General features: G+C 37.5%; 1 protein-coding gene across 2 annotated transcripts; it reads right to left on the reverse strand.

Annotated features, from left to right (window-relative positions):
- Positions 1-369: 369 nt before the first annotated feature.
- Positions 370-37,789, reverse strand: LOC120525678. Of its 2 annotated transcripts, XM_039748178.1 has the most exons (8): positions 37,126-37,789; positions 30,300-30,368; positions 27,350-27,440; positions 24,469-24,537; positions 20,699-20,803; positions 8,558-8,632; positions 7,463-7,572; positions 370-1,613 (listed from the first exon to the last, which is right to left on the reverse strand). In XM_039748178.1, the coding sequence occupies exons 1-8, from the start codon at positions 37,474-37,476 to the stop codon at positions 1,578-1,580; spliced, it is 906 nt and encodes a 301-aa protein (XP_039604112.1). In that variant the 5' UTR covers positions 37,477-37,789; the 3' UTR covers positions 370-1,577. The 2 variants fall into 2 exon arrangements, with proteins under 2 accessions (XP_039604112.1, XP_039604114.1); XM_039748180.1 differs by lacking the exon at positions 8,558-8,632.
- Between the last annotated feature and the right edge of the window lie 34,300 nt (positions 37,790-72,089).

The following is a 72,089-nucleotide window of genomic DNA, read 5'->3' on the forward strand; positions in this document are numbered from 1 at the left end:
GTGATGTGCAATCTATTGAAATGAAAAAATGCAATGCAATTTATTATTAAAAATGTTTGTGATGTTCCATCTTTTGCAATAATAGAGATAAAGCAACCAGACAGACTCACAGGCACATACATATCCTTGTATTAAGGTGGATAAATACACAACACCAATGAAAAATTGAAAGCCGTCCATAAAAAAGTTGTCTTTTAATATGTTTTGCATTCATTTGCCATTACTACATTTAGAATCATAACAGGGTTGGGCCATGGTACGTACTGTACAATTGATAGAGCTAACTTGGAAAAGTCCCATTGGTGGCAAGTGCAGCACCAACTAGTGGCTTTGCTGACACAGAAGATAATGTCTATTTTGATAGTGAAATGTACAGAAAGGGAGCCAGTTAAGCTCTCCAAATAACTGGGATCCTGAAGTAAGCTTGTGGAGGTATATTGTATAACTATACATATACTTAGGGTGAATTCTTTAAAACTCACTTTATAACCACTCCACAGATTTTATTTAGACTTAATTTAGACTTCACAATTAATCTGACCTGGGGGAAAACTGGAGTACCTGGAAGAAAAGTCAAGAAAACACGGTATATAGACAATGAGTGTGAGCAGCTTTCATATGTATAAATGTAACCTTAATAAAGGGTGTTAAAATGTATAATTATTACAACTAATTTTAAATAATTTTTTTCTGAGTAATCAAATGAGATTACTGACTTAGGATGTACTGCAATTTGGAACATTGACCCTTTAAAGTCATTATATTTCAAAATACACAATGCTGACAAGCACACATTTCTCATACATGTGAGAAAATCATTGTCCCAATGTAATTTTATGCATCAAAGTAGTTATTTGTTCAGACTGTAGTAAAAAGAAGTCTAGGAGGATCAGAATTAACTAATTTCAATGGACCACCTCTCCTCTGGAGAAGAAAATGCTCTTTTGTAATATGACCTTAACTCTTCAATGTTAAACTGCTATAAATACAGTTTATAAATATAAAAAATATTACATTAAGAATTAAGTGCAACAGTATAAAAGAGATAAGAAAATATTGACAACTATTATTTGTAATTTAACCATCTTGGAAAAAGATCAAAACATTTCTTTTCGTTTTAAAACAAGAAGCAGTCATAATCAATGCAAATTCTGAAAAAAGTAATTTCAACATTTTGTTTTCACTATGGCACTCACTAAGCATATCTAGTATCCACCAGCAACACGTCAATTTAGCATTCACTAGGCTTCATAATCACATACAGTACACAACATATCACCTCTGGCAAACAGTACTGAACACAACAAAGTGAAACGTTTCTGCCTCTTTCAAACTGCTTTAAAAGTAAACAAAATCCAACTGGATTTCTGGAGGTAATAGGTGATGTGTTACCATTGCACCAACTATTGTATTTTCCCTAGTTCACTCATTCGTTCCATTACAGGGATAACAGCATTCTGCATCTGAAACAGAGCAAAATTCAGTATGGTTCTTTCTAAATCTGAGCCACTGCAGCTAATGTTGCAACTGCATTATCTGATTTTACTTGTGTACAGAAGAAGGTCAGGAGGCTTTTCTCATTTTCTTTTTTTTTCTCTTCTTTGTATTTGAATCTGCGGAGACAAAAGCAAGATAATTTAAATATGTTACAGCTCAAACCTGATGATGGCTGAAAAACTTATGGATACATTTCTAAAATTATTTCAGTAGTACTAGGGTGTTGTACCGTGTTAGCCATTTTGAATGTAGTGAGAAGTCAAGCAAAATGACACCTTTTATTCGCTAACTAAAAAGACTGCAATATGCAAGTTTTTGAGCCAACTCAGGCAATTACTTGAAAAAACACTTCTGTTTCTGAGATTATGTTTTTAACATAGATTGTGGTTAGACACATCACACATTTCCCGAATAACTTAGAAGAGAGACAGAAGAGTGTAGGACTTGTTACAACTCTGCTGCCCGGTTAGTAAAAGGCTGCTGAGGCAAGGGAACCACCAGGATGGGAGAGAGCAGAAGTGAATCTCAGAGGGTCTCTTCTGCAAGCAGTGTCTTTTCCCTGGAGGCTGTCTTCAGTACATAGCTTTGCTCTGTGCTCATCTGGTTGTGCACCGCTGTGATTTATCAATAATCCTTAAACTAAAACATATTGGATTTTTAGTTATATAGTGGATTTTTTTTTATTTTTAATAAATTTGCAAAAAAAGTCAAAAATCTTGTTTTCACTTTTTCATTCTTGGGTAAGTAGTGTAGGTTAGTGTGGGAAAATATAAATGTAAATGATTTTCGCTCAAGGCTGCAGCTTAACAAAATGTGAAAAAGTGGAGGTGTCTGAATACATTCTGAATCCATTGTATTTTAACAATGCCATCTGCATTAAATTTATTCCAAACAAAAATAATTAAAACTACATTCATTTTAGTCAATGCAAAAAAGTGTTTTCTTTTACCTACATTAACCATATTACTCATGCTCACTTCATTTTCTTTTATTCAGAACACTGAGTTATTTAACTGGCAATAAGTTAATATGACATAGTGGTGCTTCAGGGTTTAAGAATATCTGTTAGGTAATCACAAACTCCACAACTTATTTACTGGTAGCGTCATTCTGCAGACACTTTCTTATGTTAAATTAGAGATACTTTAGTTTGAATTATTCAAAACCCTACTAAAAACTACAAATATGAAAATGTGCCATATACAAATATTTTTTGAAAATCAAACACATTTACTGTAATTACTCAACATAATATACCAGTACATTTCTAAAAACATTTTAGTCTTATGATATTATTATACATACTAACTGACTAATCCATCAATGATGGGCTGAAATCCAAGTAATCAACATAGACCTCAGCATTAAAGTTTGCAATGCACATGTCTCTGTTATATGCCATTTGATAGGGGATTCAGTTTTCATCCATATACAGTATATAATATCCACTCTCTGTACTTAGGTGTTTGTATAATATGCAGCAGTCAATATCATAAGCCCTGTTAGTGGATTTAATTTTTTGAACATATTTCATTTTTTGTTGTAAACAAAACTAATAATAATTATCATGAGATATTAAATTAGTAATCATGAAAAGAAGAGGATACACAATGTGTAGTATGTGCCTAAATGTAATTTAGTGAAGAGAGCTATACAATAAAACAATTCACTTGAACTGATCTATGCTGAAGCAAACTAAACTGTCAAATGTAATATCCATTCCTCAATTTTGTTAACCCACCTTTCCCACTAAGGCTGGCAGCACACTACATGATATTGAGTAAAAGATCATGTCAAACATAAACACACTATTGCCTGGTCTTGAGGACATCAGATTATACAACAAAGAGTCACAGGAAATGATAGATTACATAGCTCCGTCACAACTTCTCAGCACAGTTTCAAATATCCAAAGCATGTCAAGCTTGTCACATTTTGACAGCTAATTAGCGCGCTGCCTGACAGCACGGGTGGTTCATGTTTTCCAGTATGAATGTTTTTCAGGTATGCTGAGTTCATTCACCATTTATATACATACTAATTGTGCAACACTTCTAAGATGGGTTGAAATCTAAATAATCAATGTGGACCTCAGCATTAACATCTGCAGTGCACCATGCAATGCATATATCACTATTATATAACTTGTGGTAAGGGATTCGTAAAAGCAGTGTTAATGTTTGTGATGGGCCACCTGGAATGACAAAGACATAACAATCAGACAGACACACAGACAAACACACAGAAGACACATCCATTTGTTAAGGTGAATATACATTATCAAACCTTCTTTATGTATTTCATAATCACTGGGGGCCAATGTCTTTTCAAGCAGTACTGATTATCCATCCATCCATCCATTTTCTAACCCACTGAATCCGAATATCAATCCCAGCCAACACAGGACACAAGGCAGGAACCAATCCTGGGCAGGGTGCCAACCCACCACAGGACACACACAAACACACCCACACACCAAGAACACACTAGGGCCAATTTAGAATCGCAAATCCACCTAACCTGCATGTCTTTGGATTGTGGGAGGAAACCGGAGCGCCCGGAGGAAACCCACGCAGACACGGGGAGAACATGCAAACTCCACGCAGGGAGGACCTGGGAAGCGAACCCAGGTCTCCTAACTGCGAGGCAGCAGCGCTACCACTGCGCCACCGTGCCGCCCCCAGTACTGATTATAAGGCAGAAAACAACATAGGACAGGGCACTAGTCCATCTTAGAACAAACGTGCACACACCCACATTTACTCATATTAGAGTTAATTTAGAGTTGTTCACTATCTTAATGTACTGTATACTTTTAGAGATGAGAAATGAAAGCTGATGTATGAAAACACATGCAGACATGGAGAGAACCTGTGAATTCTTCACAGACACTGGACTAGGACCAGAATTTGAACCCAAACTCTAAAGCACCACTGTTTCAGACTTTCTAGATAATTAAAATAAAGAAAAAAATCATCGGGAGTGAAGCAGGAGAACAGGCAAACTAAAAAGAACATTCAGTATTCTGAACAACAAATGTCAGAAACCAAACATCAAAACCAAAATGGTGATCCCAAATTTAAAATCAAAAAATATAATCCCTAATCTAATGTCATACCCTTGTATCACTAGAAAAAAATGTAAAAAGTTTTTTAAAGAGCTAGGATTTTTTGCACTGGCGTGCTGACTATTTTATAAGATGAAACATCATGTTATGTGACTGGCAATGAGGAGAGCAAACAAAAACATTATGGCAACGGGTATTGTTTCAACATTGTTTCAAAATGGTGGTGAACATCCAAAAACAGATTATAACATGGTGTTACCAGAGTGATGATAAAAGCATAAACAATCAGGAAAACACATACAAATAGACCTGCATACCAGGATGCCAAAACTCAAGGCCATTATAACCACAATATCACTCTCATCATATAACATTTCAGTCAGATGAATGTGTTAAATTAAGATTTCTTCATTTTATTCCATAGGCAGCATTTTCATTTTTATTATTATTACCACAGTCACAAAACTGGTCAAGTCAAAATATTTTTTTGTCTAATTTTAAACAAAAATCGCATTGTCATTGTCTCATGTGTACAGGTTTCTTGCTAACCACTGTATCACGGTGCCACTCCTAGATCAAGTGTTTGTGAAAAATAAATCACATACGTAATTAGTTTTACAGTACTGTAGCGTGCAAAATTCTCATTTATCTAAAATTAAACTGCATTCTTACCTTGGTTAGAACTGTCTATAATCAACCTAGATGATTTAATCTAAGAACATCCTTCCAAACTCTTTACAGTGTGTTTTCTTTCAGATGACAGATCCTGTTTAATACTGTGTTATAAAACATTCATTATAATTCTGTCATTTATCTTCTAAAATATATATGTATCCATCTTCTAAACATTCTTTCTTCATTGAATGGTTGCAGTGAGACTAGAGCCTATTCCAGAAGCCTCACGTACAAGGCAGAAGCCTACCCAGAATGGGATTCTAGTTCAACCCAGGGCACACTTGAGCACACAGATATGCTTAAAGAAGGCCAGTACAAAGCTACTAATCAGGCTATGCTAACATGCATGTCTTTGGTATGTGAGAAAAAATCAAACTACTCAGATGAAACATAAGCAGGCTGCATGGGCTGTGAGGGAGAAGCACCAATTACACGACCATTGTGCCATCTAAAACAAAGGTGCATTAATTATTACAGACCTAATCCTTGTATTTATTGCATCCAGTATTTCCTCCTTAATCCTGTATTACACTGCACACCAAACAGAGGACTCCAGCATTGCAGAATGCAAGACCTTATTAAAAATCCTGGCACATTTTTGTAGGGGATCCTGAACATTTTCCTGCAGCAGCAGGAACAAAGTTTTAACCTGAAATACCCGGGATTAATTAGCACATGCACAAGCAAAATCACAAACTTATTGTTCTATTGGGATGATTTCTAAGACATCTGTCTTCAACATTGCATGTTTTGAAAAAAGTAGTCCATTGTGTAATCAATGTGAAGAGTATACCAGCTTCACACAAAATGTATAACAGAATAAATCAGCGCTGAAGAAAGGCTTATGACTGCACTATGGTATCACTAACTTATGCAAGAAGGAAATACTTTATTTGAGATAAAATAATGATGAACAGTTTATACTTGTATTGTTTCATGTTATGTTAATATAATTAGATTTTCATCCATATATAGTATGGTAGGGGGTTACCCCCTGCTCGCTTCGCTCGCCAACCTCCCTTGCCCGCGCTACATGCCATTTGCGTCTCTGCCGCTCACGTTGTAATGAGGGGGGCTGAACACACCCCAAGGAAATGCGGTTGCTCCTCCAAAACTCCCTCTTAAATGGTGATACAATGGGAAACAAATGGTTTTTTTTTCTCCTCTTTGCTCGATCAGCTGCTGGCTTGCTGCTGCCGTGCCACGTGATCTGCATCTTGCGCTGTGTTCCGAACATTTAAAAGCCTGTACAGCAGCTGTCTTTGTCATCTACTCTTTGTCTTTTATTTCCGGCCCTGGGTGTAGTTAGATTTGTTGGCACAAAGTCTCGTCTCAAAAATTTCAAAAATATGTCAAGCCTGACGCATTTTGACAGCTAATTAAAACGCTGGCTGAGATCACCGGTGGCTGTATGAATGTTTTCCAGGTATAGTGTGTTCAGTTGCAGTTTCTGCCTTTTTCCATTCTATTGTGTTATAACAAACACTCTTCTGCTTTGTAATTTGAAGCTTCTCCTTTTCTTCTGTCTGCAGTGTATACATTGTACTTTCAGCTGAGTGCTAATTGGCTGTCAGTTCTCATACCCACATAAGCACCTCCCCATGACTTAAGACTAAATCAATCCTGTTTGGTTTTGCCAGGCTGAGTCACAGACCACTACGACTGAGTTGCCAGTGATGTCACAATATACACCAGTCCATTGTAACACACACTCATACACATCCTCACCATAACTTATACTGTAAGTCCAAATTAGTCATAATAGAAAATGCCTCAAGTATTCAGAGAAAACCCACGTGCGAAAAATAGGTAGAGTTGCTTTGAAGGAAGCTGAAGTACCCACAAATTGGATAGAATATAAAATCTCACAGACAGCTGCTGTGGCAGGAATCAAATTCAGGTGAATGGAAATTGAGGCAGCTGTGTTTATCTCTGTAACACCATGTCATCCTCCATTCATTACAAATATTCTAAACTTGCAAGATATGTAATCAGAATGACTATGCAAATTCAAATTAGAAAATCAATGAGGCAATATGTAGATAAATTAACTCATGATATTTATTATTCCATAGAAAAACCATTTTTACATGTCATTTACTTAATCCAGCACAAAGTGCCTTTTATTACAACCCAACTTGATATTCACTTTTTAAATATACATTTTAATTCAGTGTATGTTAGTTAGCCTTCCATAAAAGTTTGTTAAAATAAACAACTTGCCTGTTTCTCTCCAGTTTTACTTCCCAACATGAGGATTTCTCCTGTGAAATGACCCCACTCTTCAGTAGGGGGACTCCAGTCAGAATTTTGGTCGAACGTAAATAAATCTTCTGAATAATAAAAAAAAAAAAATTAAAATGAAATTTTTAAAAATAATATAATTTTTACTCAGGACATTCATCTTAGTAAGGTTTAAAGTAACAACCTTTATATAAAAGCTGTATAGCTCTGAAACACTGAAATAAGAGTATAGTAAAGAACTATCATTATTATTAAAAACATCAGCTCATTAAAACATGATCAGTGTATATGCAAGATAAAGTGGCTACCAGCAGCTACTATGTCTGTGAACTGACAAAACTTTCCCATTAACATTGAATATTTAAATAGAGTATGTTCAATAAAGATATGACAATATTGTCTGTGATATTTGTTTAATCAGGCTCCCTTTATTATGATGAATTAGATTATGATAAGATCACATTTATGGAGTCATTCAAGTAGAAATCCAAAAAAAGTCAAAGGATTCAAAACTTTACCCAACAACCTCACAATTGTAAAACATTCTTCACATAATAATTTTATTTTTCAAGCTTCCTATTATTTCAACTCTAAGCTTATAATTACAGATAAACTGCTGTGTGACATCTGCTAAGCCTGGAATGCCTTAATGTCTCCTTAAATCAGACCTATTTATCACAAGAAGAAGTCACAATGTTTTCACAAGAATTATTTTTTAAGTTACTGTTAAGTTTGGCAATAGCAATTTTCTACTACATATTTCTTATTAAATAAATTTAAATGTGTGAATTTCCCCTTGGGATTAATAAGGTATCTATCTATCTATCTATCTATCTATCTATCTATCTATCTATCTATCTATCTATCTAATGTTTAATATCTAAATAAAACTTTAGCTCACAATTCAAAATGATCCTTTACTTTAGCATCTTTCAATGATTAAACATAAAATAATACATAATGTTAGTACTTTTTTACTCAAACAGAATTCTCAGAAACACTATAGTGTAGCTCCCTGTTATAAGAAAGTATTTCAATGGTAAGATATCAGGAAAAAAATAACCTGTATATTACCTGACAATAAGGAAATATCAGGTACTGTCCCAAAGGTCACTGGCTCCATAGCGGTGTAGTTTACACTCCATGTTCCTTAAAGCAAACCATAACATTCCTTACATTGTCAAAACATATATTATGTACATACTGAGCTTTGATAATATTAACTCTAAATTAGGTCTTAGTAGTCCATTAATGTCTCTGTATTTCTCTATGTCAGCAAAGTTTGCAAAAGGGATGGAATTTGGTTATAAATATATACAGTATGTTGTAAATTATATATATAGTGAGGGTGTAATGATATCTATATATATATATATATATATATATATATACACTGTATATATACTGTATATATATATATATATATATATATATATATATATATATATATATATATATATATATATATATAATGACAGGTTGCCTGGACAGCTGGAACACCAGCTGGATGGAAGGACCGGGGAGAGAGCATCTCCAAGGCACTACCTCCCCTTGGACTCTAAAGAGCTGCCCTTCTAGGTGGCTGTGGTATCACGGTTTACCACAGGACAAGCTGGGACTTGGAGTTTGGCACAGTCCTGTTGGGCTCCTTGGAGGCCACTGGGGGGAGCTGCAGAGCCCTACAATAGACTTTCACCACACATGGGATTCCAGGTAATACTGATGAGCCACCTGGAGCACTCCCAGGAGTAGAATAAAAGGAGCCGCCTCACTCCATTCGGGAAGCCACAGTTGGGAGGAAGTGGACAAAGCTTGCTGGGAGAGGATTGGAGGTGGAGAGAAGAAAGAAAGACAGAAGGAAAAGACTGTCCTTTGTCTTGTGGACATTGTGGTCTTGTGGGGAGCGAAGAAAGTGCATAAATAAAGGTATGCTGTGTGACAATTTGTCCTGCCTGTCTGTGTTGGGGATAGGGCGGCTATACATGGTCTGGTGCTCCACAATATATTGTTTATATATTGCTCAAAAAAATTAAAGGAACACTTATTAAACAGAGTATAGCATCGAGTCAATGAAACCTTTAGGATATTTATCTGGTCAGTTAAGCAGCAGAGGGGGTTGTTTATCAGTTTCAGCTACTTTTTTGTTAATGAAATTTACAACAGGTACACTAGAGGGGTGACAATGAGACAACCCCAAAACAGGAATGTTTTAACAGGTGGAGGCCACTGACATTTTTACCTCCTCATCTTTTCTGTCTCTTTTTTTTTCACTAGTTTTGCATTTGACTAGGGTCAGTGTCACTATTGGTAGCATGAGGCGATACCTGGACCCTACAGAGGTTGCACAGGTAGTCCAACTTCTCCAGGATGGTACATCAATATGTGCCATTGCCAGAAGTTTTGCTGTCTCCCAGTACAGTCTCAAAGGCATGGAGAAGATTACAGGAGACAGGCAGTTACTCTAGGAGAGCTGGACAGGGCAGTAGAAGGTCCTTATCCCATCAGCAGGACTGGTATCTGCTCCTTTGGGCAAGGAGAAACTGGATAAGCACTGCCAGAGCCCTACAAAATGGCCTCCAGCAGGCCACTGGTGTGAATGTCACTGACCAAACAATCAGAAACAGACTTCATGTGGGTGGTCTGAGGGCCTAGTGGGCCCTGTGCTCACTGCCCGGCTCCGTGGAGCTCAAATGGCATTTGGCATATAATACCAGAATTGGCAGGTCCACCACTGGTGCCCTTTGCTTTTCACAGATGAGAGCAGGTTCACCCTGGGCACATGTGTCTGGAGAAGCTATGGAGAACATTATGCTGCCTGTAAAATCATTCAGCATGACCGGTTTGGTGGTGAGAAATATCCATGGAGGGGTGCACAGACCTCTACAAGCTAGACAATGGCACCTTTACTGCCATTAGGTATTGGGATGAAATCCTTGGACCCATTGTCAGACTCTATATTGGTGCAGTGGGTCCTGGGTTCCTCCTGGTGCATGACAATGCAGGCAGTTCCTGGAGGATGAAGGAATTGATACTATTGACTGGCCTCCATGCTCGCCTGACCTAAATCCAATAGAATATCTCTGGGGCATTATGTTTTAGTCTATCCAATGCCATTAGGTTGCACCTCAGACAGTTCATGAGCACAGTGATACCCTGGTCCAGATCTGGGAGGAGATCCCCCAGGACACCATCCGTTTGTTGTCTCAGAAGCATGCAGATGTTGTCAGGAAGGAATACAAGCAAGTTGGGGCCATACAAACTACTGAGTACGATTTTGAGTTGCCGCAATGAAATTTCAGCAAAATGGACTGTCCTTTGAATTCAGCCCTCTGTAGGTTGATAATTTTCATTTATGTCGAACGCTGTGGCATCCTTTCGTTCCTAACACATTACCCAGTCCATATTAGTATAGATATCCAGCATGATTTTTTCCCATTGAGATCTGATGTGTTTTCAAAGTGTTCCTTTAATTTTTTTGAGCAGTTATTATGTACTGTATATAATTTCATACATGTAAAGGTTTTTCTAACCTGGCTCCTCTGGATTAATTTAAACAAAATATTTATTTTCCCATTTTAGTCATTTAGACAATTATGAAGGTCAGTTTCTAAATTGTTGAAAAAAATCAATGTAAAAGACATTTAAAACAGATGATTTTTGCAATGAAAAAGACCTAAAATAGATAATAATAAATGTATTTTTAAACTGTTGTTTCTTCAAAAGCAATGCTTGTTTAAGTGTTATAATAAAGGAATTGAAATGTATACTACTTTTTTAAGTGGGATGGACTTAGCTGTAGGTCATACCTGTGCAGAATGATATTAAGTTAGCTGTATTTGACTTGTATAACCAACAATGAAATATTGCAATGGAGTAAAATATTCATATTATTAAATTAAACAAGACACTGTATGTTGGAAAACCATCATTTTTTTTTTGCTTTTATGTAACACTCACTTTTATGATAAGATGTAATTTATCTCAAAATATGGCAAGTATAAACTATACAAAATTCATTAACACTGACATTAATTCATCAATGCATATGAGCTGTCTTGGAATTATTTACTGTGTGTCACTGAATTGTGGCAACAAGCTTTGCCAAACTGGTTGCTGTCAAACTTGTTTGTCCACAACCAACCCAATTTCTCTCCACCTTTTTGTGAAGGTTTAGACATTCCATTTCCTAGGCACAGCCAAGTTCCTGCACAGTACTTCTATATGACTGCAAAATGTGTTTCCTTCAACAATCTACTTTCTATGTGTCAGGGATACATGTTCAGTTTTATTGATTAAAGTCTATATTTACCTGTCACTCTATATACATGGTGATGGTAACATTTTTAGCAGCTACTATAATAATACCTAGGAGGCAAATGGAAAAATGCATATTGAAGTGTTATTAACAAAAAAAAAAAAACAAGACTAAAATGACACAGGGAGAATACAAAATAAAATAAAATAAATTTAAAATAAATAGAGTTAAAATAATAAAGAACGTAACTCATCACTCCAGTACTGAAATCCCTCCTCACCTCACATCTCTTTCTCATGGTTTGTAAATTGTTTAATTTTTGCTGTTAATGATTTTTTTCAATTGATTTTAATTGAACTTCTTATCTATATTAGTTGTTTTTAAAGATTTTGTGATCTAATCATGATGTTAATTTAGTGTTTTTTTATGTCAGTTCTTGTTTACATCTTAATGTCGAACCTAGAACCTCCATATGCTGAAGCTGTGTGGCTAACAGGGCTGCCGTTACAGCCCATATTTAAAGGCCGCACAGGCCCCTGGCTAACAGAGTTTTTCTCTGTGTCAGTGGTTCTTTCTTTTGTTCAAGCTCAGGGGTCTCCAACACTTGTCCCTGTAGAGCTACTGGTAGCTCGCAACCCCTTTCCAAGTAGTCTGCCAAATAGTTAATGAATCCTACATAAATTTAAAAAATTGATTAGTCAAATTAGGGGTGGGCGATCTTTCCACGAAATCATATCACGATCCTTTTAACACAAAATCACGATCCACAATCTGAACTGCAATCTATCTTTTCAATGTGGCATACACTTAAGAGAATATCCGGACTCAAACTCATCAAGACCTAAGTAAAATTTTATTTTAAATATCAAACAAAGTTGAATTCAGTTGTTCTCTCGTTCACTAGCTAAGCCAGGGGTTCTCAAACTCGGTCCTGGGGGCCCACTGTGGCTGCAGGTTTTTGTTCCAACCAGATTCCTAATCAGTGACAACACCCGATAGCACTGATCTCATTTAAATTAGCTGGTTTTATTTATCTTTTATTCTACATTCAGAAAAGCACAGCAGCATGATTTTTACATTTATAAGAAACATTTCTTATAAATATTTCTGTTTTTGCTGTGGATTTAAATGCTTAACTCTCTTTTTATTATATTTCGCCCTTTCTCTGTGCAGTTTGCTGCCTTCATTGAATCTTAATAATGACAATTAAAAACAAGCAGCGCAGAAACCCAAGCAAACAACACTCAGTCGTGAAAGGCTGCAACTACTTTAGTGTCAGCCCCACAATGTAGGAAATAACGATTAATTAAACAATTAGAACACCTGGAAAAGTAGAATGACAATCAAGATGAAAATACTGTTAAAAAGAAAAATACATATAACTGCTTAGTACATTTTAATACTTTTTTTTTTTTACCAAACTTAGTTTTCTAATTTGTATATTGTTCCCAAAACAGGGAATCTGGGAAAAAACAGTTCATTTAATTAGCACAGGAGTCCAATTAAAAACAGAGGCTGGTTAGAACAAAAACCTGCAGGCACAGTGGGCCCCCAGGACCGAGTTTGAGAACCCCTGAGCTAAGCGGAGCTAAGGAACAGGTCCTGAAGCTGGCGAGTGGGTGTGGAAGGCCCCTCCCCTCAACCCGCTGCGTGTTTCTCAGATTCGTGAAAATAAATTGGTACCACAAGCGAACTATGATACATAGCAAAATGACAGAAGTCGTAAAATCATCCAAAATGTTCCAGCAAATTATAAAAAAAAACAATATAAATCCGTTGAGTAGTTCTCTCGTGAAAGACATACAGAGACAGACAATGGATTTTATATATTACATATTAGTAAACGTTCAAAATAATGTGCAGTTAAAGTCTCAACATCATTCTCAGGATTTCTGGAGCTTAGTAGAGCCAGATAACTATAAGAATCTTCACCAAGCAGCTCTGAAAATGTCTGCCTTGTTTGGGTCTACATACCTCTGTAAGTCTGCCTTTTCTGACATGAATGTCATGAAATCAAAGTTCAGAACAAGACTGACAGATGAACATTTAAATGACTCCATAAGAGTGAACCTAAGTGGCTACACTCCACCATACACCTCTCTTGTTGACTCCATGCAGTGCTAGTCATCTCACTAACTAAAAAACACATCACACATGCAACTGGACATGTGAATACTCTTGTGAAGTGAAGCAGTAACATGTAACAAAATGACAAATGAATAAGTAATATCTGTGTATCTGTAATTGCATTGTTTTGTTTTGACAGCATTTATGTTTTAATTCAATAGTGTGAGATACACTAGAAAATGCACACAGACATACAAAATGCACTTGCAGGTGAACTAAATATTTTTTGTGATGTTTTAATGCAAAATGTGAGTTGTGGACACCAACATTTTGTAAATGTTCAGGCAAAACAAGCTTATTCAGTTTGTTTGGGTTGAAATAAGCTATGAGAATAAACGTTATAAAACATGAGTAGCTCTCGAACATTTTCATTTTGTAAAAGTAGCTCTCAGGGGAAAAAATTTTGGAAACACCAGCTCTAGCTTATTCAGGTCAGTATGTTTCTGTGGATTTTCTCTTTCCAATTACTTTTGGGTTTACTTTCCTCTTGCTTTTGAGAGAGTTTGACCTTTTGTATATGTTTTCCCTTTGTTAATTTTGTTTTTCCTTAAATAATTCATTTAAAAGAATTTCCCTTTCTTTCATTCCCTGCACACTGCAAAAAATTAAATCTAAGCAAGTGAAAAATACTTACATCATGGTATTAAATCTTGTTTTCCTTATTGTAAGAATTATTGACTTATCAAAAAAATGTATTCACGATTACTTTAAATGTATTCACTTTACTTTAAGACATCTTGTCCTGTAAATTTACTTACCCCACCGGAAGATTTTTTGGCTAAATAAAAGCAAAACAACTCTCTTTTAAAGTGTTTTTGTCTATTCTTTGCATATGTATTTTTGCAACGTGTCTCTTACTCTTTACCTTCAATATATTACTTTGGACCTTTTATTAATGTTGGTCTTTTGTCTAGGTTCTTTATATTAAACTTAGGCCTAAATCTTTGGGACCTTTTTGGTAAAAAAAAGTATGGTTAGTATATTGCTGCTGTTTGTAATTTATAAAATTATAGATTTTGTAATTTGTAAATAATCCTATTGGATATACTGTAGCATAGCAATTTAACTTCAACCTTCAGGGCAACCTTGCGAGCTATGGCTGGATGTGAAACACAAAAGCTATTGGCAGCAATTTAGAAAATTCATTTTGTGTCACTTTTTTTTTAATTGTATTGAGTTTATCCGAAGAAAACAACACTTCATACAATCATATCAAAGTTAACAAACCATAATTCAACCTCCACCCAAGAGAAGGATAGGAGTGACTACAACATGAACAAATCTTTAAAAACAACAAAGAAAGGAGATTGTCCTTTTACCCCGCTATAAATGCTTATGGCAAGACCTGATTAATTAGATCTTCCCATATTTGAAAAAAGCTTTGAAAAGAGTAACAATTTAATTTTATCCAGTATCAAATAGTATACAACATCAGTTACCCATTGACTTATGGCAGGTGGGCTGGGATTCTTCCAATTGAGCAAGATTAAGTCTACGTGCTATTAGTGTGGTATACGTAATTACAATCAATTTGTCCTCCTTCACTTTGAGCCCATCTGGGAGTGCACCAAACACAGCTGTTAATGGGTTAGGAGTGATCGTGACACCAAGGCTGTCTGATAGGCATTCTAAGATTTTTGTCCAAGATAATGTTAATTTGATACACTCCCAAAACATGTGGCTCAGTGAGGCTGGAGGTAAATTGCAACGTTCACGTGTTGAATCTTGCCCAGGATACATTTTGAGTAATTTTAAACGAGATACATGTGCTCGATAATGAAATGATTGAATGCATTGTGCATACGGAGCTAGAGTGTATCTATGCACAGCTGCCTTCAATTCCTTTTCAGACATGCTAAGTGAAAGATCCTTTCCCCAACGTACCCCAGGATCTTTCAAAGGAAGAGACTATAAAATGTTTTTATATATTGTTGAGATGCTGTCTGAGTCTTCAAGACTGATCAATATTGCCTCTGGAATAGAAATGGGCGGGAGGTGAGGAAAATTGGGCAGGTTCCTTTTAGTGAAGTTTATGATTTGAAAGTAGTGGAAAAATTGTGTTGATGAGAAGTTAAATTTGAAGCATAATTGTTCATAAGATACAAAAACATTATCTATATACAAATCTCTAAGTATTTTAATCTGTTTTCCAAACATTAAATACTGTGTAGTTTTAAAGGAGTAGGAAAAGGTGATTATCATGTAAAGGTGCAACAGATAAGAGCTCCTCTGTCTTAATGTGCTTCCTACATTGAGTGCCTCATTTGGAGACCTGTCATATTCTTGATCTATTCTGGTAATTTCATGGATTAGGCCTTATGCCTTCTTGGTGTGCAATTTATTTTTATGGGAAAGATATGAAATCATCTGTCCTCTTAAAAATGCCTTTAGAGTTTCTCATAGTATTTCTCCAGAGACCTCTGAGGATGCATTTGTCTCTAAAAGATAATCAATTTGCACTCATCGAAAATGACAGGGGGTTAAGATGTCAGCTACGAGATGAGTGCGTAGGGCAATGTGATTTAAGCTCCATGATCAGAGGGACATGATCAGAGATAACAATAGCATCGTACTTGAAACATGTGATAGTGGCCAATAAATTATTATCAATAAAAAATAATTAATTCTTGAGTAACTGCAATGTTTTAGTGAGAAAAAGAAACTCCACTGATCTGATAAGATGATCTATTACAAACTGTGTGATTATTTTTGCAGTGTTAGATGTTATCGCCATTGTAGTTGAAGACCTATCTACAGTGGTGTGAAAAACTATTTGCCCCCTTCCTGATTTCTTATTCTTTTACATGTTTGTCACACAAAATGTTTCTGATCATCAAACACATTTAACCATTAGTCAAATATAACACAAGTAAACACAAAATGCAGTTTTTAAATGATGGTTTTATTATTTAGGAGAAAAAATCCAAACCTACATGGCCCTGTGTGAAAAAGTAATTGCCCCCTTGTTAAAAAATAACCCAACTGTGGTGTATCACACCTGAGTTCAATTTCCATAGCCAACCCCAGGCCTGATTACTGCCACACCTGTTTCAATCAAGAAATCACTTAAATAGGAGCTGCCTGACACAGAGAAGTAGACCAAAAGCACCTCAAAAGCTAGACATCATGCCAAGATCCAAAGAAATTCAGGAACAAATGAGAACAGAAGTAATTGAGATCTATCAGTCTGGTAAAGGTTATAAAGCCATTTCTAAAGCTTTGGGACTCCAGCGAACCACAGTGAGAGCCATTATCCACAAATGCCAAAACATGGAACAGTGGTGAACCTTCCCAGGAGTGGCCGGCCGACCAAAATTACCCCAAGAGCGCAGAGACGACTCATCCGAGAGGTCACAAAAGACCCAGGACAACGTCTAAAGAACTGCAGGCCTCACTTGCCTCAATTAAGGTCAGTGTTCACGACTCCACCATAAGAAAGAGACTGGGCAAAAACGGCCTGCAAGCAAAAAGAACATTAGGGCTCGTCTCAAGAAACATCTCAATGATTGCCAAGACTTTTGGGAAAATACCTTGTGGACTGATGAGACAAAAGTTGAACTTTTTGGAAGGCAAATGTCCCGTTACATCTGGTGTAAAAGGAACACAGCATTTCAGAAAAAGAACATCATACCAACAGTAAAATATGGTGGTGGTAGTGTGATGGTCTGGGGTTGTTTTGCTGCTTCAGGACCTGGAAGGCTTGCTGTGATAGATGGAACCATGAATTCTACTGTCTACCAAAAAATCCTGAAGGAGAACGTCCAGCCATCTGTTCGTCAACTCAAGCTGAAGCGATCTTGGGTGCTGCAACAGGACAATGGCCCAAAACACACCAGCAAAGCCACCTCTGAATAGCTGAAGAAAAACAAAATGAAAACTTTGGAGTGGCCTAGTCAAAGTCCTGACCTGAATCCAAATGAGATGCTATGGCATGACCTTAAAAAGGCGGTTCATGCTAGAAAACCCTCAAATAAAGCTGAATTACAACAATTCTGCAAAGAGGAGTAGGCCAAAATTCCTCCAGAGCGCTGTAAAAGACTCATTGCAAGTTATTGCAAACGCTTGATTGCAGTTATTGCTGCTAAGGGTGGCCCAACCAGTTATTAGGTTCAGGGGCAATTACTTTTTCACACAGGGCCATGTAGGTTTGGATTTTTTTTTCTCCCTAAATAATAAAAACCATCATTTAAAATCTGCATTTTGTGTTTACTTGTGTTATATCTGACTAATGGTTAAATGTGTTTGATGATCAGAAACATTTTGTGTGACAAACATGCAAAAGAATAAGAAATCAGGAAGGGGGCAAATAGTTTTTCACACCACTGTAGGTATGTCTAGATTAAAAAGACAATTAAAGTCTCTGGCCATTATAATTTTATAAGTGTTCACATTAGGAATAGATGCAAATACATTTTGGATGAAATCTCTATCATCCACATTAGGTGCATACATATTTATCAATATTACTTTAAATAAAATAAATTACTCATCACCATGAAAATCACCCTTCAGGATCAGATACTAGTTCTGATACTACAAATGAGATTGTTTTGTATATTAATCATCACAATCTTTTTATTTAAAGTTTTCTTTATATATCTGGAATGAAAGATTTTGCCAATCCAATCTCTTTGAAACCAAAACTGGCCCTTACTTATTAAGTGAGTCTCCTGTAAAAATACTATCTTAGCATTTAGACCTGTTAGGTGAAAAATACTTTTTTCCTTTTTAAATCGTGATTGAGACCTTTGACATTCCAGCTCATAAAGTTCACTGTCTGGTCAGAGGCACACTGCTTCTGAACCTCTGAGGACATTTTGTAAACTTAAGTAAAAGTAGTATGTTGTTTCATACTGTATGATAGCTTAACCTTAATTTAATATTGTTCCTGAGTATGTTGGCTATGGAGCTTATTATAATGTTGGCACTTATAGTTGTTGGGGTAGAAAAGATAAATAAGATGTAATTTGTTCTCTTTCAACCCCTCCCTCACCCATTTTGCCTCCCCAAGTGAGGCTAGACCACACTTTACAAAGTCCCAGTCCTCTGACATGTCAAGAGACAGAGCACATCCAAACAAAACAAATCCCCAGCAGTGGTGTACTAAAGATTTAAATTGAGATATCTTATGATAGTACAGTCCAGATGCACTAAACCTAGGGTCTTCCACCTTCCCTCCTGTGTCTTCTTCCTCTTTCTCTTTATTCTTCTGTTGGTTCGTCCATTAATCCAAAACAAATGAACTGACCCAAAAGTGGCCATTTTATATATCTATCTTAAAGCTATGACTGATGTGTGTGAACAATTTTGACTTGTAGTGTTTGCAATTGGACAACTGTGTGCTAAATGTATTTCAGCTGTGCTGACCTGAGTTAATGATATTGAAGCCATTGCTTTGTAAATGTGCACATACTGAAGACAATGATACATGAAGGAATTTGTGTATAGAATTTTGCACAAATTCTGAAATTAATCTGAATCATGTGTCAACATAGGGGAATAGTGTTTATAGTTTCAGGAAATCAGTTTGTATTTTGGAAGATGGCAGTATGGTTTGGGATTTTTAGTTAATAAGTTTGGTAATAGTGTGTAAGTGATCGAGAAAAACTGTAAAGGACATTTTTTTTTTTTAGAAAATTTATATATTTGCTGTTTATATAGTGTTTATTATGTAAAGAGGAAGTGGGGACATAAGTAACATTTCTCATTGCAGTAACAGGTTTTTACAGTAGTGTTTTGAATTTATCTCAGCATGATGTAAGGCTATGTTGTATTGTATGTGTTTTGAGGGCTTTTGTGTGATGTCTGAAGGCAAAGTTTGTTTTTGATTTAAAATTATATGGTTTTGAGTAGAGAGTTTGGTTTTGACCTGGAAGTTTGAAGTTTGGGAGTTGAGTTTGCAGTGATGAAATTGTGTTTAGAGTTTTGGGAAATAGAGCTTATTTTCAAAAAATGTGTCTAAGCAATCGAGTAAAATTGTAATAACATTTGGTGATGACTTTTACTAGTGTTTAGGTTTCATTTTAATGTCCCAGTCCTTCTCCCATTGTCCTTTCCTGCCAACTTTCCACCTCATGGAAGAATATAAATAAATACTTAGGGATTCTTTTGAATCTATGGTTTTGCAGACTTCTAGCTATTTGTGACTTTGATTTTTAATGAATTTATTGAGTTCTGATGCACAATCATTTTGTCTTTCTGGTTTTGATCAAATTTGTTTTTGGTTAATGTTTTCATCTGCTAGTCCTACCCTGTTACTATCACAAAAATAACATTAAAATTAAACACAATGAGAAAATGTATGCATTTTATAAAGTAGACAGTAAAGAAGATACTCTCAAATCAAGTTTGCACCAGATTGTTGTTATTCCACGACAGAACGAAGAGCACCCCAGGCCTATAAAAAATGCAATGTCTTAGAAGGGCTTTAGGTGGGATCACTTTACTGAAAGGGCAGAAGATGTGATCTTGAAGAAAGTTTTCTTACCTCATTTTCAAGTTTAACAGTGTTTTGTTAAATTCATTAACATGAATATTTGATTTCATAAATTTCTCGTTATATACTATTACGTTATATGGCCCACGTCAGTAATCTGAATTAAGCAAATTTGATAATGGACGGACTGGTAATACATTAACAGATCCAATATTAAGACTTGACACATTGCATGGACATTGTCTTGTTTTAAATTAGTGTCCTTGGACTAAACATAAGACTGAAAGAATCAACAGGACTTTCAAATGTCTGAAGTGTTTTGTACATAGCTTTATTCATTAAAAATATAAGATAAACCATGCTTTTAAGGCATGTCTAAATCCCAGACATTCCAAACCTTGTGATGACGTGCAGCAGTCACATCTTTGTTTGTTAGCATCAGCATCAACCTGGACAGATTTATTGAGAGTTGGTATCGCCGAGCCTCTGTTTTTGTAGATATCTGAAAGAAGTAAAAATGTCAAATAAAACTGTAATTCAAAGAATAAAAGTCTAATTGACAGTTTTAATGATCTTTTTGTAAAAAGTTTAAATAAAACTACTTTTAAAACTCTTAAAAATAAAATTTAGAGAAAAAATTGTGAAATGTATGTTAGCAAGTGTAGCAGACTCAGTTAAATTGGATTTATTGAGAGGCCAAGATTAAGATGTTTAGATTGAACATAAAGGCTGAAAAAGTTGTTGTTTTTTTAATATGTTGGAAAAATCATGCTAACTGTATGTCATGTGTAATGTGGATAAATTACACAGGTCATTTGCAGTGTTGACATGAAACACTATCACAGTGCTTTGTACAGAAATAGCTGCAAATCATCTCCATGTCTACACTAAACCACTCACTATGTCTATAAAAAAAGAATTCAAAGTTAAAGAACTAACACACAGCTATTCTTGATATTCCTTGATGCTTAAAGGTTAGAACATTTCTTTGCATGTCTCATTGCTCATTAACAGGGAAGGCTCTGTGATCAAAGACATCATGTTATAAACCTAATGCTAAGTTTGGAAGAAAAAAACACACCTTAGTAAATGCAGTAGCAAAAATACATGAAAATGAATTAAGTAAATGTATTTCTAATTAAAGAAATACACTTTGTTAATTTAATTGGAACAGTTCATACAAAATAATATGTATAATATATTACATGTTTTTATTTAGAGTGCAGTGGAAACACTTATATTTACTGTTATGAAGCCAGTTTCAAGCTGACATTGAACCTAACATGCACATTTTTTAAGGCAGAAGTAAACAGAAATACAGAGAGAAAATCCATATGGACAATGGTAGAAGGACGGCACGGTAGTGGTAACACTGCTGCCTTGCAGTAAGGAGACCAGGGTTCGCATCCTGTGTCCTCCCTGCACAGAGTGTGCATGGTCTCCCTGTGTCTGTGTGGGTTTCCTAACTGGTGCTCTAATTGCAAAACAAAACAAAACATGCAAGTTAGGTAGATTACCGATAACTAAATTGGCCCTAGTGTGTGATTGGGGTGTGTGTGTGTGTACTCGTCCTGCCATGGACTGGCGCACTCTCCTGGATTTGTTCCTGCCTTGCATCCTATGCTGGCTGGGCTAGGCACCAGCACCCTCTGTGATCCTGTTCAGGACAAAGCAGGTTACACAATGATTGACTGACAATGGTAGAATATGCAAACTACACTTGCAGAAACTGGACGAGAATTCAGAGCTATGAGTCAGAAGTACTAATCACTATACTTCTCTCCAACCTTTGATTTTACTATATTGTGTACTTATTACTTTCCATTGTTTATGAATGTGTACTCCACAGCAATAAGCAATATCACTTGTTTAATTTTTTTGTAGTTGGTTTCCCTAGCATTGATTGAATCAATATTGCATTAACATAATGAATTGCTTAATGATTATTGTTAAATATTAAGTAAGATAATCTTTGGATCATTCTCTGCAGAAATTATCATAAAACACCTGTTGAATCCTATAACATGCTAGCAGTGGTCATTATATTAGCTTCTTGCTACAGATCTGTAAAAGACCATATATGTCCATATGTTACTGCATACTGTTACTGCTGGCTTTCTCTGGAAATAATCTTTCAATAAGTGGCTGGTCCAATTTCTGTATTTCCAAGATGAACTTAAAACACCTCAGGAATTTACTTTAAGTTTTACTTTCTCACAGATGCTGAGGAAAAATCCCAGTTCAGTCTTTTATTCTCTGAATTGTACTAAAGATCATTCACTGTGCTAAGTTAGATTCAGGCTTGTAGCAATTGAATGTGTGTAGTCTGCAAATTCTCATTTATTTTTGCACCAGGTACACCTGATTTTCTCACACATCCCCAAAAGACGTGCATGTCAGATTCATTGCAAACTCAGTGTAAGTGTAAATGTGAATGTGTTCTTGAGTAAGATCTGAATTACATTAAACAGGTCTGAGAATGCTGTTTTTACCTTCTGTATAGCTGTTTTTCAGGTCTGGTCCTAGATGACCTCAGCTGCTACAGGTATTTGTTACATCCCAATTTCTTAATTAGAAGCCAAATATTGCTAAAGCACCTTTACTTTTTGTGTCACTCACTGTTTTTATTGTCTGTTGTTTGTTATCCAACTGCCAATTAACAATGAGCAATAAAAACGACAAGAGTGCCAGGAGACCACAGTCTAACTTAGTCCCATTTCACGTCCATTTGTTAATCATGAAGTATCTATTTTAATGAAAAAATTGAAAATGTAAGGGAAAAAGTGTAGAACTGAGAATACTGATCTGCTCTGGTCCCACAAATCATGTGGTTGATATCCTCAGACAAAAAAAAAATCTACCATATTAGAATGGCAACATTAATATCCTAATGAGAAATAAAATTAAATAGGCATTGTTATCAGCAAGGATTGGCTTCTAATTAAACAAATGGGCTGAACAAAAAACTACAGCCACTGCAGCCCCCTAGGACTGAATATGAACAGGCCTGTTACGTATGCTAAGAAATTTCCCTAAATTATTTCTAAAAGGAAGATTCACTCTGACGAATTATGAAATACATTTCTGCTTGCTTTGTGTAAATAACCAACGTTTAGAACAAATAGTAACAAATTAGAGGTTAGTGTTAAATAAGCCACTTTCAAGGTCAGGAATGCCATTTGAAACTCACAGGACTGTTCTCTTAGAGATTTCACTGGTGGCCCCAGACGTTCTTGGATTTCATAGTTTCAATTTATTCTTAAAGGCCCAAGTAACATCATAGTGGTCCGTCTACAAAAATGCATAGTTGGGGCCATACAGAATAATGGGGCTTCCTGCTGCCACCTACTGGCACGAACGCCACAGTGGTCTATAGAGTATGTAAAGCTCAAACATGGCACATTTCTTCGTGGCAGCAGAATTGTTTGGCTTAGCTTCAAATTATGCATTTGCAGGCTATATTCAGAAAACAAAAATTTGTTGAAATAATCATAACTGGTGCTTTACTTGAATTATCATATTACACAGAAGTGTAATAAAGTGGTACTAGAAGCCACTAAAAAAACACGCAAAATTTCTAAAACCACTACAAAACTCATATTTATATATAATTCATATTTAATATATGTAACATATGTATTTTTGTGACCTGAGATGTGCTAAAAATTGCTTGTATTTTTCACACATTGTGCCCAATTTTATGTTAGTTTCAAATGCAATACAAAAGCGTATTGCCTTTTAATGCATGTCCATAAATCACGTGTAATAACTAAAAGCAAAGCAGACGTACCGCATTTCGCTTAGCAGGTTTTCCAAGTGTACTGTGTTTCAATTCAAGACCACACATTAATCATGCCAAAACTGAATGTAATCAAATGTCCAATGAGCATAAAAGGCAAGGCGCATCAACAGTTGGGATAAATGCACAATATACAGTACATGAGCATGGGATTTGCAATGTAGCTAACACGTTGGATTACGTTTCAATTTAGCACAAATAATCTTCATTATTTCCCTGGTTGTAGAAACTGGTATAGCAGAAGGAGGCCTATTATGTTTAGCTGGTGCACATCTTGTGGGCAAATGACCTATAGTACAAATGGCAGAATGTGTGTTGAATGTAACAGAAATTAATTTTAAAATTAAAATGCAAATGAAATTGCCCACCTCTGTGTTTTAAACGCTCTTTCCTGATTTGGCGTTTTTCTCGGCTGCTTATTTGAGTCATCCAACCACCTTAAACGATAAATGTAAATATAAATTAACATGTTTAATTTAACAAAGAATAACTGAACCACCAATTATTAACTTCACTAAAACCAACATCTAAAATATCACAGAAACCAACTTTCAGTTTTTAACTTGTTAGTCCACTAAATCTCCAGATTAATTCTTAAAAATATGTAAGGTGTGTAAATCATAAATTTAAAGCATTAACTAGTTAAAACATAGCAGATTTTGTCCATTGCTTCCCGTTAGGGATGACACTTGGGAAATTGTGTAAATGTCTAAAAAAGCAAGTTAGTTAACATATTCACATTTTGTCTGTCGTATTTTTCCAAGTTGCATAGTGTACATTGTATTTTTTTGTATTTATATGTCATGAATGCAAATTTAACTAAACCACAGAGAGTATATTTCAGTGTTTCATCTGTCAACTTCCTTATATAATAAATATGTAAATGCTTTGGAAAATTTTAGCCCTCATCTTTCCTGTAGGTCACCAGCAGCACAGTGACTGCTGACGTATAATTTTACTTTGTTAGTATTCATATTACATATAACACAGTTATACAAAGACATTAAAAATATAAACCGATTGCTTACTTCAGTTTTGAATTACTAGGATTACTTTTAAGAATGGGCTGCATAAATGTCTTAAACAACACAGAAGGGTAAAAAATGAAAGACTCAGATAGTTCACTGTGGTGCATTTTGAAAAGATTTTTGGACATACTGTATGTGAGAAGCATTATTTATACATTATTTATACTGAAAAAAACCTAATAACTTCTACAAGAGACTCAAGCAACAAGCTTGACATAATTTCTAACATTTGTTTTATATATTTTCCTAAAAATAACATAATTAATGATTGATTTTTAAGGACATTTTTCAACCCTAGAGATATTTTGATGACTCTGTAAGGATACCATAAAAGTTAAAGATCTCTCTTATAAAGTGGTTTTGAAATTTGCTATAGAAGTCTGTTAAAATTCAATAATGAACATGTATTTTTAGTTGATTTTTTATAGTACTTTCACAATGAAAAATGTAAGATGTTCTAAAAAAGAAAATAACAATTGTACTAACTGATAAGATGGATCTCAATTTATTTTCTACACACAAAGCTCAGACAGATTAAAATAAAATTATAGAGTAAATACATTTAATAGATTTCATGGACCACCACAACATTACTGAGAGAAATATAAATTGAGATATTTAATTTTGCTGAAATAATCATTTCAACATTTCTTTTAGTTTTCTTTTGCAACAGTGTCTAACATTTGTCAGTCTGGTCTACTGTATAACAAAATGTCCTATTCAGCTCCTGAAAACATGTTGAAATTCCAAAAAGCCATATTAACATCACCTGCTACCCTAGCAGAAGATTGAGATGGTATCATGGGGCTGATGGGGTAGGAGCTTTTCAGCTTTCCAGAACTAAATATTAATTAAACTGTTGAGGGGTGCTGGGGGGACCACTATAATTCTTCATTCAAAAGTGGGAATGTTAATTGATGCCCCATAACATGCAAAAAAAGTATCCTTAGTTAGTAGCTCACATCAGGTGTATGGTTACAATATTATTTCTGTTTGTTTTCCCATCTGCTCCTTTTTGACATCCTTCAGGATTTTTTGCAGGATAAGTAATGTGCAAATGATATGAAGCCAAACTATATAGTAGTCTAATTATTAGCATTCTGGATTGAATGACTATAGTTGTTTTTGTAGCTTATTTTAATCTGGACAAAGCTGGCATCACCATATGAATGATGCTTTTTGATTTTTTCAGTGTTTTCATTAACGTCTAGCCATTCATTTAAGTCTGATAAGCTGAAAGATATGCAGGTGGAGGAGCCTATGGTGTCCTCAATATTGGACTGTCTGTGAGGCTCAAGGACTGTGTTTCGATATTCCTTGAGCTTCTGTAAAAGATCAATTTCCCCATGGATATGTATTTTTTTTCTAAAATATGATTTTAGAATGGCTTGGGTCAAACGAAAAGCAATCTGTCTACACAAATCGCGCAAAAAGTCAAATATGTCATTCATCATGTTTTGCCATTTAAAAACAGATTAATATCAGAAAGAATGCTTTTTTGTAAAATGAAACATTTCAGTTTAGAAACTCAAACATTTCCATGATGTCATTTTTCAAAAAAGTCATATTTCACTAAAAATGCCAATTATGCCTAATAACATTTTGTAAATACACAGCCAGATTTAACACTATCAGATATCATATAAAAAAGATGTTTTTAATGTTATGTGTCCTACTTCTAGATAGATACACAGCTAGTACTTTATTTTTCCTCCCAATGGGAAATTTTAGCTTTTTACAGAAACTCAAGAAATATTAGTACAAACAACAAAACTGATCCTCTCAAATACACACACGAATTCCAAATAATCAGAAAATGTCTAAAATGGCTTAAGATACAAGATATTAAGTCAAATAGAGGCATTGTAAAGGTGTACTGCTGTAGCTATGAAGAAGCCCTGGTAGTTAATCCTCACACATATATGCTGAATAATTAATTTGCTGAAAGAACTCAGTATTAGTGTGACAGAGAGGATGTGCAACATTGCCCCAAATGGCCATCACTTCTGTTTTTATTCCCTCATTTGCTACTACTTCTAGTGGGTCAAGAGTGCATCCCATAGCAAACCGAGCCTACTGTTTTAATCAACTGATTGATTTGGTGGACATCTCTTGTGATGTTACTGGCCCAGTGTATTACAGTGTACTACAGTGTAGAAAATCACATTAACAATTATTGTCTATTTGAAATGACAAGTGATTATGTATCAGTTTCACTAACCTGAGTTATCTTCATCAATCTCTTTTCCAGAAAATGTCCATTTCATATTCATATCCAACAGAGATTCAGCCTTTCTTTTCTTCTTCTTAGGCTAAGAAAATAAACAAACAAGCAAAAATATAAACAAATGACATTTGGTACAAGCCTTAGAAATTTTTGTATCAATTTAATTATATAACCAATGTTTATTATAACATCTCTTATACATGTGTTGTAGTACAATCATCAGCATGCTATCAGAGATGAGAACAAAGATGTTTTATTATACTCTGGTCCAATTAATAGCTTACACAAACTTACATACTTTTTTGCAAAATAGGCTTTGACCAAGCCTTGTGTATATTATTACAATGAGACTACAATGGAGAAGAGACCTTCAGGAGATACATTTCCTATGTCTATAAAAACCTTTCAGGCCCTTCAATGTTTTCCCATTTTATTGTTATAAAATATTGCAACACAATACACTATTTTTTTGACACTGATCAACTGAAAAAGACTTATCAATGTGAAAAAAGATCTCTGCAAAGTACAAATATAAAACACAAATAATCGATCACATAAGTATTCACTCCTTTCAATTTAGTATTTAGTAGATTCACCTTTGGCAACAATTCCAGCCTTGAGTCTGTGTGCACAAGTCTCTTTCAACTTTGCACATATGGACACTGCATTTATACCTCATTCTTCTTTACACAACTGCTTAAACTCTCTCATAGTTGAAAGGGGAAAGTGAGTGGTCAGCCTTTTTCAAATCCAGCCACAAATTCTCAGCTAGATTGACATTTGGACATTAATGTTCTTTTTAATCCATTACTTTTTAGCTTTGGATTTATATTTTTGCTGGAACACAAGTCTTCTTACAAATTGCAGGATTCCTGCAGATTGCAGTAGGTTTTCCTCCCGGATTTCCCTATACTTTGCTGCATTCATTTAATCCTCTACCTCATATGCCTTCCAGGGACTGCTGCAGAGAAGCATCCCCACAGCTGCCGTCATCATGCATCATGGTGGGGATGGTGCGCTTTTGATTATGTCCAGTGTTTGGTTATGAGGGCTAAAAGCTCAGTTGTGGTCTCATCACACCATAGAACCTTCTTCTAGCTGTTTTCTGAGTTTCTTATGTACCTTCTGGCAAACTCTAGTTGAAATGTAATGTTCATTTTTTTAACAGTGGCGTTGTGTTTGACACTCTCCAATAATGCTGCAACTGCAGAAGCACCTGAGCAACAGCTGTTGTATGCACAGTCCTGCCAATCTTAGCCACTGTAGCTTATAACTCATTCTGAGTTATCATTGGTCGCTTGGTGGCCTTCCTCACTAGTCTTCTTGCACAATCACCCGGTTTTTGTTGCCTGCCTGCTCTACACATGCTTACAGCTATGTCATACTCTTTCCATTTGTTAATGATTGATTTAAAAGTATTCTGAGGGATATTCACTGACTTGGACATTTTCTTGTCCCCATCACCCAGTCTTGTGCTTTTCAATCACCTTTTCACAGAGTTGCTTGGAGTGTTCTGTTGTCTTCATTGTGTAGGTTAGCTCATGATACTAACTCACCACAAAATGGACATTTCAGATAAGGTGCATTTACACTACAATCACTTGAAATAAACAGCTGATCTCCACGTAACTAATTATATGATTTCTAAAACCACCAGTGAAGATTTAGGTGTGTCATATTAAAAGAGGTGAATACTTATGCAACCAGTTATTTAGTGTTTTATATGTGTCATTATCTGAGACCATTTTTTAGAGATCTGTTTTTACTTTGACATTAAGGAGCCTTTTTCTGTTTGTCAATGTCACAAAAGCCAAATTACATCCACTGTGATTAAATGTTGAATAACAAGAAAATGTGAAAACTCCCAAGGTAATGAAAGCTTTTTACAGGTCCTAAAAAAGAGCTGTGATTTGAAAGAGTAATGGCAGCATATCATCGTCAAACTAGGAGCCAGAGCTTTTAACTCCATTACGGCTCTAGAGCACCCAAAGGACTCCAAGACAAACAATGATCTACTTTCCACCATACCATCTGAGGGTACAAATTCTGTGAGTCTTGCAGTGTGCTCAACCTATAGTTTCCAGCTTATTGTATGGTAATTTAAAATTGGAAAATGGCAATATGAATCAGAAAAACATAAGAAAGGATTGATTTGATTTTCCAGCATTCAGCTATATCTGATTCAGTCTCATTCTCTCTGTACCAAACTGTATTTTGCAAGCTGCAGGGCCATAACTCACATAGCTTGATTCTTGGGTTACAATTAGATAAGCATCTGAGAATTTTAAAGTTAATCCTTTTTAAAATACACTGCCAATCTAAACCAAAGGCAAGTGTTCAGCACTCAGAAGCATATTTACAGGTATAATAAGAAAAGGATTTCAATACAAAAATGATGCTAACACAGAAGAATAATGGATATCAGAGACAGCAGTACTGTACACAAAAAGAAATAAAATACAATAAGACTACACAGCCTCTTTGGACCTTTCGATAAAGGGTTTTGAACCCTTTCTACAAAATAGTGTAGTTGGCTCACTTGCCTACCAGAGAAGTAGCTTCTATAGTCTTCACCTTCTCTTTCTTTCCACATTCTCTCTTTCATGTGGTCTCTCTTTCTCCTGCTAGTTCAAGTCCCTACACTCCACTCTCCTAACATCTGGTTTAGCAAAGCTTTTGGGCCACGTCCTGTTTCATATATTATTGATATTGACTTCCTTATAGTTCTATTTTCAATCATTATAATGCTGATGTCTTCAAGTCGCCAGCTTGTAGCGCTATATTCTTTCTTGTGTCGCCATTTGTGCTGTATCTTACATGGGCAATGACCTTGTTGCTGCTAATGTGATTTGTAACTTGCATTTTAGATTTATGCAGCCTCATCTACCTGATGTTCAGGCTATTAGTCTAATGTTTCATTCTTTTATTATATACAGTATATTACCTTCAGCTTCTTGTTCACATCTGTGGAGTCTTGTATTTTGTCATCACCAGACGCTCTGTTTTCTGTTGCCTGATTATTATGGAGAAAAAAATGTTATGGTGAAGAGTTAGTTACAGTATACTACACAAAATGTAACTTCTAATTATATTATAATAAAAATGAAATTTACATTCTTTCCAAAGATTGAAATGTCTTATAGAGGCATGATTGATAGAGGCCACACTACATGGGTATTTCAAATAAAGAAAAAATGTATAGTATTAGAAATCCTCACATTGAAAACGTACTATATAAAAATGAGATTCTAAGTACTACTTAAGTTATATGATAATACAGGACGTTTACCTTAAAAACATACACACTTCATATGATTGTGTCTATCATTCACTCAGATAGGATCTGGAAAGTGTTGCATACATACCTTACTAGTTTATTCTAGTAGCAACCACAGAAAAGTTTAATCATGTCAGTCATCACATCTTCCTATTTAAGTAACCTATTCCAGCAACATTAGGTGCATTAGACAGAAGCGGTCCAAGATTGTGCACTAGTTCATTACTGAAGCTAATCCCACTCGATGGAGGATTTCATATTTATATTCTGTGGTCATACTAACAGAAATTCTCAGTTTTACCTTAAACCCACTTAATCCAATTTGGGGTTTAACTTTGAAAACCAGTCTCTCACTGGGCCCAAACACAAATTCACAGCGTGACCAAGTTAGAATCACCAACTAATTTAACAATCAAATCTTTGTGTATGTGGGTGGAAAACCTAAACAAAAATCCAAGCAGAAATATGTACAATGTGCAAGTTCCACATGGATAACATTCAGGAGCAGGATTTGAACCTAGGACACTAAAGAAAACAGTTTATGACATAATAGAAGCCAATAGTGGCCAATGATATACAATGGCAAAAAAGAAATGGGAAAAATGAAAAAACATCTCATGTTACCCCTGTCATATAATCCATGTATCAGTTATCCAGTCATATGCTATAAACATTCAATACATATGATTTTGATAAAATATTGAATAGTTACTTTTAGAATACTCAGAGACACATCCTAAATAGCAACCTAAGGCCTCACGGGAATCATTTTTTTGAATTGAACACCCACCTTTCCCCCTCATTTGCTGATCAAAGAGTTTTGTCTTTTTTCTCTATTTTCTGCTTGAAAATATGCGATTGAACAATTTTCAAAGTACATTGGGTAAGTAACATATACAAACTATCATTTTGGAGTGGAACAGTCCTTTAAGAACATCTATTAAATTAAATTACAAAATATCTTTGTTGCCTATATTTATGCAAGGTGTCGAGATTTTTGAGGTTTCCTAGTATTTTTGGCCATTTTTGGACCATATGTTCTACAAGAAACTACACACTTATGATATAGAGAAAATTAATAGGTATGTCCAGTAAAAATTATCAGAAGGACTTGAATTTGTGCATGCCACAGCAAAGGACCCCAAGGGTTCACTCCTAATATGAAATGAGGGATCCAAATTACTCCATTGCACAAAACTTTAAAAAAATGTGGATTGGTAATATAGGCATGGTGAGTGTCCTTTTCTTCATTTCCATGGTTGCTGCTCATGAATATGATAACGTGTTTTCATATTTGATTGTATATCAGTGTATATCACCCTTCTAACAGTTCCTCCCAGGAGGTTAAAAATTACAAATTTCAAACATAAGCAGGTTCTAGACTATTTCAAGGTCAGTGGTTATGAATATGATGTTATTTTTTTATTTTTGGTCACTACTAGGAAGCTATCCCTCTATGGACATCTATCCCAGAGTGAAAAATTACACATTTTTAAAACAATTGAGAATATTTAGACTTTAAACATTAAATTGAAGCACCCATTTTAATATTTCAAATATCTGATGCAACTATTTTTGTTTATTTTTCACTACTACGATGTGAAGTAAACCATTACATGTCTTATGAACACCCCAAATTAGGGCTGTGTACGCTAATTCAGAATTATTTGACTGGTTGGATGTGTACATTTTTTTTTCTACATATAATTAGTTCAGATTAAACAAATCTAATAATTATTAATACTTTGCCATTACAAAGCAATAATGTAGCATAAACATAACATTCTAAAATCTGCTTCATCCAGTTCTGGGTTACAGCAGAGTTGAGGCTACTGTGACAATACAAAGTAACAGGGATTTCAATTTCCACTTTAGTAAATTTCCCATTGGGATTAATAAAGTATCTATCTATCTATTTCAAAAAAACATCAGCAGGTTATCCAATTTTACATCTAGTATACATCAAACTTCCAAGAATTCAAAAATTAGGTAGGCTAATGAACAATCTTGTTGTCATCTTTAGCACCCTCAAAATATGTATTTTGCCCTGAACCAATGGCATTAACTTTTTAATGGTGATTTTTCTGCTCCATATTATTATTTGTAGTATGGAGTCTCTTAAATGGTACATGTTTGACATCATACCAAATGCATTTTTTAGTGAAGTACGAGGTAACAATAATATTATTTGAAATTATGTTATATGACATGCTTTATAATAAGAATGATTTTATTTTCAAAACATACTGAAGATTAATCATAAATAAAAATGTTAAGGAAAAACAAAGCATTCTCAAATCCACTCAACTCAGTTCTGAGTCATGGGAGTAACAAGCTTATTCTGCCTGCACTAAGTGCAATGCAAGAACAAGCCCTGGAGAGGGTGCATAAATAAATAATGGTGACACATTCATAGACCATAGCATGCCCAGGGGAGTCTTGGAAGTATTTCGGTCTTGGAACACCACAGGTTGATTTTCTCCAACATCTCACAAACTGGAGTTTTTATTTTCCTGTCCTTCCTGGCCATCTGATCATAGTCTGTAATTAAGCTTGATATTAAGGGTTTCTTCTTCTTCCGTCTGCTCCCATTTAGGCGTCGCCATAGTGGATCATGCATCTCCACCTATCCCTGTCTTTTACATCATTTTTTGCCACTGTTATAAATAACTGTTCTTTAGTTTTTGTAATTATTCTTAGCTATTATTATTGTAAAGTACTTTGAGCTACTTTCATGTATGAAAATGTGGTAAATGTTACTTGTGTGTTATTAAATTTATTTACACCCATTAGCCTTATAATGTAGGTGCAGCGCTGCCAACTCCTCCACAGTTTAATACTGTTGACATGAACTACAGAAAATTACATGATACCAAATGAACAACCTCTTAGAAAGATTTTTGAGGGGTTCAATAAATGTATGTAGTAAAATATGTATTATTTTCTGTGGTCATGGGGATTTGCAGACGGGAAGGGTGATATTTTCTTTTTGGTATTGCTCTCTTTATGTTAGTGGCATTAGACTATTAATCATATTGCTTTTTCAACTTTTAAATTGCATCTCAGGCTTTTACTACCAACTGTACACTAGTCCTTCACTGTTTGTAAGCACTGTTTCCGAAAGTTATTCTTTTATACTTGGATCTAAAGTTCACTGTCCAAATTGAATCCCTTATTGTGAATCTGCATTAAAAAAAAAATGTGAAAAAACGCATACGTGCCCCAGTGAGAACTCTGAATTTCCTACCCGTCCAGAGCAGATGAAAAATGCACTTCTTGTCTTCTGGTAATAGGGCTGCATTTTGTGCTGGCACTGCTTAAAAGTGTCTTCTTTTTTTGTTTCATTATTGAATGAGAAGTGTTTACAAATAAAATGGACAGGAACAGTGTAACTGCACCTAAACCATCCCCTCCTCCCACCACCCAAAAGCCGTTCAATTTTTCAGTCTGTAAGTAACCATTTATTTTACTAAGCATTATATTGGTTTATTATGTGTTTTAAATGTTTGTTTATGTAGCACTACATGACCATTCCAGTGTAAGATGAAATTTAATTAATTTCAAAAAGTGATTCAAATTGTGTTTACTTTTATACTCCAACTAAACGTACACCCTATTGAGTCTATGAAGTGTTAAACAAGTAGGTCATTAATGATTTGGATGTATTACATTATGCAGAAATCATTGGTGGAGTGTAATACAGATGTTTCTGTTTGTGTGTATATTTTATTAACCTGGTTAATGGCTTTCAAGGGCACTTAACTTTGTTGACATTAGTACTGGCAAAATGAAAGCACAACTACAGCCTTCAATTGGTTTCAGCCCTTTTTTGACATATAAATGTGTCATGGCGTGTGCATTGGAGTATCGCCTTATTGGCTCTGTTAAGGTATGTAATAACCTGTCAGGACGTGAGGGGCTGCTATCACTAATATTGTCATCTCCTTCTCTCCCCGCCAAAACCACCCAGTGAATGCAATTGATTCAGCCCTTCCGCTTCACCATCTACTGTATAAAAACCCCAGCTTCCCAGAAGGAGGCATCATTTTGGCAAGCGCAACCCAACAGATGGAACTCCCGAGCAGACTGACCCTCACCTACGGCTAGAAGCCAGATCTATTCTCAGTACTCTTTTGAAGCCCAAACACAAGGGTAAAGATACCAAAGGAGCATACTTTTTGTTTATTTTTTGTTTGCATATTAAACAGGACAAACAGTTGATGGCTCAAATTTTCTTCAGCAACTCTGACATTCCTGCACCTGTTTTAATACAGTAGGTCCAGACAAAATAAGTGCAGTCTACATGTGTTCTAGCAACATGGATTAAACTGTAATATAATCAAGCCAAGATTAAGATTCCAGACTCACTACCTCTACCAAATACACCCCCACCATGTGCATGCATATCCTCATAAATTAAGAACATCACATATGCAGATAATAAATCAGGCACAAGAAAATAGTAGAAAAAGGCTCCAAACTTTTTATCAGGTAAACTTCATCTTCCTTTTTTATTTGTTGCTGTATTGCAATGAATGTCACAAATTGATGAGCGCACCATCTCATCTGCTGGGATTCAACTTCTGTTTTAATATTGCAATTAATGAACATCAATTAAACATTTTCTTAAAAGGCATATGCCACTTTGTGGTAAATCATTGATATGTAACTGAGTGTTTTGGGGACAAATAAAATTAAAAAAATTGAAAGGGGGTCCTTTGTTTGGGTTTGGCTTTGTTTTGTACACCCTGTCTCCTGCAGTTGCCTCATTGTCTGCCACATTGTTGACTGTTCGTGTTTATGTTGGTGACTCTGAATTATTGGACTGTGCATTAATGTTAAAGTTGCTAGAAGTAGTAATATCAGCCCTCTCTTGACTATCTGTAAGGTCATTCTCATTGGTCTCAACTGTAGTCACACTTATTTAAATTATTATTTTATTTACCTTTTCAAATTTTTGGTATAGTTTTCAGTACAGCAGGGTATTTTGTTTCTCTTTTTTATTATTGTTCTCACTGCACCACTGGGCTATTGTTTTGAATGACCATCCATTTACTCTTCTGCAGCTTGGTAACACATTGAATCTATGATTTCATAAGACCCATGAGACACCTTTTCTGATCATATCCCACTAATGTCAACCAGCCCGGATACATCATTTTCTTTTTATGTTTTGTATTTGTGTCTGATTGAACAGGTTTATTATCACAAGGATCAAAGTGTGCTGGAGATAATATACTTCTGTGAGCACCTGTACTGTAGACAAAAGCATGAACATTTCTTGTTATTGGGCATTATTTCTCTCAAATTTGGTAAGGCTTTTTTGTGAACAGGGCCACAACCAAGTAACCCTGATAGTTGCTCTAGCCATGCATATTATAATCCTGTCTATTCAACCTCACAATCTTAGACTTTGCCTATTTATTTGAACATACTATCACCAACTGAAATGCTTATTGTAAAAAATGCCTTTGAAAACCAAGAAATTAGATGTCATTTGGGGTTACTTTCTAATATTGCTGTTTAATATAAGCCAAACGTGCTGTGAACCCCTCTTTCTTATTAATTTTATTGGACTCTATGTGCGTTCATTAAGTTTGTGGTTCACAAAAATTTTGCACCCGCACTGCAAAATTTTCAGCAGATTCCTATGGCTGTGATATTGTCTTTTTGTTGTGAATTGACAACCCAGAAGGTGTCACCACCCGTAATGACCCCCCTAATATTTCAAAAGCTAGATGTGCACTTTCTCATGCCCAGGCTTCAGGCAACACCACTTTTCAGGGTGGATAAAATAAAGAGCTATTTTGGATCTTCTGCTGGTGTATTTCCTGCTAAAAGTGCCAGACAATACAATGTGTACTCCCACTAGGAATTTCATATCCCTGTACCATCTATAAACATCACAAAAGGCAGTTGGGCCCATGAAAAGTATTGTATATAAATTACTGAATAATAAAACAATACATTTTTCATTCCAATACCACCATCCACGTATATTTGCTTAAACTCAATTCAATCATGTAACTGACTAAAAATAATTACAGATTAAAGCAACGCTATTCCAAAGTTTTAATGACTGAGATCTAGAAGTCTAAAAAGGCTGGACGGTTAATAATAATAATAATAATAATGACCCCTGATCTGCAGTAAACAGGAAAGAGTAAGGCGACGTTTCTTTCATAAAAAAACATAATTTATTTGATGCAAGAAACAGGATATCGTGTACCTCTAAACATAATAAATCGTAACTCGCACAGCATAATAATAGTAATAGATAAGCGTACATTTTCAGAGTTTTGTTGAACTGGATGGATTGCTTGATGGAAAGCCTGGCAGTATGATGACTGTCATTTTAAATCCCCATTGTTGTAACTGGACAGCGCCGCGCCCGTTGTTTATAGTACAACATGCACGAGCTCCGATTGGATTCTCCTTTCCTTTATTTTCTTTTAATCCCTTTTTTTTAATTCAATATGCAGTGAACTCTTACCTTTCTCTTTTCTTGTCGCTTTTTGTTCGTTTTTGGTAGCTCTCCTTGGGGGCGCTTCTTTTGTGTCCCGGGTCGCTTGACCGGCACATCTTGAAGAGACAGGTGCCCTGCTTGGATCCTCTGTACAGTAGATGCCGGAAAGATGGGAAGTTTACGAAAGGAGATGGGGCTGGCAGCGATACCAGCTGCACACTTATCTTTCCTCCTGTAAAAAATAACAACAAAGAAAACCACACCTCCCAGAAATAAAGAAAGCAGAGGTAGAGCGTGGCTCAGCTTCTCTGACAAGCCAGAACCGCCGAAAAACAGCTCGCCGACATCCAGCACTGAACGGACAATACAGTTCAACATCGCGCTCCAACTTGTTTCTCAACAATGTCAATTTGCTAAAAAGGCAAAACACGGAAGTGATCGCAGTTTGACACAGTCTCAATCACAGTAAACAATCAAAGTAAACAAAAGGGCCACGTGTGTAAATAAAAAGGACAACAGAAACTCACAAGGAACTTTCTTTTCCCGTTTTCATTGCCGTAGTTTTAAGATTTACGTGTTTAGTAAATTTGTCAGTTCCATAAATTAGAATGTCACTCTCAATGTTGTAAGGATTTAAAGTTCTTTTAGGAAGAGCAGAGAGCAGACGGTGGCCATTGAAGTCCATAACAAATCTCCGTTTATTCCAAAGGCACTGACGTTTGTTATTATTCTGTCTTGATTGGCTGCGGACGAAATATAGAGCACGTGCGATCATGACAGGATGCAGTGGAAGAGAAGTGGTGTAAAATAAACAGACTGTAAGAGAGGACCTTCTGTTTGGTAACGCGTCGGAAAGCCGCTTTACACCTGCTTATATTTGCTGTAGATTATATTACCTCTATACTTTTTATCTGTATACGTTTCACTGATATTCATTACACATTTGCCCAAGTCTATTTGTAAACAAACAGTAAGAAGCCAGTGCTTGCGTATGTCAGTGCGTGCGTATGTCTGATCGTTTTTTCGGTGTATAAACGTCAAGATGACTGTACTTCGGTTACCTTTCATGGGTCCACGGGATCTTTTCTTTTTGATTCTTTTTAAAAAATATATATTTCCCCCAAGTTTAATCGTATCGCTCTGATTTAAGTTTACATAATCTGCGAAGAACTGAGCTAACAGATGCTTATCCGATTCTGCGTTACGCTGCCTTTGAAAATTGAATGGATGATTGATTGGTTTATGTTATTACAAACGTATGATCATAAGTGTATAAAGTCTGTTTGCGGAAAATCGTGCGCTCTATAACCTATGAATTCAAAGTACAATCTGAAAAGAAAAGTGATGTTTCATTAATCGACTGTAGCCAGCATTAAAATGCAGTGATCGGCAAAAGTTGTACATTTTAACAGAATTAAATGGTTTACGCGTTTTTTTTATTTGTCCGTCGGGCGATTAGAGCTGATTTGGGGGTATTTGGGGTTGTAGCTGAACGTATATTTTATAAAGAAAATTTTTTATCACCTTTATACAGAGTACTAAACCGATTCCAAACATCTATGTATAATAGAAAATATACTGCTCAAAAGAATTAAAGGAACACTTTTTTAATCAGAGTATAGCATAAAGTCAATGAAACTTATGGGATATTAATCTGGTCAGTTAAGTAGCAGAGGGGGTTGTTAATCAGTTTCAGCTGCTGTGGTGTTAATGAAATTAACAACAGTTACACTAGAGGGGCAACAATGAGATGACCCCCAAAACAGGAATGGTTTAACAGGTGGAGGCCACTGACATTTTTCCCTCCTCATCTTTTCTGACTGTTTCTTCACTAGTTTTGCATTTGGCTACAGTCAGTGTCACTACTGGTAACATGAGGCGATACCTGGACCCTACAGAGGTTGCACAGGTAGTCCAACTTCTCCAGGATGGCACATCAATACGTGTCATTGCCAGAAGGTTTGCTGTGTCTCCCTGCACAGTCTCAAGGGCATGGAGGAGATTCTAGGAGACAAGCAGTTACTCTAGGAAAGCTGGAGAGGGCCATAGAAGGTCCATAACCCATCAGCAGGACCAGTATCTGCTCCTTTGGGCAAGGGGGAACAGGATGAGCAGTGCCAGAGCCCTACAAAATGACCTCCAGCAGGCCACTGGTGTGAATGTCTCTGACCAAACAATCGGAAACAGACTTCATGAGGGTTGCCTGAGGGCCCAAATGTCTACTGCACCCTGTGCTCACTGCACAGCACCGGAAAGCTCAATTGGCATTTGCCATAGAATACCAGAATTGGCAGGTCCACCACTGGCGTCCTGTGCTTTTCACAGATGAGAGCAGGTTCACCCTGAGTATATGTGAAAGACGTGAAAGGGTCAGGAGAAGCCGTGGAGAATATTATGCTGCCTGTAACATTGTTTAGCATGACTGGTTTGGTGGTGGGTCAGTGATGATCTTGGAAGCATATCCATGGAGCGACTCACAGACCTCTACAGGCTAGACAACGGCATCTTGACTGCCATTAGGTATCAGGATGAAATCCTTGGACCCATTGTCAGACCCTACGCTGGTGCAGTAGGTCCTGGTTTCCTCCTAATGCACGACAATGCCCGGCCTCATGTGGCAAGAGTATGCAGGCAGTACCTGGAGGATGAAGGAATTGAAACAATTGAATGGCCTTCACGATCCCCTGACTTAAACCCAATAGAACATCTGTTGGACATTATGTTTCGGTCCATTGGGCGCCGCCAGGTTGCTCCTCAGACTCTACAACAGCTCAGGGATGCCCTCATACAGATCTGGGAGGAAATGCCACAAGACACCATCCGTCGTCTCATTAGGAGCATGCCCCGACTTTGTCAAGCATGCATACAAGCTCGTGGGGGCCACACAAGATACTGAAAAGCATTTTGAGTAGCAGAAATTAAGTTTTTGAAAAAATGGACTAGCCTGCCACATCTTCATCTCACTCTGATTTTAGGGTGTCTACACAATTGAGCCCTCTGTAGGCAGAAAACTTTTATTTCCATTAAAAGACTTGGCATCCTTTTGTTCCTAAGACATTGCCCTGTCGTTATTTGTATAGATATCCAACTTCATATTGAGATCTGATGTATCTAATGTGTTTCTTTAAAGTGTTCCTTTCATTTTTGTGAGCAGTGTAGTTTATACATTTGTCTGTATAGCCCATGTTTCAGAGTGTTAGAATCCAAATGTTATAAATGCGGTGCTTTAATTACATTTGATGAAGCCTATGTATTTTAGGGATGTCTTCCTTTTTATAAGTGTATTGTGGTAAATGTACAGTAAAAAAATGCTTTGTTAAAGCTGTAATTTATATGTAACTTTCTTGAACACTTCACTGCTCTGGACCACAATACATTATTTACTGTACAATTATCAACTAATCTGTTGACATGTTAAAAAATGATAATAAGCCTGTTGTACAAAAAAAAATTAAGATATATATCTCAGAATTAATTACAAATTATTGCAATGGCCTTGGGGGAGAAATGGATTACCATTTAGACAACACTGACAGTTGGTTGCCCTTAAAAGGACTTTTTATTAGACAGTTGCTGACTCAAGTCTTCGTACTTAGAGCTGAGCTTCAAAGCTGCCATTCCTTCTCACTTTGCCTTTATAGTGAGGCCCTGCCTTGGCCTTAACTCTCCTCTCCTCCATTGAGTCCACCACTCAAGTCATTCAGATTCTTCCCGAGAGTCACTTAGAATAATGCACCAAGGATAACAGATGTTTTAAATTAAAGACCAAATACCCTACAGAGCTTTCCTTTACGTGGAAAAAGCCCTTTGTACCATGTAGGGCAGGGCTATTCAATTGGCGGCCCGAGGGCCAAATGCGGCCCAGAATCAACCTCCGAGTGGCCCGGCCCGTGGTTCCGCCCATAGATAATAAATTAATATATATTATTCATAAATTGTTATTTAATATAATTTAATATAAATGTATATATATTATATTAGTATAAATATATAGTATATTAATATAAATATAAAGTATTTATTATGTCTATGGTCCCGCCAAAAACGCGCATTCCTACATAAATTACGTAGCCTGCAACACGCAAACAATGCAGAGCGTGCCGGTAGTAGCTTAGATTACTATCAATATGTCTTTCTCAACACTGAAACGTAAAATTGCCAATGAAAACCGTGAGTTTAACCCTGCCTGGACTGACAAATACTTGTTTATTTTTCCGCCACATCCAAACGCCAAACCGATGTGTTTAATTTGTAATGAGTGCGTTGGAGTATTTAAAGATTACAATGTGCGGAGGCATCATGTTGAGAAACACCACATTTTCGCACCAATTTTCCAGAGGGATCTCAAGAGAGGGCTGCAAAAGTGCAGAGTTTGATTGCATCTTACAACCGGAGCAGTACTACCATGGTGCGGTCATTCACAGCCCAAGAGAGAGCTACTGTAGCATCCCTTCGTGTTTCCTGGATACTGTCAAAAAAGAAAAGACCATTCACAGACTCTGAAACCGTGAAGGACTGTATGCTGGCTGTCGTGGATGAGGTGATAAATGACGATAACATTAAAATGAGCGTGGTATCTGCTATAAAAAACGTGCCCCCGTCAGATACTTCAAACATTCGTAGGGTTGAAATTCTTGCTGCAGATGTGTATGAAACGCTGTTAGGAGACCTGATGAAAGCTGATACTATGTCTATAGCAGTAGATGAGTCCACAGACAAAACTGATACTGCTCAGTTGTGCATATATGTCCGTTTTTTTGATGGCAAATGCTTCCAAGAGGAGCTGCTCGGCCTACTGCCGTTAGAAGGACACACAACTGGCGATATAGTCTTTGGGACTGGATATGAAGCGTGTGTGCATGCTTGTGACAGATGGGGCTCCGTTCATGACAGGGAATGTGAATGGTTTGGCAGCACGTTGGTCCGCTGTTGCACCTCAGTTGATCTCCTTACACTGCATTGTGCATCAGGCGGTGTTGTGCGCAAAACTAAGCGGGGTGCTCAAAACGACAATGGACAGTGTTATGGCTATAATTAATTTTATTCGCTCCACATCAAGCCTCCAACACCGCTTATTCCGCATGCTGCTGTCAGAAATGTCTGCTGATCACCACGACCTTCTTTTACATAATGACTTGAGGTGGCTGTCCAAAGGCAAAGCACTGGAGCGTTTCTGCGGTCTCAGAGAAGAGATCATAACTTTCCTCCGCGGCAGCAAGCAAAAAAAGGCAGAATCGCACTTGAGTCGCATTCTGGACGACAACTTCATGGCCGATGCCTGCTTTCTGAGCGACATATTCAAACACCTGAACGATCTCAATTTGGGACTACAAGGCAGAGACAAAACTGTCATCGACCTTGTGGAACAGATGCGCGCATTCCAAGTTAAACTGGGCCTTTTCACAAATGATTTGAGCACAGGCCGAATGCTGCATTTTCCGACACTCCAAAGGCTTCTAACCCCCCGCACAAATCACGGATGTGATGACAGATTTCATTGCGATGTTGAAAATTAACTTTGCTGGTCGATTGGATGGACTTGATCTGCCCACAGAGTTGTCCGTTTTTGTCAGAGACCCGTTCACTGTTGCAATAGAAGGGTACTTATCCGTCAGAGCTAAGAAACTGGTCCCTTCCATTGACGAGGGGAAATTCACACTCGAACTTGTTGACATGCTGTCATCTGTAACCATGGCACAGGAGCTTTCCACTATCGGGCCTGCAATGTTTTGGACTGATGTCAACGCACATCAGTTCCCTAACATTAAGAAAGTAGCGATCGTCATGCTCAGTATGTTTGGATCAACATATACATGTGAGTCGAGTTTTTCACACATGAACTCCATAAAAAGCAACTCTCGTTGCTCCCTGACTGACCATACTCTCCACCAATGCCTTCGAATTGCATTGACAACTTACGAGCCTAAAGTCACTGCACTCGTTCAAAACAAAAAATGTTACTTCTCCCACTAAGTCAGCAGAGTAACTGTAGCCTACAATACATCAATATAATGTGGGATGCGTAACAGAGGCATGCCTAATCACACATGGTGATTTAAAATATGTTCCCTCAGTGTTATTATAGTTGTGAATACTGTCACTTTTTATTTTATGCACTTTATTGAGATGTTCCTGGGTCAAATGTGTGCAAGTTGTTTATTTTGTTTCAAAAGGAAACAATGTTATTTCTAATAGCCTACTACTGTGCACTATTTTGTTTTATGCACTTTGTGATCAGATAGGTCAGATATGTAGCCTAGGTCAGTTTTTTTTTCTTTTGTAAGTGGAAAAAATAGGGGCTACCTCAGATTCTGTTAATTCAGCTCTTTTTGTATGCACCTTTTGCTTTGCAAACTGACCAAAGTTAAAAGAGAAACACCAAATAAACCTTATGTTTTTCAATAAATTTGTTTGTGTTGGTTTTAAAATTTGTCATTGAGCTGCTTTGCCACTAAAATGACTGGCCCAGCTAACATTCTTGGTTTGGCAATCTGGCCCAACTGAATTTGTAATTGAATAGCCCTGATGTAGGGTGACTGTTCAGTACTCCTCCAATGCTCTAAATTGTAACCTTCCACGAATGTGTGTCTTCTCCTATTAGATAAGTCTTTGCCAAAGCTCATTTTTTCATTTCAAGCTTTGAAATGTTATTAACCGGAAGAAGCTTTTAAACTGTGGTCCATTATCACTTCTGAAAATGCACCAAGGATGATACCTGGACCTCGATATTACATATAAATGACTTGGGGACCTTTCATTAGGAGTTCCACTTTGTAACTCCTGTTGAGCCCCGGACAAGTTGTTTTGGAGCCACAACCATACTGTTATTTGGGACCATTTTACCTTTTAGCCACTTAGGGGATTCATAATATTTTGATAGTAGTTCTCCAGGTCCTTATACTGAATGCAAGAATTTGAAAAGCATCATATTCATCTGTTGGTGTCCCATTTTGGCCATAAATAGAATCACTACTTGTATTTAATTCGCAGCAGGTGTTTTTTTTTATCTGTCCCTGAATTTGCTAATATAAAGGAATGCATAATAAGCTATCTCAAGTGATCCCAGATATTTGTACTTACCATGATTAGCCCTGATGAGGCTGATCAGGTGAAGCCAAACCATACTGAGATGGGGTAATCAATTATAATAACTTCACTCTAAAATCATTGGTTGAAGCTTTTGCATCTCCTGTGTTGTCAAAAATTTTTGGAGGAATAGGAGAGAGAGGCAGGATATTCAGGCCACACTGTATTTATTAGGATAAAATTAATTATTAAACCCAAAGGAAAATTTAAAATCATATCATAAAAAGTCAAAGTTAGTGTTTAATGGTGTTTAAAATTCAAACTCAGATTAGAATCATCCAAATGGAAAGGTAAAATTACTTAAGTTTCTTAATTTGTGCTGTTCCTCTACCCTGATCAGGACCATTGGCATCCCATAATCACTACCCACCATATCCCCTTCAATCTTCCACCTCAGCTGGTACCTGCAGACACAGAGCTGCTACCTCTGTTGGTCACCACAACTCCTTGGGTGCCTTGCTCTCACTCACATTCCACCAGGTTGGGACCACTTCCCTCCTTTCATCAGCTCCCATGGCCTCTCTCCCTCTCACCAGCTCCACCGTTCCAGCTTCTCAGCAGTGGAAAAAGCATCCACCTCTCAGGGCTCACCCAGACCTCTGTCCTGCCCTCTGTAAACTAATCAGCAGTACAGATGCTACCCAGTTTGACCTCCTCCATTTACCTTTCCCACACTCAGTGATCACTTTCTTTCTCAGTTTTGTTGTTTTCCTTTTTGCTTTTGGTTTTTCCTTGCACTTACTCCGCTTATTCTAAAAATCACACTCAGCTGGTTCCTTAACATAATACAGAATATAAAACCCAAAAGCAGGCGGAGGTCCTCCTTTGAGTTTTGAGACTTTTGGTATATCATTTTTATATTGTGGGGGGTGTTTGGGTGGGGGTTGGGTTCACAACTTAGGGTTTCAAACATGATAACTGCACAACACTTTCAAAAATAGCCCAGTTCAGCCGAAAAACAGCACATGTTGCAACCAAGCTCATTGGTCTCAGCTTTTAAATCCAGGATGAAGACTCACTACTTCAGTTTAGCATATCCTGAGTAGAGCCGGTGATTATCTGCATCTGCATCTCTGTTGTTAGTCATTAGTACAAAAATATAAGTAATATGATATTTATAAGCTGTTACTAAAACTCACCTTATGTGTTTCTCATCTTGATACTCACATGTGTCACTTGGTGCCACTGTTTCACTGCCAAGTTGTTTGCCTACATATGGGAAAGTCATCTCAGATAAAGGAGCAGTGGAATCATCTGGTAGAAGGGTCCTTTCATCAGATTGGCCGGCCCAGCACTGACTCAGGTCTGGAATGTCCAATAGGAGGGAGGAGGCATATTGGACTGTATCTGGCTTGTCTGAATCAAATCCTACAATCTGGCTGTGGTTCTAAAATTAAATAACGGACATGTATTCTTGTATTTCATTTACTTTGTTTTTGGTGTATTTTAACAAATCTGTATTGTGATAATTTTATATTTAGTAAGTGGTGAGGAGTGTTGGGCAAGGACAAAGTTGTTTGTACAATTGCATTGTATTTCTTAGGTGGCAATGATAGATTGGACATCTAGCTTTGTGAAGGGGATTACTTGTGTTCTGTTCTTGGTATTGTATTTACCTCATTTATTGACACCTATTGCACAACCAGTCTATCTGGAAGGGGTCTCTCTCTGAATTGCCTTTCCCAAGATTTCTTCCATTTTGTTTCCCTAAAAGGTTTTTTTTTTAGTTTTTTTTCTTGTCTTCTTAGAGAGTGTGACAGATAGGGGGCGCTATCGCTCCCATGAACCCCTGTCGAAGACGACAGACACCAGATAAAAGTCCAAAGGATGACCTTATTCATAAGCCACAGTGCACAAAGCACCCTCTCCTCCACAATACTCATTAACAAACCAATACAATACTCAATAATAAACTCTCCGCCACTCCCAGACGCGTTGCCCTCCTACCACCCAGCTCAGCTCAACGCTCTGGTGTTTTGCAGTCCTTTTTATAGTCCTTGACCCGGAAGTGTTTAACCCTGTCTGTCCATGTGACCTGGAACACTTCCGGGTCAGATAAAAATCCTTCTTTTTTTCACCCAGGAAGCACATTGTTCCCTTTCTCCACATGACTCTGACGTACTTCCTGGGCGTAAGGCAAATAACCATTGTCCCTCCCTGCAGCGTCTCCTAATGATCCCCATGGCATCCAGCAGGGCTGTGTATAAAAACTGCAATGTCCATGATGCCCTGCTGGTCTTTAGGGAACCTCCATACTGCAGGGAGGGCTCCACCTGGCGGCTTGGGGGTATTGGCCGGGATAAACGGCCGGCCATACACCACAAGAGTCAAAGCTGAGGGGCTGGCAAAAAACAGGGTGTATATTAAAGCCCATTGAGGCATACCCTGTGTGATTTTGGGCAATACAAGAAATAAATTGTTATGGTTGTTGTTGACATAGAAAAAATCCCAAACTTTATTTTGTCTCAACTTCGCCTTCCTTTTCTTTAATTTGAGCATTATATGGTATTTAACAAATTGATTGATCAAGTAACTAACATCACATTTGTTGAAAATCAACTTTCTTCTGATAGTGAAGACAACAAATATCCATTAAACATTTTTAAATGGCTTAAGATATTTTGTGGCAAAAAGGTCATATGTAAACGTGTATTATATGTTCACATATTAGCACCAAATAAAATAAAAGACCATATAGAGGGATTCCTTCATTCAGTTTTGATGTTGTTTGGTGCATCATATCTCTTGCAGTAGCCTCATTGTCTTCCACATTGTTACTCACGATGTGTCAGTGTTATTGTACTGTGCATTGCTGCTAAAGCTGCCAGAAGGTGTGGAATTGGTTATTTCCCGACTATATGTAGGGTCAGCCTCATTAGTCTAAACTGTGGTATTTATAGAATGGTCAAAACATCATTTAGGTTTTTATTTTATTTTTTTATGTTAGAATTTTGGCATATAGTTTTTGGTAAAAAAGGAAGTTTTTTTTTTTCTTTTGCTGTATCACTGGGCTTTCATTTTGAATGACCAACCATTTTTTCTTTTTTTTTTTTAGCAGCACAGTAACACATCAAATATGAAATTTTATCAAAGTGACCTATGAGACAACTGCTCTGATTGTGCCCTACCCACTCTCATTTTTGCTTCAGGTTTAATTGAAGAGGTTTGTAATCGTGAGGATTGAAATGGGGTAGAGAAGGATGTTAGATAGTGCATTGTTATGAGTGCCTGTTGGTAAAACCCTGGACTTTCCCCATTAATAGGCTTTTTTTCTCATCATATGCCCTTTGTGAGTAGGGCCCCTGGGTGCACTTCCAATCCACCCTTGATCCAGCCATGTTTATGAACCATGAACTTTCTAAAAACATGAAAACAATGTTAAATGAGCTGAGCACTCAACCTTCCATCTGAACCTTCTTGTAGGCAAGTGTCATGCCCATGGGCATTGTAGTGGGGGTGAAAAGGGTAATGATTACCCAGGGCCCACTGGGTGGGCGGCCCTCGAGGCCAGGAATGAAAAGGATGTGTGACAAACATGTATCAAGAGGAAGAGGCCAACAGAGACAGCTTATGAAAAGGACCCAGTGTTCTGTTCTACACCCCTGGTCATTCCTGACAATGATGAAAATCATCTTGTAGAATACAATATGTTTATTGAAACTACCCAAACTGTACAAACTATTTTTTAATTACTGTATACACAATGCGTTTGATTATGAAGAAGAACAATATTTACTTTCTCCATAAAGTGGCTGTGTTGCAGTTTTATGTTTTTATGCTCTTCTACCATTTTTTAGGTGCATTCACACTAAATGTGAACACATCAATTGGTTTTTCATGCCTGTCTGTCTGTCTTTATGTCTTTTCACGTGAAACAACTCCGATTCCAGCAAACCAATTTTTTTGGAATTTGGTAATGTTTTCTTTAAGGCAGTTTGTCAGGTTGGTTCGATTTTTGTTGAGATACTTTGAATGGAGCGCACTTTCCAAACTCCAATTTCAAAAGCATTGTCAAATTTTTGAAAGTGGCTTATTCAAAAAAGAAGTAAACATCTCACATCATTGCGATCACTGATTAATATACCCATCAAATTTACCTTGAGGGAGGTTATTTCAACTTGTATATTGTCCTCTTTTACACACAGCCACTGCATGCTGGTGGCAAAACGAAAACCCCATTGAAGTTATTGATTTGACAGCCCAGCCTCAAGAGTGAAAGGGAATTTGCTGTCACATTAGCAGCTTGCACATGACAACAGACTACAGGATACATTTTAACTTTCCATTGAGTACTTCTTTCAAAAATGTTATGTTTAAGAAATATGAACCACAATTAGCCATAGACCCTCCAAAAATAACATTATATCAATTAATGCCATTTTTATATCACTTGAGTGGAATCTTCTGCATGTGAAAGCTATTTCAACCAACACAAGTGTATAGGCTTGATTTTAACTATATGATATCATGAAATTCTATGAAAAATATGATTTCATGTACTCTACCGATACACATAATTACATTGTGTTATCACTGTAATTTTTGAATATGACATATTGTTAGCAAAATATTTAGCAAGCAAAAATGTGGGATCTCTGCCTTTGGTGAAGTATGCTAACAAAAATGAAAAATTTTCAAAATATTTAAGTAAGTCCCTTAAAAACTGGTGGAGAAGTATTGTCCACACAATACATAATACTTTCTGGCCTTAAAGGAGAATTTAATCTATAAAGCAAAATGTGTGTTTGTGTGTGTCTAGGTTATGATTCATTTAAAAAATTAGTCAGTGGCCTCACCCTGGGCAGAGCTGGGTAAACCTGCTTGTGTTTGTCTCATATTCAGATGTACACCATTGAATCTAACTCTACAATATTTTATACAGATTTATTATTGGTACGGAGGAGTACCATAGGCTATGTTTCATTCCAAAATATAGTTGGTGCCACTGCCCTAGGTAGCACCAGGTTGTGCCACTACCCTGGTCAGCACCAAGTACCATGGTTAGTTCTAAATAAAATTGATATCACATTGTGATCGGTAATGAGATCACTACTGTATCTGTGTTTAATAATGTATAAACACACAAGGAAAAAATAGTCAAGGCTCGTATCTAGATGTGTGGCCTACAGCCTGTTTGCTAGGTGTTTAAGTCTTTAGATTTTTTTTGTTTTTAGGAAGAAACATAAGAATGCAGGCTGTTTGTCTTTTTTAAGGACAACAAAAAGAAGATCTTAGAGAGAGATACATGAGATGCACAGACGCAAGAGACGAATGTAGCATGGTTCATAGTTCATGTGAAGATTCCCCTTAGATATACAGTATATCAAAATTGTCTCATGGTTCTGATTTTATTCCTGTTGACTATGATGAAATCTAACTTCACATTGAAGTCCATCATTTACTGTTTTTGTTATTCTTGCTACGTAAGAGTGCTGCTTCAATCATGTGTGAGTGATGTTGAAGAGGCCCCTTTCAACTATGGTACCTATTTAGTGCTTCTCATTGCTTCATGTCATATTGGTTAATATTTCTACTTTAACTGTTCCAGATGCATATCCCTCAGTCTGAATATGCTTATGATAGCAATGTTGCAATACCTCAGACAAACAGTACCTTCATTTTTGTGTCATTATTTCGAATTCTAATAACATTTCTATTTGTTATGTAGCATTGGTTTGAAATCCAGATAATAATGGAGAATGTGTCCATTATGCAGATCAATATAGTATAGTATTTTATTCACAGGAGCCCAATTTGCACCTTCTACATTCTTTCACTGTGACAGATTGAGTGAGACTAGAAATGACACAAGTGGAGTCAAATGTGTTAGTCACCATGTTAGTGGACAGTGAACATTAACATGAGAAAATCAAAAACATAGTAAGGCCAATTTATGATGTTTTAATGCTAAATTCGAATTTGTGGGATCAACTCTGATCACTCTTCGCAGATTGCACTGCAGGATATAGTAGGAGTATAGATTTAAATAAAATGTCTTGGTAATAGTGTCTTCCTTCTTTATAATATGTTTGCTGTAATTTTAATGAACAAGAAATTTCTGAAAATGTGAAAATAAGTAATAATAATAAACAGTCCTGAGGTGAACTGAATAAACTAGTGGAATAGGCAGATTTTGTCACAATTACAGCACTTGCTTTGACAATAAATGAACACTAGGTGGCAGAAGAGAGAAACAAAAAAACAGCAACACAGAACTACTTTGAAATTATTGACAATGTGTGGTAGTTACTGTGACTTACATGCATAAAGAAATGAAACAGTTTATCAGTGTAAATAAATAAACTCTAAGTGGCTCTTTCAAATAAATTGCTGTTGATATTTTACCTAAATGACTAATGTGTGAGGAGTTCATTCTTTTCTTTCTTCCCCTGTACATTTTCCCAGGGGAATGCTAAAACACTTTCAGGTGTTCTTGAAGTAAGAGGGCATTTATGTGCCAGTGAAAATTTCCTTTTCCATTTAGAAGCAGATCCTCATCTACACAAAAATATTTCAGTTTGTTCATTAATGTTAGAACATACACTGATGTGCAATGATTAGCAGAGATCTGAAATTCATATTCTGCGGTGGGCTGGCGCCCTGCCCGGGGTTTGTTTCCTGCCTTGCGCCCTGTGTTGGCTGGGACTGGCTCCAGCAGACCCCCGTGACCCTGTAGTTAGGATATAGTGGGTTGGATAATGGATGGACGGGTGAAACTCATATTAAAATATTTATTTTCTTAATAGCAAATAAAGATTTAACATTTTTAGGAGAAAATACAAATATAAATGCCAATATGACAATAGTGTGCAAACTCCACAGACACCCAGAATCTGAACACAAGTCCCTGAAATTGTGAAGCAGCAGCGATGGCTTCTATGCTACCTGTGGATGTCCTGGAATTTGTTTACAGTAGCTTTATGTGAAACATTTGAATGAAAAAGAAACTGAGTTTGCAGAAGAATTACTTTGTTTAATTCTATCTGATGTGAAAATAGCATTCTATTTCTTGTTTTTTAATCCAAAAATTAAATCACATGGAGTTTACGTGGTTCCTTTCAAGTCATAATCGCTGCTATAAATTTGAAAAGCGATAACATTTATCTATTAATTTTAAAAGTCCACTTTCTCTAAACTTCTAGAAGTGTGTGCAAGGCAAGATTTTCCCTTTGATTGAGTGCAATATCAGCTCTCGCAGGGCACACTTACACACACAAACACATTCACACAATGAGTCAATTTACAGTGACCAATTTTTGCAGCATGTTGGTAGACTGGAATCCCCAGGTAAAATCCACCTGAGCATGGGGAGAATAATCAGGAGAATCTATCTCTACACAGATTATATCCAAGACAATTAGGTCATAACTCCATATACTGAGCCACCGTACAGCACATAAACAGACATGAAACAGCCATTGAAAAACTGAAACGAGAGCCTTAACTAAATAGTTACAATGGGTGCTCGGTGTCACACTAGTATTTACTGCATGCATAAATTTGAAGCATAATGCAAAAGTATTGAAGAATTATTTATAAGGTTTTCCTGAACAGAAGGTATTTAGCATCGTCCAATTACATATGGTTTATATTCTATTATATATTAATCTAAGATATTGTAAATTTTTTTTGCAAGATACTCAGTAAAAACTGATGTCTTGTTAATAATAATAAATTTACAGTGTCTTTTGTGTAATACATGTAAGATGTAAAACTAGTTTTTCATTCATCTTTTGTATTTTATAGGAAGGAATGTGTGGCTGTTGATCAAAATAAAAGACAGTAGGGGAAATCCTCATTGAATGCCAGTATCACTTCAAGGTGCCTGAGGGTAAAATTTATTAAAAAATACAAAGGTATCTTTTATATTGTTCTTTGTTAAATGCTTAGTGAATGAATAGAATCTTTTCAAAGGAAGGCTATCTGGTACTACCTAGTTATATCACCCAAAATGCATATGATTCTGAATTATATTTGTATAATATTCAAAGATTTTCTTTTTGCTGTTGCCATATTTGAGAAGTATTTCTGAAAAGCAACACTTGATCATCAGTAATTTATTCATTGAGAGAATAAAAAATGGATAAAAAATGAGATATACTTTTTATGTCTGTCAAAGCATGATAGTAAACCTGATCAATTATACAAAAAGGTTTGCCTATATAATGAATAAAAAATTTCAATTGCATAAAATCTGGCAATCTAACAAGTATATTAGATGCATAATTTAATATAATACACTCCAGACCAAATTCAAGACATATCCAAACTGAGTCATTCATTTGACTTACCTGTATGTCTCTGGACTATGTGAGAGTTTTCAGAGTAAATTCAGTGGATTATAGAGAGGACAAACTACACACAGCATTTCAGCTCTGTCACAATGGGGGACCGAAGCCATACAACACTATGTCATAATATTTCTCCAATTTCGGCCTCTGTCTGTGTGACAGAGTGTCAAAGCTTATTTTCCCAGCATTTGGGTGCAAAGCAGAAACCAACCCTGGAAAGGGGTGCCAGTCCACTACCAAATCTTTCAGAGGAGTCAGAGGACATTCACTCATCATGTTAATCGCTGTGGTGATGAAGTGTCTAGAGAAACTGGTCATGATCCACATTACCCGTAACATCCCTGCTATGCTGGTTCTGCCACAGTTTACATACTGGATTAACAGATCTGTGGATGATGCCCTCGGTTACTCACTGCTGTGAAACATCTGGAAATGAAAAACAATGTCAGGATGCAGTTCATTAACTGGTGTTAAAGCTCAGAGAGTCTGTGCAGCTCAGTCTGTGGCTGGGTGTTTGACTTCCTGACAAACAGGCTCCAGTCAGTGAAGACTATCAACAAGAACCCCTCCACACTGCTCACCAACATCGGTGTTGCCTGCTGCCTCTAGGACCACTGCTATACAGTCTATTCATCTATGACAGTGTAGCAAAGAATGAGGGCAAAGCATCATCAGGTTTGCAGGTGACACCACTATGTCTGGATTCATCAGCAACGATGATGAAGCTACCTGCAGGAAGGTGGTAAAAGACGTGACTGTATAGAGCCATTACAACAACCTCTTCCTGAATATTGGAAAAACAAGGGATTTCATTGTTGACTTCATGAAGAACAAAGGCAACCACGCTGCACTCCATGTCAATGGCTCTCTTGTAGCAGAATAATGGACTATTGTACATCATGCTTCAGGTTCCTGGGTGCCCATTTTACAGGTCTGTCAAATACTATCCTCATCCTCCAAAAGGCTCAGCAAAGACATTTTTTCTTGATTAGGCTAAAGAGCTTTGAAATAGGAATCAAAACACTAGTGAATTTCTACCCCTGTACTATAAAACGTATCCTGACCGGATGCATCATGGTGTGGTTTGCTAACCTGACTTGCCTGGATTACAAACTCTTTCAAAGGATTGATCATATTGCTTCTAAAATCACTGGGGTCGGCCTTCAACAGCTTCATACCATCTATTCCACCCAAAGTCTGAATCCTTCATTCAGCTCATTCCCTGTTTTTACTTCTGCCTTCTGCTACACACTACTGGAGCCTCACTACACAATGCACCTGTTTCAAGGACAGCTTCTTCCCCAAAGCCATAAGGTCACTGAACTCTCAGTAACATATTCTTATATGCCCTGTACTGTACCAACCTGCTGGTTTATGTGTAATTCTACTACTAATTCTACATGTGTCCTGCCATCTACATTTATTTTACAGTTTAATGCAATCAATATGTACAGTTCTATTTTTCATGATGTACAATAGGCCATTATTCTGCTACTCTTATTTATTATATTTATTTACTTATACATCATCATCTTATGTTGTTATTGCCTATATTATACCACCACTGACCCCACAACTGTAGAGAGAGGAGAGAGGTTAGGAGCACACGCTGATATAGTGCATTGCCACACCCACCATATGAAAAAACCCACTCAGGATCCCAGATTAGGGCCCGAGTGCAGCCATGCAACGGTTGACACCTCAGCACCACATTAGTTCAGATAGAATGGAAGAGTGTGAGTTTTTTTATGGTTTTTCCGTGCAGGTTAGAGGACCTACATGCAGATTAATGGCATACCCAGGATGGAGCAATTGCAGTTTAAGGGCCTTGTTCAAGTGCCCAACGAATTAGAGTCAACTTTGGTGTTTACAGGATTCGAACCTGCAACCTTCTGATTGCCAATGCAAATCCCTAGAGCCACCACTCCACCTGCAACTATGGTACAAGAAATTTACTATGCTCTTCCAGTGAATGTGACAATGAAGATCTCTAATCTGTAATCTAATCATACAGAGCCTATTGGAGATGTCATTCATCCTAACATTCACACTTCTTAAGTTTGGGAGGAGGCAGTGAAAACCCATGCAGATAAGGAAGAACATGCAAACTCCACATACAAAGAGAGAGCGCCACATGTTGAATTCAGGCCCCTGGAATTGTGAAATGAAAACATTAACTCTGAAACCACTGTACAGTTATAATTCCAAATTAACATAAGGAAGTCATCATATTAAGATGAGCATAAATGGGTAGTGAACATGGCAATTCATTTCTAACATGACACCTTTGTTCTTTTTCTTTCCCACAGGTCCACAAGACTAAACAGTTCACTTAATAGATAAGCAAAATAACTCTTTAAATCAGAGGAAACACTGTAACACTCTTTTGAAGGACCGTAAAATACCATTGTGGCTTTGATGCTTTTGAAAAGCAGCTTATCCATTAATGGAAAAAGTGTGCTCCTTCAGACGCTACTCATACATTCAACTTTGCACAAGTCAGCTAAATCAGACTTTGATCTCTGGAGATCTGGTTAGGGGATCAGCACAAGGTCAGGACAGTATATAAGGCTCTCCATTGTTCTCAGGTCATTCTGCACTGCTTAAAATTGGTATTTTCACAGAAGGCTTTTCCTTCTAATACAATTGTCATCATTTTCTGTTAAGACATTTAAAAGAAAATCTGAAAACAGCCTTATTTCAGTAGGAATAAAGCAAGCATTCAAACAAAGACCACCTAGGAATTACTAGTTTTACTGTCTGAAGCATTAAAAATAAAAACTAATGGAAATGAAAATACAGTTGAACGTTATTACAGTGGAAAAGTTTTCAGTGCTTTTGTCTCACAGCTCCTGGGGGGTTAATTTCATTGCTTGCATGCAGCCTGTACATTCTCCTGGCATCTGTGTGGTTTTGTCCAGAAACTCTAATTTCTACTCACATTTCAAAGATAGACATTTTAGGACAATTAGTAACTCTAAGCTGTCTAGATATTAATGAATGAGGATGTGTGCATGTAGCGTGTAATGTGATAGAAAGGGGTCTCATCCAAGACTGCTCTCTAACTCATGCCCAAAGTTGTCTGAATTGATTCAGCCTTTGGCTTGCCATATACAAACAAGATACTCCCAAAATGGATGGATGGGACTACTGCACATATACTGTACGTATACATAAGTAAGTAAGATATTACAGGAAAAAAACACAAAACAGGCAAAATCCAGGTAAATAAATGCACAATATTTAGGAAAGTCAGTAATGAACATGTAGATGGTAGATATACAGTATGACAGAATCTGCAGTCAAGTGGACAACAAACAACAATTGTAACAGAGGACTGAAGAACAGAAATCTGCAAGGATAGTGGCTTAACACTGGAAGTATGATATAACTTCACCCATTATTATTAGTATATTCCCAGTAAATGCTTACTTAGTAACAATTCAGCCTTATGAGCCAGTTATAAAGTGAGAAAAGCCAACAAATAGTGGAACACGAGAGTATGAACTTCTAAAAGTCATTACTGTAATTACTAATTGTTTTCTAATTGAATAAGCTAATGTACTAACAAGAAGAAAATAATTTCACACAATGTTCGTAACTGGTTAATCCAATTCAGGGTCATGGTGGGGTCAGAGCCCCTCCTGGCAGCATTGGGCATACAACAGGAAACTGCCCTGGACTTGGCATCAGTCCATCACATGGCCTACTCACACATTTCTAGTTGCCAGTTAATCTAACCTGCACATCTGTGGAGTACCTGGAGGAAAACTGGAATACCCTGTGGAAAAACAATTAGAGACCATTTAAACTTGACACTAAATGTGTGAAGCAGCAGCACTAACCGGAGTTTTATCCACAAGAATGCAAATATAACAGGTAAATGGAAATTAATAATAAATGATGTATCATTGCCAAAATATTCTCATGCACCTCCGCATTAATGTAAAAACAATTGTACATTGAGCAAGCTTGAAAGTCCACATGAAGCAACTCATTCTTAACTTCTTCTCAGCTCGCTGCATATCTTTCAATGGTGCATATTCCATGGCCTTTTTCCTATTGCACTTTAGTTTATTGTAATTATTTAGTGAAAAACATCCAACTTTCCACACACCTCATGTAAATGGGAGTCTGTTACTTTTTCCCTCTTTTCTTATCTTAGCATTTGCTCACTTTATCTCTTCTGTCTGCTAGAAATGCATGCTCTGAGAATTCCCTTCATGTCAAGTATCAAGTGAATATCTTCACATCTCTAACAGTTGCCGACAATTCTTTTTTCCTAATTTGACTTTCCTTAACTTTCAGTATAGTCATCCATAATAGGACAAACATACATAAGGTGGAAGAGGAGAAGCATGCAATGTTCTTATGCTTCATTTCCTTTATGCTTAGTGTGTTGATTACTTTCATTGTGTATTTGATTGTTAAAATAAGTGTTGATTCATAAAAAAATTATTCTGGATGTGGTAAAAAGCTAAAATATACATATATGCATGTAAATAAAGAAATTGACCATTTCATTTGAATAGACCCTGAGTTTTGAAACAAAGTCAGACCAAATTGTTCACATTCATTGTTCATATTTTCTTTAGTTGTCTATAACAAACCTGCACGTACCAAAATGTCAAAATGTCAAATAAGTTGCTTCCTTTTTTATTGTGTTCACATTTAAGTGGATGCGCTTTACAGTAATTCAAACTATTACATTTCTTAAGATTTGACAGAGTTATGGGAACAAATGCAAAGTATTCCCAATTCCCCAGCAAAAATTATCCCATAAGTGAAGAGTGAATCATATTTGTTCAGAACATTAAATTACAACCCTCAATTCAAAGTGACACATGTCAGCTAGCAAAAAAAAGAACAGAGAATTTCTGTACCGAGTGACAAAAGAATGGCCATTAGTTTATGTGAAGGAAGGCTATTGCTAAGCTCTGCTGCAGCCAATGAGTCCTACTTTCTCTGAGCAGAATTTGGCATAAAAAAGATAACAATGATGTTTAAATGAAAATACCAACTGGTACAAAAACACATTCATATAGAGGTACTGAACAAAATGTAAAGACATTCCATATTCTGCATGAATCAAACTCTTGTCATGTTTTCTGTAGCTATGTGAATTTTAAATCCTTTTTTTTACTTTTAAGTCTGAGTCCTTTTGTATTGTAACATTATTACTGTTCATACCTGACACTTGTAAGTGCTCTGCTATACACTTTCCCAGCCAGGATGGGAATGAATCAATATCCCATACAAAGGGATAAATTAATGGATAATATAGGGGAGTTGGTGCATCAAGGGCAGTTCCTCCCCCAGTAGGAGTCACAATCCTGTTGGGGTCCTTGGTGCTGGCAGGAGTTGCTGCACGGAGAGGGACGCCCTGCTTTAGGAGGCTTCTGTTGGGCCTTGCCCCAGTACTGGAAGTACTCCCAAGTCTGACATAAAAGTTGACCCATCCAGTCAGACAGCAGAAGGCATAGCTCACCAGAAGGAGGAAAAAGGAGGATGGTGCATTGAAAAGGTGTGGATTCATCTGTAAAAAGATGCTATTTTGCAAAAATGAAACTTTTATTTTCTTTAGTGGGGTGTGTGGCGGATTTTGATGCTCAGTGGCACCCCCCTATCTTTTACACGTTTTAACCTAGGCAGCAGAGTGCCAAGATTCAAAACCTTGTCAGAAATATTTTTTTTTTATTTAACACTACAAACAAATATAAAATCAAATAAATCAACCTGAAGAAAACTCTATCTAGACTGGCTAAATAGTACATAGTGCTACAAATACACAAACTCTCCTCCTAAATCCCTTTTTTTACATTCCAGCCACAATACATGTTTACTTTTTGAGTCATTTTACCACTTTACAACATAACAGCAACCTCAGTGGGTCACTGAACATGAATTGCGTTTGCATTCTATCCCTGGGAGATAAATTCTGGAACAATATCTGGAATATTCTGTATCGTAGGGTAAGGAATTCCCAGTAAAAGAAATGCAGCCATACAATACAATACAATACAATTTAGTTTTTGTACTAGACATTAAGCCCGTTACAATAACGGGTGCTAGAACAGTAGTGCATAAACATTAGTAGGATCAGTCTATATTAAGTGGCAAGGGACCTTGACCTCATTCTGTTTCTTGTCTTATTTTTTTTTTGTCAAAAATATTTTTGCAAGAAGCCTAGAGTAAAATAATAATAAAAAATAAAATAGAAACGTGTATGACAACACAGTAAGTATAATTAATATTGTCTTAGTGTAAAACTTTCTAACAATCTGTAAGACACAATATATGAACATTTTCTATTTTTTTTACCTCATGAAATGTTTCTATAAAATTTCATTACAGACAACATTTCTTGTAAATATTCTGTCTGAGTTTGGCAAAAGTTTGCCTTGATCAGGACTATCTACAACCTTGACAACAACATCTGGAAAACTTCTAAATCTTGATAATGCAATATAGAATTGACCGTGGCTGAATACTGGTTCTGGCAAGTACTGTAAATGCCAACTTTTTCTAAGGTTTGCTTTTCTGAGTCTTTCTGTTTTAGTGTTTTTCTGACGGTCATTTTCTTTTTCTTCAATCGATCTATTTGCTCGTATTTTTCTTTGTCTTTTCAGCCTTTCTTTTGTTGATGTTTACTTGTTGAGCTGACCGTTCTTCCAGGAGATGTTGCTTATATAGGATTTGATTGTCCGTGTCTTTTGTCCTACTTGACGTGTCCTTTTTTTGGGTGGCATGTTGTTAGTAGATACGTCCGTAATATTTTCTCTTACAGTAATACTGGCTTGTATGTGGCTGTAATATGCATCACTGTATTGTGTGTCTTTAATTTTCTCTCACAGTAATAATGGTTTGTATTTCCATAAAATTACTGTAATTTTCTCTGACAGTAATACTGGCTTTGTTGGCCGTAATATGACTTTAATTTTATGTCACAACATTGGGCAATCAGCAGAGTGTCCCCAGCAACTGATTTAATGTGTGGCGTGCAGCTGATAATCGTGCCTGTGGCGTCTCCCCAGCAAGTACTGTTTAGTTCCCCAGCAAGTATTTTAATCTGTGCTGGCATGCAGCTGATAATCGTGCACGTGGCGTCTCCCCAGCAATGGATTTTATGTGCGCGGTCACGACTACCCAATCAGCGCTCTCCCCATCAATGTTGTCCTTTATTTCTTATCATGTGCGGCCGTGGCAAGGCCATTCACTGTGTGCCCAGCTTCCAGTGTGTGTGCTTTATTTACTTATCATGCGCAGACAGCGGCTAGGCCATTCACTGTGTGCCTAGCTTCCAGTGTGTGTGCGTCCACAGTGCTGTACGCATGGGCGGGGCACTGCGCGATGCATGGCACGTCCTGCGCATGCGCACTTCACCAGAAGACACACACATACGGACACATGGATGCACACAGGGGTTTTATTAAAGAGGATAGCCCAAAATCACACAAGAAGTGGCGCAATGGGCTTTAACAGGCCCTGCCTCTTGACAGCCCCCCAGCCTTGACTCTTTAAGAAGACAAGAAAAAACTCCCAAAAAACACCCTTGTAGTGAAAAAATGGAAGAATCTTCGGGAAAGGCAATTCAAAGAGAGACCCCTTTCCAGGTAGGTTAGGTGTGCAGTGGGTGTCAAAAAGAAGGGTGTCAATACAATACAATACAATACACAAAACAGAACAGAACAAATCCTCAATACAGTATAGAAATAAAAATTTTAGAAGTATGGAGTAGAATTTAACAGTAGATGATATCATATAATATGATTTGGGTTTGTTTAGAGTCCTGGAGACCTCATCCATCAAGCTGCCTCCCCCATTTGACCATTCCACGGCTGAAATAGCACTAATCCGATGAAAGGACCCCTCTTTCCCATGATTCCTGCGATCCTCCATCAGGGATGACTTTAACAGGCAGGCAGAACAACTTGGCAGGTGGGCCATGGCACCAAGTGCCACATTTGAGTACCGAGAAGAGAAACAGAATAGGTGAGGGTTAGTACCCAATTATAACTATCATGTTACTTATGTTTTAGTGCTAATGACCAACAACAGGCATGCAGTCTGTACAGTTAATCAGCAGCTCTAGTCAGGATATGTTAAACTGAAGTAGTGAGTCTTCAGCCAGGATTTAAAAGCTGAGACCGAAGGGGCACCTCTTATAGTAGCAGGCAGACCATTCCAGAGTTTAGGGGCCCTGTAACTAAAAGCTCAACCTCCCACTGTTATTTTATTAATTCTTGGAATCATAAGCAGACCGACATCTTGAGATCTTAATGTGCGCTCTGGTTTGTAAGTCATGATAAGTTCAGACAAGTAAGCCGGACCTTGGCCATTTAATGCTTTATATGTTAAAAGGAGGATTTTGAAATTTGCCCTAAACTTAACTGAAAGCCAGTGTAAAGATTTAAGAACCGGAGTTATGTGTTCATATTTTCTTGTTCTTGTAATAATTCCTGCAGCAGCATTTTGGATTAACTGGAGGCTGTATCTCTCCAGAGCTCCCTCTGGTTGGTGTATATATCTCTCAAATCCTAAATTCTAGTACATGGTTGAAGAACCAGACTCTCTTGGTGAAACTTATACTGCCTTACTTTCGTAGAATGCACCAGGACTCCACCTGCTCCATGTAGGAAAATTCTGCTATCGCGTCACTGTTTGTGGGAAATTCATCTGGTCTTCTGCTTATCCCCCATGACCTACCTATTAGTTCAGAACCAGGGAATAATCACTTCTGAGATACACCTTAAGTAAAAATTTTGTCAATGTTTTGTGAACAACTTGACTACTTTACTAAAATTAACTACACTAAAATCTTTTGTACTACCATCTTGAAAGAGAATTCTTAAAAGGTCTAAAAACTCACATATTAAATTAATGACATTTTTTACAAATCCAAAATTGGTGCAAATTTGTAGAAATCTCTCAGATTTGTTTACAACATTTTGACTAACTCTTTGCATATGGTCTATCACATACTAACCCATGCTAGTATTTGGGGGACTCTCCAGTTTTCATTGGGGTTTTGCCTTTTAAATACAGACCCTACCATGCCTGTTCCCTGTGGTTTCTCTGCCTTTGTCCTTCAGTCCAGACAATCTTTTCAATTGTATAACCTGTCACAATATGTAGCAAAGATTGGTTGATCTTAGTATTCTCACTTTTGATGTTCACAAGTCATTCTTAGCTCCCACAAAGAAAATGCAAAGACAGATCAGTATGTGGTTTTGCATCATTTTAAATCAGAAATACTGATTTGCCAAACTCATTTAAGTATAAATACATTAAAGCTTCAAGTTTAAATTGGATACATCTGTGAAATCTGTATCTAGAGGCAGATGGCACATATTTTTCCTCATACTCATCCTCTGGATGTGGTTACCTATGAACACAGATCAAAGGGAACAAGAAAATGAAAGACAAATAATACAAATGGCAAGTACTGAAAAGCTTACATTTTCCAATAATAATATGTATAAATTTAAAATGTGGGCACATGGTGTATGTGTTGGATATAAAGTAGAATGATCCTGTTAATCTGACTGAAACTTTCCAATTTTTCAATTGCTGATCTGATCTTTGATCTCAGCAAGATATTTTTATCTGTTTGGTGGTGAAGAGAATTAGAAAATTGTATTTGAACTTCCCTATGGAAATTTCGTGAGAATTCACTGCAAAATAATTTGTTATGAACTGCTGTATTGTTCCTTTAAAAGATATGGCATGTTGGGGTTGATCATCATAGGGCAGACATGGCTACAGAATAAATGAAAGGTTATCAACCATTTTCAATCAGTCTAAGTTACACATGCTTCTTTATACTTACACAGCTACCCACTACTAGACTATTTAAAGACACTAACTCAGCAGTCTTTAAACAGTATGTTTTTATTTTCTTTCACTTCTTTTATCTCATCTGGTACGCTGATGTCACATCTGGCATTTGATATGCCTCATGATTAGATCACTACGAGATAACATTATGTGTAAGAAAATATAAAATTGCATTTTATCATCTGATTTGGCCACCATATTGAACAACATGTTGCCATGCCATGACACTTTTTATGTGTATATTGATCCTATTTATCCTTTCATTTTAACTGACCTATGCCTTCTAAATTCACGTTGCATGTTTCATTATGTAATATAAAGTGAAACAATGATGCAAGTTAGGGCTGCAGCCTCATGGGATTTGGTATGAATTGTAGAATATAAGATAACCTTGTGAAATTCAATTTTATCTCAACAGTTATGAAAACTGTTTTTGTAAGTACTCTAGCTATTTGCATAATTGTGGCCCAGAAGCACTTCCAGGTAAGACAAGAGCCCTGTATAAAAGGGTCTGTGCAATTCCTGCAGCTCCTCTTGGCTGCACCTCTGAAAGCCAACAGAGCTTAGCCGACACATACCAATTCCTATACAGCCATGTTGGAATCTGAGCTACTCTTGCACCCCAGAGAGGCTGCCCAATAGCAGCTTGGGGGAGATAGTGCTCTTCATAAGCCAGCTCCCTCTTTCCTTCCATTAAGGAGGCATCCCAGCTGGGTAATAATCCTGTGATAGTCTATCTATCTATCTATCTATCTATCTATCTATCTATCTATCTATCTATCTATCTATCTATCTATCTATCTATCTATCTATCATAGACAATACATTATGTAACTGCTGGAAGCTTAGATAAAACATTCAATTTTAGGTTGAGGGTGACAGCCGCAGATTTTAGAAATGCAGTAGGTAAGTCATTCCTGCTATAATGCATTCAATTTAAAATCTTTTTAAAATTAACATAACATCATCAAACATACTTCCTTTTTGTACACCTTTATTACACTGGGCCTTAACAGAACGTTTCGTTCAAATTGATCACTACATGCAATTTGGGAAGACATGTATGACATTATAGATGATCTAATTTGCCAGTTAAAGATCTCTAAATGAAGAACGGGGTAGAGTGGTTAGCACTGCTGTCTCACAGCTCCAGGGTATTAGGGTCAGATTCTGGCCTGGTCACTGTCTATGTGGAGTTCATATATTCTCACCATGTCTACTTCGGCTTTCCATTGCTTCTCCAGCTTCTTCTCTCAACATAACAGTATGTGGATTAGGGTAACTTGTAACCCTAAGCTATCAAAGACTGAGAATTTGAATGACTGTGAATTACTCCAATGAGCTACCCCATAGCTAGGACTGGTTCTTGCCCTGTGCCCCATGTGCCAGATAGGTGGGGACATTAATTCATTAATGAAATTTAAATAATAACAACAACAAACATTTATTTCTATAGCATATTTTCCTACAAATAATGTAGCTCAAGTGCTTTACATGATATGTTATAGGAAAAGAAAGACAAATTCAATTAGGTTAAAATAATTATGAATAAGTAACAAAAATAAATCCATACAAGCTTACATAACATAAATATATAACTAATAGAACAGTAGGGACCTTATATACGTTATCATATTGTAAGTCTCTATAGATGAGAATGATGATAAAGTCAGATGGTTGGGAGGACAGAAAAAAACACAAAAACGTCCAGTTAAGGTGGAGAAAAAACAAAATTTGTAGGGATTACAAGGCCAAAAGACCACCCCCTCCCCGCTAGGTATTTTACCTAACATAAATGTGCTTCAGTTATTCCTCATTGTTTCCAGGCTTTGTCCAAGAGGATTCAATGCAGTCTGTCTCGTGAATAACTGTGGCACCTGCTTTCATGCCTCAGTCAGGTGGTGGTGGTAGAAGAACCGGAAAAGAAAGAAAAGTAGAGATTAGTAAAGACTGCAAATCCCTGAAGAATATGACAATTCTATGAATATATATTCTATTAAGAGTACAACTAAATTGTAGCTACAAAAAAGGCAAATTAAAAAAGTGGATTTTTAGCAGTTTTTACTAACGTAATTAACCTGGCATAAAGTAATCTACAATTTTGTTGCACAACAGCAATAGGACCCCTTACAACTTCTTTCAAGCTTGGCTCTTGGAATTATATATATTTGGAATGTAGGGGAAAAGGAAAGGAGCGAGATTATTTAAAGCTTTATATATCATACCATTAGTAGTATTTTTAAGTCAGTTCTAAATGACATGAGTAACCAATGTAACAAAGCTAAAACTGGTGAGATGTGCTCAGAATTTTCTTTTCTAGTTAAGATTATTGTTGTTGCATTCTGCAAACAACTGATGTCTTTGTTATGTGGTCCTAGTAGGAGTGCATTACAGTAATGCAGTCAACTAAAAACAAAATTGTGAATTTATTTCTCAGCATCTTGCAATGTTATAATAGGACTAAATTCTGCAATGTTCCTTAAGTGAAAAAATGCAGTCCTAGTAATTTGGTTGGTATGTGAAATAAAGGTTAGGTCAGAGGTCCATAATTGCACCTAAATTCTTCACCTCCACATTGACTTTTAAAGCTAAGGGATCCAATTTATTTTAATACACACATTGTTTATATTTTTGCTAAATACTAAAATGTCTGTTTTTTCCTTATTTTGTTTGAGAAAGTTACTACTCACCCATTAGGAAATACTAGTAAGGCATTGGATCATAGAGCGCAGAGTGTCAGCCCAGAGCATCAGAAAATGTTGCATAAACAATTTTATGTTTACTCTTGACTTGTATAATTGTTTTAACAGAAGCATGGTGAAGGTTCACAGCATTATATGAACTAATAGCAAATATAAGGTTAAATCAAAAAGTAAAGGTAATTTGAAAATTATAAGTTAGCTGCAATCGATAGATGCAATATGGGTAATTTGAACACACACAGCACAGTGCTTTGCATTAGTGTAGAAGACAAAATCAAATAAACAGTCCATGTTCATTTGACCTTGGCTTCAACTAGATTAACAAAAAGAAACCTAGTCCTTTTTGATAGATAGATAGATAGATAGAGATAGATAGAGATAGATAGAGAGAGATAGAGATAGATAGAGATAGATAGAGATAGATAGATAGTGTCGCAGTAGGGGGCAGTAGTGCTCCCTTGAACCCTCAGGTACCACGCCAAACACCTGGTAAAAGTGCTACAATTATTCTTTTTATTATAACAATGTGCACTAAGCACCCTCCACTCCACACTATTCATAAATCACAATAATAATCACAATCCTCCACTCCCAGACGCGTTGCCCTCCTACCACCCAGCTCAGTTCGTTGTCTGGGAGTTCCCAGAGTCCTTTTATTCCTCCTGACCCGGAAGTCTTTCTGCCCAACAGTTCCACAAGTCCTTATTCCTTCCGGGTCAGGGTAAACGGTATTTTTCTTTACCCCGGAAGCCCGTCGCTCTTCCTGTGACGAACTTCCGGGTCATGGTGCCCAAATGAGTCCATTGGCCTCCCGACAGTGACTCCCAGTGGCCCCCAAGGTATCCAGCAGGGCTGTGTATAAAAACTACATAGTCCATGAGGCCCTGCTGGAATTCGGGGCACGTATATGCTCTCGGGAGAGCTCCTTCTAGCGGCCAGGGGGTGAGGGCAGGAGTAAAATGCCGGCAATCCACCACAATACATAAGCCCAATAAACAAACATGATTACATTATAACAAATAATAAACACCCTCTCAAATACACACAAGAATGAATAAAAACAAAGAAAACTTAAAATAAAGAAAACTCTAACTGGATTAAAGATAAAAAAAGAGGAGTCACGGCCACAGTGAGGCATCATATGGGCCTATTGGCATTAGTATAATGGAGTCCAGTTGCATTTCTTGACACACATCTGCAGAATAATTCATTAGCTGAAAGTACATAACGTTACCATGTCAGAGACATGATGTACAGCATTGTTCACCATGGAACTCAGTTTTGTCTGCATTCTATTTCCATTAAATACAATAAATAATATTTATTATAAAAAGAAAATCTCATACTATATCTAAAACCCATTTACAGCAACTTTACGTCTTGTGAGTCTTTCTTACAAAGAGTCATTGACCTGTATCTAATTTAAAATCAGATGGTTTCTACTTGACACCTGATGAAGCCAAGTTATGACACTCTGTGATTCTATAAACAGATTCATGGAATTAAGTGGTGAATCTACGCTCAAGGCTTTTTTCCCAATTATCATCCTTTGTTCATCTAGGATCATTGCTCTAAGTTTATGTAAGATATGCTTTATTATCTACCTTTATGTCTGTTAAATTTTCAGTTTGCTTCATTTATTCTGTTAATAACCCATCCCAGGTTGGTGTGTGCCTTAAGCCCAGTTTTGTTGGGGTAGGCTCCTACCACCTTGTAACTCAGAAATGGATTAACTTGATTTGAAAATGGATGAATAATAAAATCATTTATGCCAAATTTCATTTCACATTTACAAAGATAACATTTTATGGCTTGCAAACCACAATAGAATCTTCTGGACAGAGATACTGTCATTGGGGATAAATTACCAGGAAATCCACTCTTTTCCATTTCTTGTAATAACGTGGAGAAGCTGGCCATGAACCAGAGCATCTGAATTAGTAAGCAGCAACTTATCCAGTTAAGCTAAAGGGAATTCACTTGGAGGCTTCAGGTGTATAGCTAGTCTTTCTGTGTAACGACATGAAATGAAACAGAAAGGGCCTAGAGCAATTTTTTGTTGACAGATATGAATTAGAAGTATATCAACAACAACAACAACATTTATTTATATAGCCCATTTTCATACAAAAAGTAGCTAAAAGTGCTTTATATAATGAAGAATAGAAAAATAAAAGACACAGTAAGAAAATAAAATAAGTCATCATTAATTAACATAGAATAAGAGTAAGGTCCAATGGCCATGGTGGACAGAAAAAACAAAAAACTCCAGACGGCTGGAGAAAAAAATAAAATCTGTAGGGATTCCAGACCATGAGACTGCCTTGTCCCCTCTGGCAGATACTCAAACCTTCTCAGGGTATCATGTAAGAAATGATAATTTGTAGAATATTTTCACAGTGAGATGCACTGGTAATAGGTGAAGCTTACTAATTTTGCCTTGTTATTTGGAGTTAGAAAACATGATGGCATAGAATAATTTACCCATCCATCCATCCATTATCCACCGCTTATCTGAGGTCGGGTTGTGGGGGCAGCAGCCTAAGCAGGGAAGCCTAGGCATCCCTCTCCCCGGCTACATCCTCCAGCTCCTCTGGGTGGACCCCGAGGCGTTCCAGGGCCAACCAGGAGATATAATCCCTCCAGCATGTCCTGGGTCTGCCCCGTGGCCTTCTCCTAGTGGGGCATGTCCGGAACACCCCCCCAGGGGGCATCCTAACCAGATGTCCGAACCACCTCAACTGACTCCTCTCAGTGCGGAGGAGCAGCGACTCTACTCCGAGTTTCTCCCAGGTAACTGAACTCCTCACTCTATCTCTAAGGGAAAGTCCAGCCACCCTGCGGAGAAAACTCATTTCGGCCGCTTGTATCCATGATCTTGCTCTTTTGGTCACTACCCAAAGTTCGTGGCCATAGATGAGGATAGGAATGTAGATCGACTGGTAAATCGACAGCATCGCCTTTTGGCTCGGCTCTCTCTTCACCATGATGGACCGTTGCAGAGCCCGCATTACTGCGGATGCCGCACCGATCCGTCTGTCAACCTCTGCTCCATTATTCCCTCACTCATAAGCAAGACCCTGAGATACTTGAACTCCTCCACTTGAGGCAGTACTGTGCTCCCAACCTGGAGAGAGCATTCCACCCTTTTCCGGCTGAAAACCATGGCCTCAGATTTAGAGGTGCTGACTCTCATTCCTGCTGCTTCACACTCTGCTGCGAACCGCTCCAGTGAGAGCTGGAGGTCACTGACCGATGAATCCAATAGAACCACGTCATCCGCAAATAGCAGAGATGAGATTCTGAGGTCACCGAACAAGACCCCCTCCCCTGCTTGGCTGTGCCTAGAAATTCTGTCCATATAACTTATGAACAGAATTGGTGATAAAGGGTAGTCCTGGCAGAGTCCAACCTCAACAGGAAACGAGTCCAAATTATTACCGGCAATGCGGACCAAGCTCCTGCTCCTCCTGTACAGGGACTGGATGCCTCATAACAACGAGCCTTGTACCCCGTACTCTTGGAGCACACCCCATAGGATGCTTTGAGGGACACGGTCGAATGCCTTCTCCAAATCCACAAAACACATGTGGACTGGTTGGGCAAACTCCCATGCCCCCTCCAGGATCCTGGCCAGGGTGTAGAGCTGGTCCAGTGTTCCACGGCCGGGACGGAATCCACATTGTTCCTCTTAAATCCAAGATTCGCCCATCAACCGAACTCTCTTCTCCGGCACCCCTGAATAGACCATACCGGGGAGGCTGAGGAGTGTGATCCCCCTATAGTTGGAGCACATCCTCCGGTCACCCTTCTTAAAAAGGGGAACCACCACCCCAATTTGCCAATCCAGAGGCACTGCCCCCGATGTCCATGCGATGTTGCAGAGACGTGTCAACCAGGACAGCCACACAACATCCAGAGCCTTGAGGAACCCAGGGTGATCCTCGTCCACTCCAGGGGCCCCGCCACCTCGGAGCTTTTTAACTACCTCGGCGACCTCAGCCTCTGTTATAGACGGGCCCCCCCCGGAGTCCTCTAGCTCTGCTTCCTCTAAGGAAGACATGCTGTTGGGATTGAGAAGATCCTTGAAGTATTCCTTCCACCGGCCAATAACGTCTACAGTTGAAGTCAGCAGGGCCCCATCTCCACTGTACACAGTGTTGGTGGAGCACCAGTTTCCCGTCCTGAGGCGCCTGACGGTTTGCCAGAACCTTCTCGGTGCCGACCAAAAGTCATTTTCCATGGCTTCCTCAAACTCCTCCCATGCCCGAGTTTTTGCCTCTGCAACAGCCGATGCTGCCACATGCTTGGCCCGCTAGTACCCCTCAGCTGCCTCTGGAGCCCCACTGGTCAACCAGACCCGATAGGACTCTTTCTTCAGCTTAACGACCTCTCGAACCTTAGGTGTCTGCCACCAGGTTCGTAGATTGCCACCACAAGAGGCACCGACAACCTTGCGACCACAACTCTGTTCTGCTGCTTCTACAATAGAGGCTTGGAACATGGCCCATTCAGACTCAATGTCCTTCGCCTCCCTCGGAATGAGGTTGAAGTTCTGCAGGAGGTGGCAGTTAAAGATCTTTCTGACCGGTTCCTCCGCCAGACGTTCCCAGCAGATCCTCATTATTCGTTTGGGTCTGCCTGGTCTGTCTGGCAGCCTCTCCCACCATCTGATCCAACTTACCACCAGGTGGTGATCAGTTGACAGCTCAGTCCCTCTCTTCACCCGAGTGTCCAAGACATAAGGTCGCAGATCTGATGACACAATTACAAAGTCAATCATCGAGCTGCGACCTTGGGCATCCTGGTGCCAAGAGCACTTATGGACACCCTTATGTTCGAACATGGTGTTCATTATGGACAATCCATGACCAGCACAGAAGTTCAACAACTGAACACCACTCGAGTTTAGATCAGGGAGGCCGTTCCTCCCAATCACGCCTCTCCAGGTTTCACTGTCATTGCCGACATGAGCGCTTAAGTCTCCCAGCAGGACGATAGAGTCCCCAGGAGCTGCACCTCGCAGCGCCTCTTCCTGGGACTCCAAGAAGGCTGGGTACTTTGAACTGCTGTTCGGTGCATAAGCGCAAACAACAGTCAGATTCCTTCCCCCAACTCAAAGTCGTAGGGAAACAACCCTCTCGTCCAACGGAGAGAACCCCAATGTACAGGCCTCGAGCCAGGGGACCATAAGCAAGCCCAACCCTGCTCGACGCCTCTCACCCACAGCAACTCCAGAGTGGAACAAAGTCCAGCCTCTTTCAAAAGGAATGATTCCAGAGCCCAGACCATGCGTAGAGGTGAGCCCGACTATATCTAGCCGGTACCTCTCAACCTCTTGCACTAGTTCAGGCTCCTTCCCCACCAGAGAGGTAACATTCCATGTCCCAAATGCCAGTTTCGGCAACCGAGGTTCGAGTTCCTCCCTTCGGCTACCACCCATATCACATTGCACTCGACCCCTATGGCCTCTCTTGCAGGTGATGGGCCCACAAGAGAGCAGAACCACGTTGCTCCTTTGGGCTGAGCCCGGCTGGGCCCTGTGGTTGAAGGTCCAGCCACCAGGCGTTCGCCAGTGAGCCCCTCCCCCGGGCCTGGCTCCAGGGTGGGGCCCTGGGTACCCTTTCCCAGGCAAGGGAAATGCTGATCCTTGTTTTAAGTCCATATGGGGTCTCAGGGTCGAGTTAGTCTGAATGTTCACCTCAGACCTGTTTGCCTTGGGAAGCCCTACCAGGAGCATGTAGCTCCCGACAACATAGCTCCGAGGATCTCTAGACCGCACAAGCCCATCTGCCACGACAAGGCCTCGATCCAAGAAGGGTAGAATAATTTAATGGAAAACATTATACAGAAATAATTACATCAGTTTGGTTAATTTCTTATTTAACACTCTCCTCACAAATTGCTTCTGTAGATTTATAAATGGTAAAGGAACAATGCTAAAGTTCTTCTCAGTCTTCACAATAGCCATACCACATGCACTTCATAACAGTTAATCTACCTTAAGATAAGCATGTTCATGCCAGTAGTTGGATTGGAGAACAAGCAGAAACGCTTGGATTGCTGCTGAAACAGGTGTTGGTGAGGCCAGCAGAGGAAGCTTATACTATGGTCTGAATGTGGATCCTCATACTCCAGTGCAGTGACGGAGAAAACTGTGCTGTACATATGGTGCTTTCCTTCAGATGAGATGTAAAATCAAGGCTCTGACTCTCTGTGGTCATAAAAAATCCCTGGGCATCTTTTCTAAAAAGTTGTGGATCTCCCAATATCTTGGATAAATTGCTTACCACATCCTTGTTATTCTGACTCTCTAATCATCCTCTCTCTAATTGGATAAATATCTCTGTTTACCTCTTGACCACCTAACAACTAATATGTAGTGATCAAACTGACCCAAATGGCTGCCATTGCAAAATCCAGGTGGATGATCTACATTAGCGGTGGTTGAAATGGCTCCCCAATTACTATGTAATGTGCTCTGAGTAGTGAGAAAAGTGCTATATATTGTAAACTAGCAAAATACCCGCGCTTCGCAGCGGAGGAGTAGTGTGTTAAAGAAGCAATGAAAAAGAAAAGGAAACATTTTGAAAATAACGTAACATGATTGTCAATGTTATTGTTTTGTCACTGTTGTGAGTGATGAGTGTTGTTGTCATATATATATATATATATATATATATAAATATAAATATAAATATATATATATATATTTACACACACACACAAACATATATATATACATATCTATACATATACACATACATATACATACACACATACATACATACACACACATATATACACACAAATACATATATATATATAAATACACACACATATATAAACATATATATACATATACATACATATCTACATATATACACACACAGCTATTTCGTATCAGTGCAATACGCTGTTTGTTAAAACGGATGACACCCGCTCTTACGTGCAAGTCTGCGTGGATATTATGAACTATCGATTTGTTCAAGTTCTATTTAAATTTTAAATAGAAGGAATTTTTATTTAGTCGACAGAAATATCTTTGGTAGGAATGGTAAAACAGACAGGAATA

This window comes from Polypterus senegalus, chromosome 3 (assembly GCF_016835505.1).
Source record: "Polypterus senegalus isolate Bchr_013 chromosome 3, ASM1683550v1, whole genome shotgun sequence".
In the NCBI taxonomy this organism is placed as follows: domain Eukaryota; kingdom Metazoa; phylum Chordata; class Cladistia; order Polypteriformes; family Polypteridae; genus Polypterus; species Polypterus senegalus.

Excerpts from the sequence above, each read along its gene's own strand:
- LOC120525678 (XM_039748178.1), bottom strand. The coding sequence starts at position 37,476 with ATGTTGAACTGTATTGTCCGTTCAGTGCTGGATGTCGGCGAGCTGTTT. Across the intron at positions 27,441-30,299 it reads ATGTGAACAAGAAGCTGAAG|CCTAAGAAGAAGAAAAGAAA; the intron begins GTAATATACTGT and ends TTATTTTCTTAG. Across the intron at positions 24,538-27,349 it reads GATTGATGAAGATAACTCAG|GTGGTTGGATGACTCAAATA; the intron begins GTTAGTGAAACT and ends TTATCGTTTAAG.